This window comes from Mustela lutreola, chromosome 1 (genome assembly GCF_030435805.1).
Source record: "Mustela lutreola isolate mMusLut2 chromosome 1, mMusLut2.pri, whole genome shotgun sequence".
NCBI lineage: Eukaryota > Metazoa > Chordata > Mammalia > Carnivora > Mustelidae > Mustela > Mustela lutreola.
The window spans coordinates 234404353-234476441 of NC_081290.1; the positions used below are offsets into that span (position 1 = coordinate 234404353).

Below are 72089 nucleotides of genomic sequence, written 5' to 3' on the forward strand. Positions count from 1 at the left end.
TTTTCATTTTTTTAAGAATGCATTTCTGTGTATCCTTGCCCTATTAGGCATCATTCCAAATTTCCTTGAGTAGGAGTAATTTCCCTTTCCACAACTCCCTATGGAACCCAATATACCATTGCTCCCTTGACATGCATGCCTCAAATTTATCCTAATAAAATTAAATTAATCTTACCTGCTAGTTTCACAAGTTCTTCATGAGGTCCTCTTGAATTTTTGCTTGTTTGTTTCAATAGATGACACCACAGTCTACCAAATAATTGAAATTGCCTTGTTTTTTTTTCTTTTTCACATTCCTACCATATGATCATCAACCAGTATCTTTTCTCCCTATGCAACATTTATATCTATTTATCCTTTATCATCCCACATTTTACTTTCATCCACTTTTAAATATTACTATGATAACCTTCTAAAGGATTTCCCTGCCTTCTATTGCCAAACTTAGTCTATTCTTATCAATGATTCTAGTTTGATGGCAATATAATATAAATGTGGTCATACTGTTTACTTTTTATTAAAATGACTATATTGTGTCTTCTAAGATTAAGTCTAAGTTCTTTATATTTATACACAAATTCCTTCAAAATTCTGGTCCATTTCTATTCAATCTTCACTCTGATAACTATCTGAAAATCACCCTATCCTACTGTTTTGCTCAGTGGCATTCATTTACATGTATAATGCTAACATCTTTCTGCATTTACCTGGTTTTCAATCAGCATAGAATAGCCAACAAAGCTTTTTGTTCCCTTTATTTTATATTTGTCATTGAAGGCCTAATTCAAGACTGGGTTCAGATCTTGAATCAGGTCATAAATAAATAAATCTGCCTTCATTAAATCTTCCCTGACATCTCTGGGTCAAGTTAACTTCCTCTTTCTATGTTTTGTAGGCGTTTGTATTAAACTACTACGTTGATTTTAGATCTCTCCATTTACTAGGCTATAAGTATTTGAATTCTGTTTTTATATATTTCTCTACATTTCAGCATTTTAAGCAGTTTTCCTTTTATAAAATATATTCTCAATAAATGTACAGTGATGAAATAGATTAATTGGGAAGATAATAAATGTGGGTGGTAATTATATATAATGAACAAAGGAATGACTAGAAAGACTATGCAGAGCAGCATGCATCAGAGCATTGGTTCTTCTTGCAATATTGACTGTACATGAATTGTTGCAGGTTCTTGTCTTCCCACTTAGATTGAGGGCACCTCCATCACCATGATGTCTGTCTTCAATAGCTCTGTCTTGTACCCTCGCTTCCTCCTGACAGGCTTCTCAGGCCTTGAAAGCAGATATAGCTTGATTTCCATCCCCATCTTTTTGGTTTATGCCGCCTCAATATCGGGAAACATTACCATTCTGTTTATCATCAGAACTGAGCCTTCCCTCCACCAACCAATGTACTACTTTCTATCAATGCTGGCTCTTACTGACCTGGGCCTATCCACAACTACCTTACCTACAATGTTCAGCATCTTCTGGTTCCATGCCCGGGAGATCTCCTTTAATGCTTGCCTGATCCAGATGTACTTCATTCATGTTTTCTCAATTATTGAGTCAGCTGTGCTGTTGGCCATGGCCTTTGACCGCTTGGTAGCAATCCGAGAGCCCCTGCGCTATGTGGCCATTCTAACCAATGGTGTAATCATTGGAATTGGGTTGGCAATTGCTGGAAGGGCCTTGGCTCTGGTCTTTCCAGCTTCCTTCCTCCTAAAGAGGCTTCAATATCATCCTGTCAATATTCTCTCCTACCCATTCTGCCTACACCAGGACCTCATAAAAACAACTGTATCCAGCCGTCAAGTGAGTAGCATCTATGGCCTCATGGTGGTCATTTGCTCCATGGGACTTGATTCACTGCTTCTTCTCCTCTCCTATATCCTCATCCTTGGCACAGTATTGAGTATAGCCTCCAAGACAGAGAGGATGAAAGCCCTCAACACCTGCATCTCCCACATCTGTGCCATACTCACTTTCTATATACCAATGATTGGGCTCTCTATGATCCGTCGCTATGGGCAGAATGCTTCCCCAATTGTCCATGTGCTCATGGCCAATGTTTACTTGCTGGTCCCACCCCTAATGAACCCCATTGTCTACAGTGTCAAGACCAAGCAAATTCGTGATAGAATCCTCCGGAAATTCAAGAAATAGAAAGTTTAAGTGAGAGAGAACCTAAAAGACATATTTCTTCCCCTTCTCCTTTATATTTATGAGAGTATTTCATATTAATGTTGAATTTTGAATTAAATTTTGCTAATAATATTTTAATTTCAAGTTGATAGATATAAACCTCAATAGCAGTAAAATATGTATTTTCAGTATAGAGAATAAAGACATGGTTTTGTTTTGTCTTTATGTTGATAACTAGGGAATATGGTCACTAAACCTAAGTTAGGTCCTTCTTACCAAAATTATGATTTTTCTTTTAATAATTAGCAATAAATGTTTGGGAAACTAAGAGTCATGAAGTCAACAGTCTAATGAAGTTGTTCATTAACTTTCAGAGGTTCCTCAATTTCTGAAGAATAGATTTTAAGATGGCTTTTGATCTATCAGTTACTGAAAGAGTGCTGTTAGAGCTTCCAAATATGAGTGGATTTTTCTATTTTTCTTCATCATTCATCAGTTTTTACCTCAGGTATTTTGATTCTCTTTTGTTGGGTGCATAGATATTAAGATTTGTTATGTCTCTTGGAATTCACTTTATTAAATATAATGCCCTTTATCCTTGATAGCTTTTCTCACTTTAAAGATTGTCTTTTCTGAAATTAATATAGCTTCTCTAGTGTTTTTTGTTTGTTTTTACTAATGTTACCATGTTATATCTATCTCCATCCTTTTACTTCAATATATATTTTAGGTGACTAGGTTGCTAAATACTGTATTTTTTAAAATGTTAACAGCTTTCTGAGATATAATTCACCTACATATAATCCATTCAATTAAAGTATGTAATTTGGGGTGCCTGGGTGTTGCAGTGTTAGGTGTCTGACTCTTGATTTCTTCTCAGGTCATGGTCTCAGGGTTGTGAAGATCGAGCCTGACCTTGGGTTCTGGGCTCAGCGAGAAGTCTGCTTGAGATTTTTTTCTTCCTCTGCTCTTCCTCCCAACTCATGGGCATGTGTGTGCTTTCTCTCCCTGTATCAAATAAATAAATAAATACATACATAAAGTCTTATTAAAAAATAAAGTATAAGATTCAGTGTTTTAAGATACATTTATAGGGAAACTTTTCAAGATGGCAGAGAAGTAGGAGACTTTAGTTTTGTCTGGTCTCAGGAATTCAGCTAGATAGCTATCAAAACATTCTGAACACCTGTGAACTCAACCAGACACCTAAGAAAAGAATTCCTGCAAGTCTGCAAATAGAAAAGTGATGATTACTTTCTGGAAGAATGACAAGATGGAAAAACTCACCTCAAAAAAGAGAACAAGGGGCAGTAATGACTGCCAGGGACCAAATCAGTACAGATATAAGTAAGATATCAGAACTGGAATTTAGAATGATTATAAAGCCATTAGCTGAGCTTGAAAAAGCATAGAAGACACTAGAGAATCCCTTTCCAGAGAAATAGAAGAACTGAAATCTAAGCAACTTGAAACCAAAAGGCTATTCATGAGATGCAATTAAAAATGGAGGCTTTAACTCTGGAAAACAGCATGGAGGTTCCTCAAAAAGTTGACAGTAGAGCTACCCTATGACCCAGCAATCATATTACTGGGTATTTACCCTAAAGATACAAATGAACTGATCCGAAGGGGAATGTGCACTGGAATGTTTATAGCAGTAATGTCCACAATAGCCAAACTATGGAAAGAACCTAGATGTCCATCAACGGATGAATGGATAAAGAAGATGTGGTATATATACAATGGAATACTATGCAGCCATAAAAAGAAATGAAATCTTGCGATTTGCAATGATGTGGATGGAACTAGAGGGTATTATGCTGAGTGAAATAAGTCAATCAGAGAAAGACAATTATCATATGATCTCTCTCATATGAGGATTTTGAGATGCAGGACAGGGGGTTGTCAGGGGTAAGAAAGGAAAACTGAAAAAGGATGGGATCAGGAGGGATACACACCATAAGACTCTTTTTTTAAAAAAATGTTTTAAGTTTTTATTTTCAGCATAACAGTATTCATTATTTTTGCACCACACCCAGTGCTCCATGCAATCCGTGCCCTCTATAATACCCACCACCTAGTACCCCAACCTCCCACCCCCCCGCCACTTCAAACCCCTCAGATTGTTTTTCAGAGTCCATAGTCTCTCATGGTTTACCCCCCTTCCAAATTCCTCCAACGCCCTTCTCCTCTCTAAATCCCCATGTCCTCCATGCTATTTGTTATACTCCACAAATAAGTGAAACCATATGATAATTAACTCTCTCTGCTTGACTGATTTCACTCAGCATAATCTCTTCCAGTCCCGTCCATGTTGCTACAAAAGTTGGGTATTCATCCTTTCTGATGGAGGCTTAATACTCCATAGTGTATAAGGACCACATCTTCCTCATCCATTTGTCCGTTAAAAGGCATCTTGGTTCTTTCCACAGTTTGGCAACCGTGGCTATAAACATTGGGTACAGATGGGCCTTCTTTTCACTACATCTGTATCTTTGGGGTAAATATCCAGGAGTGTAACTGCAGGGTCATAGGGAAGCTCTAGTTTTAATTTCTTGAGGAATCTCCACACTGTTTTCAAAAGTGGCTGGACCAACTTGCATTCCCACCAACAGTGGAAGAGGGTTCCCCTTTCTCCACATCCCCTCCAACATATGTTGTTTCCTGTCTTGTTAATATTAACCATTCTAACTGGTGTAAGGTGATATCTCAATGTGGTTTTAATTTGAATCTCCCTGATGGCTAGTGATGATGAACATTTTTTCATGTGTCTGATAGCCATTTGTATGTCTTCATTGGAGAAGTGTCTGTTCATATCTTCTGCCCATTTTTTAAAAAAGATTTTATTTATTTGACAGATAGAGATCACAACTAGGCAGAGAGGCAGGCAGAGAGAGAGGAGGAAGCAGGTTTCCTGCGGAGCAGAGAGCCTGATGCGGGGCTCAATCCCAGGACCCTGGGATCATGACCTGAGATGAAGGCAGAGGCCTTAACCCATTGAGCCACCCAGGGGCCCCCTTTTTGCATTCTTTGATATGATTGTCTGTTTTGTGTGTGTTGAGTTTGAGGAGTTCTTTATAGATCCTGGATATCAACCTTTTGTCTGTACTGTCATTTGCAAATATCTTCTCCCATTTCGTGGGTTGCCTCTTTGTTTTTTTGACTGTTTCCTTTGCTGTGCAGAAGCTTTTGATTTTGATGAAGTCCCCAAAGTTAATTTTCACTTTTGTTTCCTTTGCCTTTGGAGACATATCTTGAAAGAAGTTGCTGTGGCTGATATCGAAGAGATTACTGCCTATGTTCTCCTCTAGGATTCTGATGGATTCCTGTTTCACGTTGAGGTCTTTTCTCCATTTTGAGTTTATCTTTGTGTACGGTGTAAGAGAATGGTCAAGTTTCATTCTTTTACATATAGCTGCCCAGTTTTCCCAGCACCATTTATTGAAAAGACTGTCTTTTTTCCACTGTATATTTTTGTCCTCTTTTGTCGAAGATTATTTGCCCAAAGAGTTGAGGGTCCATATCTGGGATCTCCTGTTCAACATCGTATTAGAAGTCCTAGCAACAGCAATCAGACAACAAAGAGAAATAAAAGGTATCCAAATTGGCAATGAAGAAGTTGAAAGACCCCTCTCCCCTTGCTGAAGGCTTGATTAAGTAACCTATTGTCCCCATAGCCGGATGGCAACCCATACCAGGATGTCTATGGTCAACTGGCCTCTCAAAAGGGAAGACAAATGAGGAGCAGAGTGACCTGGGACTTTCCAGAGTGCTGAGCCAAGGCCCACCAGAACAAACCGTTGTGTCCTTGCCTTAAACCCAGTGCCTGACAATGCTTGATTTATCAATCAGATTCCTGTAACCATGCATCTGCTTCTGTAAGCTCGCTTCCCGCCACCCCAACCCTGCCCTATATAATCTGCTCCCCAACCTAGCCCGGAGCGCTCAGCCCACAAAGGCTGATGCGTCCGCAGGCGCCTGTGTAACCAATAAACCTCTTGCAATTTGCATCCAGTGGAGGCGTGCTGTTTGATTCTTGGGTGCGGCTCCAGGGTCTTTCATTTGGAGATCCCACCGAGATCTCTTGAAGTCCCACCCAAGACTCTAGCCGGTCCCCACCGGAAGGTAAGCTGGCCAGTATCCGTGTCTCTGTCATCCATGTCTCTGTCTCTCTGTTTGTCTGTTTTTCTGTTCCGTACAACAATGTTGTTGCTCCGTATTTTTGGGCAGGCTGAGAAGGAGTTGACGAACTCAGACTTCTCCCCTGCTGCAACCGAGGGACGCCTCGGGGGTTTCAGTTTACTTCAGGGGACGCCTTGGGGTTTCCAAAGAGGGCCATTATCTTGGGCCACCTGTCGGTCAGAGAGGATCTCACGTTCCTCCTGACCATAACCCATAGTCTCGATTTCTGAACCGAACCCGCACAGCAATTTCTATTTTTGTCTCTTGTGTCCAGTCTGTCCTGTCAACGTCCTAAGTGTCTATATGATCTTTGTATCAGTTATGAAGGTAATTCTGTTTAGGGAAAAATGTCTGATCCGTTTGAATCTGAGGAATGCCTGACTATATGAATGTTTATGTGGCTCCACTGCCTTTGGCTACGGAGTCTGAGTGGGCTGTACCCTGAGTCTCGCGGAGCATCATACAGCATAACGGTCATCTACTCCATGGAGTAGCCTGGTCCAGGGTTTATATGGATAGACCTTAGCTAAGATGCTCCTAAGTTCCCACAAGGGACGCGAGCAGGACAGCACCTGAAAGGTCCCCCTCCCCTTGTCTGCAACATCATACATATCGGAAGGAAATATAAATGATAGGTATTAAGAACTAAAACCAGATTCAGTGAGTCAGCTAGTAAATTTCCTCCTGACATATTGGATAATAATTATGTAAATAAGCCTTCTTTTAGTAAACCCAGGTTGCTGGGCCATCCCTAGCAAAGGGGACTCTGGCTTTATTTCTCTCTGTTTCTCCTAATAGATGTGGGAGCTTCTCCCTCACTCACTTCCTATGTTGATGGCTATAACTGAAGCCAACTGGGGTTGGTCTGACTCGGGACAGAGACTATAGGGAATATTCCCAAGCAGCTGCCGAAACTCTTTGTTTCGGGGAGGTTTCCCTGTGTTCTCTGTCCTGACTTGGACTGCCTAACCCCTCCCCCCTGGCTAATGAAAAAGCATGGCATCTGCTCCTCTGTTGGGGCTTAGGAGCTCCAAAACTGGGAATCCTTTCTCTGCCTCCTGGCAGCACTTTGTTTCTTCTGTTTCCCTCTTCTCCTATTTCTGCACCAATGTGTGTGCAGCCTGCATGACTGGCCTCTAGATTATGCACCACAGCTCCTTCTCTCTTCACTGTCAAGGAGCAAGAAGAGCACCCCCTGGACCTAACACCCCCCCACTCCAGATCTTCCCAACCATGTCTTAGGTAAACATTCAAAGTGGAGTGGGTCCAGGTGGAACGTAAATCAATGTTGGAACTAAGTTAAATTTGTTGGTTTAATTAAAATAAGACCTGTCTTTTAAGTTATCAGCAGTAAATGTGAAACTTCGAAGTTTACTGAAGGTCAAATAAGCTCATGTTATTTATTAAAATTTGTTGGCAAAGAAATAACTAAACTGATGATTAATTGTCTGTCTCAAAGTTCTAATGGGTAATTGCTGAAGTAGCTTTCAAAGTCTTTGGTAACCTGAAAGTTTTAAAGTGTTGCTTGGATGACAAATGGAATTGAATTATGAACATCTAGGTCTTAACCAAACAGGATAAAATGCTAAGTCATTAATTACTAGTTGTAGGTTTGTGCTTTTGAATTCTTACTGCAAAGAAACTAAGAATATTTAAATCTGCTGGTAAACTTGTTTTCCACTTAACTGATTCATAAATTTGCCACCTGAAGAATTCTGTTGTAACAGTTCACAATTAGTTAATAACTAAAGGTGTTTCTAAGAATACAAAGTTCTGCTTAGTATAACTAAGACTAATGGAAATAAGGAAAACTCTGTATGTAAAAAAAATAGAAAATATGTAAGAAAAATTTAAAGAATAAAAATACATTTTGTTAAAGGTAATTTTATCCTAAATGAGATAATGTTTAAAAGAAAATGGCTTGGGACAAAACCTGAATGCAAAGGAAAGTTATAGATAGTCAGGACAGACTAAGATAGACTAAATAAATGGGTTTTAAAGGTACATTACATTAGTATAAGACTGAAATTCTCTGTTCAAAGGATAAAGTTTTCTTAGATTAATTGATCTCCTGTTATAAGAATGTAAGTGATTTTCTCTTTGCCTGCCCAGAAAAACCAGTTTCTATGCTTTGTTTTATCAGATATTTAACATCCCTATTATATTTAGGCATGTGCTTCAAAACTTTCTAAGATCTTAGCAAATGTTGACAAGATTTAAATTGTAAATCTCTTTGACTCAGGTTTTTCCTTGGTATGTGAAATTGCTCGTGAAATACTACTGAACCGATGATAAACCTTGGATTACATTTGGGAAAACACTATAACTATTCTAGAGATTCTATGCACTTCCTAAAGTTTTAATGTTTTGAGAGATAATCGCTTAATACTGTAATTATGGAAATGTTATGAATCACAAAAATAACCTGATTTCCTTGCAGCTAAATTGTAAACTCCTGTGTCTCTTTAGCTTTAACCATATCCATTCTGAGTTTTTATAATTGTTTTAATTCTCTTGTAAAATGAGTTTTATTTTCAAGGAGATTCCTATAAAGGACTTTCAGGACAAATACAGATATTTGATATACTTGAAAATCCTAAAACTGAAATGGGTAAAAATTTCCAAAACTGACTAAAGCCGCATTCACCAGATTTGGTAACACGGGACTAAATGAACTAAAAAATTATAATGTTATATCTCTTAATGTTTTGTCTTACTTTAAACATTGCTGGTTCTTTCTAATGTTTGCTCTTCCAGACTAGGGATACTTCCTCCTAGTTATCTGTAACTTATAGAGATGTAAAAGTGCTCATTTATAAAAGAGCTTAAAGCATTCAAGCTTTTCTCTCTATCTGAACCCTCTGAAACCAAAAGGTCTCAGTAAGTAAGCATTCTTCCATGGCAATCAGTCATTTGCATAAGTCCAATAAGAATCTGTTCTCCTTATAACAGGAAAGAATTGGAAACACGGGTTATTTTACCAAGGCTTTGACTGGAATGTCATATTTGAAAAGACTCGGATATGACTAGACAGTTTAAAGAAACTAAGGTTGACTATATAAAACCTGGAGCCATAAAGCCCCTTGGGACTGTTGGCCTGATACCTTATCTTGCTTACAGAGTTCCCAGAAGCCTCACCAGGTAAGTAAAGAATGTCACTCCTTGGTAGGTGCGGTCTCAGAAGAGGAATTCGCCCACTGAGGAATTCGCTCAAATCCACAGGTATTGCAGGCATGCCTGATGGCCAATACAGGGCTTGGCTTCTGGCCCGGAGAGGCTACTAAAGTTCAACCTAGAGATTCCTTATTAAAAGTTCCAGCAAAGCAGATGCTAAAAGATCTATTGATCACACTCATTGTTCTTGCTGAGCTTATGTAAATAATAGGCCAAGTTTGTTAAAACTGAACTTGTTTCACAAGTGAATTAGTCCTGATTTGGCTATCTCTGTAAATGAGGGTTATTTTAGAGAGAAAAATTCTGTTTTAATAACACACCTTTATGGATGTTAAATTCTAGATTTGATTGTCTTTAAATGTTTGTTTATCTAAGCTAAACAATTTGAGGTAAACTTCAGAGAAGTTGTACAATAGCTTCTTAAGTCAATCTTGTTATTTTGTGGGGATATTAGCAGACCCCACGACACATGATTAAACAACTGGAATAATGAAATTGCCTAAAAGCCAGCATACCACACTCTTCTCCCACTTGACAATGATCCTCTGTAATCAGGATATTGTTAAGGTTGGACCACTCAAAGGTCTTCTTATTGGTTTCATCCCTTAGTCATATTTATCTAGAGGCCACCTCCGTTGAGGTGCAATTGCAAACAGATGCTCTAGCAAAACCTAAAACAGCCCTCATAAAAGAGCCTCAAAGCTCACTATGGGACAGTCCCTAACTGTAATAATGTCACATCAGGTCCAGATTTGTCTTAGTAGCCAAAGGCCACCAATGGATTATGGAGGCCGACTTATTAAATACTGGGCTACACTAACAGAGATGCCAGAAATAAAACTTAAAATTTGTCAAACTTTAAACCTAGTTACCTGTATGCCTGAACCTGACCACTGTACTTCTTTCTCTATACAGCAAAAATGTTCAGAGATTATTAATCTAGCTTATTCTATATGGCCAGGTTTAAGATGCCCCTGTTAAAATTACGAATGACAGTTGGTTTTCTGATGAAATAGTTTTCATAGAAAGAAGAAGAAAAGTTAGGTGTGCCATAATGCTCACTAGCACTTTGCAATTGCCAAAGCCTAAGAATTAACATTTATACTGATTCCAAATATGCCTTCCTGGTACCACATGCCCATGGAGCTATTTGGAAGGAAAGGGGATTTTCCTGGAATCATGGGCACATTACTAAAACCATTACAACTCCTGCTAATCTCCCCAACTTGAAACAAAGATGAACACAATCTGTTTTTAAATGGTATGATCACTTAGCATCCATTTTTGTTCCATCTGCGGGACTAGGGGATGTCATGTGGCATGTAAAAGTCCTTAATAAATATACTACAAAGGCACTCAATGATTCACTAAATAGCATCTCCCAGCTTAATACCAAAGTGTCACAGATACGCAAGGCAGTCCTACAAAATAGGATGGCCTTAGATGTCCTGACAGCAGTCCAGGGTAGCACATGTGCAATTATCAAGACAGAATGTTGTGTGTACATCCCAGACTATCACAAAAATGTCACAGGACTAATAAAAGATATAAATACCCAAATTAAGGCCTACAAGATCCTTCTCTCTCTCTCAGTAAATGGTTAAGTTCCTGGTTTGGAGGAGGGCTATGGCCGAATCTCCTTTTCGGGCTTCTCATTCTTATCGCTTTTTTAACCTTAATATGTTGCTTTGTTCCATGTTTCTCTACTTGGTGCCGAGACTCCATTGCTACAATGACTACACCACGACAGACGATCCCTGTCGCGCGCAAGGACACCTCTTTACTGTCAGCGCTGGATTCAACTGCCTCCACCTTTCGAAAGTCCCTTATACATTCCTACCCTGATCAATATTGACCCCAGTAGGTAGGGACAGCTCTACACCCCTATTCAGCACGAAGAAGTTATAGAAGATGAGACCTTCCACCTTCACCCGCTCCCCTCCATATATGTAGCATTCCTCAGGCACCCCTGACTGCCATAAAATGATAAATAGTTGACTTGCTGAGATCACTATCCTGCAAGACAGGAGCCTCCCTTGGTTTGCAAATGTCCTTGAGATTACAACAAAGAAGTTACCTTATCAATAACCCAATTTTCAATTGGCCCTTGTATCTTAAATAAACTCATACAGTTTATAAAAGGTCGCCTGTCAGTAATCCAGACAATGGTGCTGACGCAGCAATATCAACTAATTAAACAAACCGGCTCTCAAACTGACTTGCTTCATAAACAAAGTGAATGGATATAAGATTCTATCCATGATAAAAAAAGGGGGGAATGAAAGACCCCTCTCCCCTTGCTGAAGGCTTGATTAAGTAACCTATTGTCCCCATAGCCGGATGGCAACCCATACCAGGATGTCTATGGTCAACTGGCCTCTCAAAAGGGAAGACAAATGAGGAGCAGAGTGACCTGGGACTTTCCAGAGTGCTGAGCCAAGGCCCACCAGAACAAACCGTTGTGTCCTTGCCTTAAACCCAGTGCCTGACAATGCTTGATTTATCAATCAGATTCCTGTAACCATGCATCTGCTTCTGTAAGCTCGCTTCCCGCCACCCCAACCCTGCCCTATATAATCTGCTCCCCAACCTAGCCCGGAGCGCTCAGCCCACAAAGGCTGATGCGTCCGCAGGCGCCTGTGTAACCAATAAACCTCTTGCAATTTGCATCCAGTGGAGGCGTGCTGTTTGATTCTTGGGTGCGGCTCCAGGGTCTTTCAAAGTCAAACTTTGTCTCTTCACAGATGATATAATTCTTTATAAGGAAAACCCAAAAGACTCCACCCCCAAACTACTAGAACTCATACAGCAATTCAGTCATGGGGTAGGATACAAAGTTAATGTACAGAAGTCAGTGGCTTTCTTATACTCTAACAATGAAAATACAGAAAGGGAAGTTAGAGAATCAATTCCATTTACTATAGCACCAAGAACCATAAGATAACTGGGAATAAACCTAATCAAAGAGGTAAAGGATCTGTACTCAAGGAACTACAGAAGACTCATGAAAGAAATTGAGGAAGATACAAAAAGATGGAAGACCATTCCATGCTCTTGGATCGGAAGAATAAACATTGTTAAAATGTCTATACCGCCTTGAGCAATCTATGCTTTTAATGTCATTCTGATCAAAATTCCACCTGTATTCTTCAAAGAGCTGGAGCAAATAATCCAAAAATTTGTATGGAATCAGAAGAGACCCCGAATTGCTAAGGAAATGTTGAAAAACAAAAATGAAACTGGTGGCATCACATTACCTGATTTCAAGCTTTATTACAAAGCTGTGATCACCAAGACAGCCTGGTACTGGCATAAAAACAGACACATAGACCAGTGGAACAGAGTAGAGAGCCCAGATATGGACCTTCAACTCTATGGGCAAATAATCTTTGACAAAACAGGAAAAAATATACAGTGGAAAAGAGACAGTCTTTTCAAATAATGGTGCTGGGAAAGCTGGACAGCTATATGTAGAAGAATGAAACACGACCATTCTCTTACACCATGGAGAAAGATAAACCATAAGACTCTTAATCTCAGAAAACAAACTGAGGTTTGCTGGGGGCTGGGAGGGAGGAATAGGGTTGCTGGGATATGGACACTGAGAAGGGTATGTGCTATGGTGAGTGCTGTGAAATGTGTAAGTCTGATGATTCACAGACATGTACCCCTGAGGCAAATAATACATTATATGTTAATTAAAAAATGGAGGCTCTAACTTCTAGGATAAATGAGAAAGAAGAGAGAATTAGTGATAGAGAAGACCAAATGATGAAGAATAAAGAAGCTGAGAAAAAGAGAGATAACTATAGGATCACTAGGGGAGAATTTGAGAGATAAGTGATACCATAAAGTAAAAAACACTATTAGAATAATTGGGATCTCAAAGAAGAAAGAAAGAGAGGGACAGGAAAGTATCCTGGAACAAATTATAGCAGAGAACTTCCCAAATCTGGGGAAAGTAACAGGGATCCATGTCCAGGTAGTACAGAGAACCCCCCTGAAAATAAAATAAGCCAATACCCTGACATATAATAGTGAAACTGGACTATCTCAAAGACACACAGAAAATCCTGAAAGCAGCTCAGGACAAGAGGTCTATGGGTAGAAACACTAGATGGGCAGCAGACCTATCCACAGAGACCTGGCAGGCCAGAAGAGACTGGCATGATTTATTCAGGATGCTAAATGAGAAAAATATGCAGCCATGCATACTCTGTCCAGCTGGGGTGTCATTTAAAATAGATGGAGTGACAAAAATGTTTCCAGGACAAATAAAAACTAAAAGAAGTTGTGATCACCAAATCAGACCTACAAGACATATGAAAAGGGATTCTCTAAGCAAAGAGAGAGTCCAAAAGTAACATAGACCAGAAAGTAACAGAGACAATATACAGGAATAATCACTTTACAGGTAATACAATGACACTAAATTAAGTGGGATAAATGCACCAATCAAAAGACACAGGGTATCAGATTGAATAAAAAAGCAAGACACATCAATATGCTGTCTGCAAGAGATGCATTTAAATCCAAAGACACCTCCAGATTGAAAGTGAGGGGGGTGGAAAGCCATTTATCATGCTAAAGGCCATCAAAAGAAAGCTGGAGTGGCAATTCTTATATCAGACAAATTTTATTTTAAGCCAAAAACTGTAATAAGATATGAGGCAGGACACCCACTATATCATAATTAAAGAGTTTATCCAACAAGAAGATCGAACATTGTAAATATGTATACCATTAACATGGGGCCAGTCAATTGTATAAGCTAATTAATAACAAAATTAAAGAGACATATTGAAACTAATATGAAATAATGAGGGAATTTAACACCCTACTCACTGCAATAGACAGATAATCTAAGCAGAAGATCAACAAAGAAACAAGGGTTTTGCATGAAATACTGGACCAGATAGACTTCATAGATATATTCAGAATATTACACCCTAATGCAACAGAATACACATTCTTCTCCAGTTCACATGGAACATTCTCCAGAATAGACCACATAATGGTCACAAATCAAGTCTCAACTGGTACCAAAAATTGGGGTCACACCCTGCATATTTTCAGACCACAATGCTTTGAAACTGGAAGTCACAAGAGGGAATTTGGTAAGAACTCAAATACATAGAGGCTAAAGAGCATCCTACTAATAAATGAAAGGTTCAACCAGGAAATAAAGAAGAATTAAATAAAATTAATGGAAACAAATGAAAATGAAAACATAACTGTTCAAAATCTTTGCAATGAAACAAAGGCAGTCCTAAGAGAGAAGTATATAGCAATACAAGCTCTTCTCAAGAAACAAGAAAGTTCTCAAACACACAATCTAACCTTACACCTAAAAGATCTGGAGAATGAACACCAAATAAAGCCTAAACCTAGCAGAAGAAGAGAAGCAATAAAAATTGGAGCAGACTTCTTGCTAGACATATCTCCAAAGGCAAGGGAAAGAAAGGCAAAAATGAACTATTGGGGCTTCATTAAGATAAAAGCTTTTCCACAGCAAAGGAAGCAGTCAACAAAATCAAAAAACAACCTACAGAATGAAAGATGATATTTGCAAATGGTATAATGAGATAAAGGGTTAGTGTCCAAAATCTATAGAGAGCTTATCAAACCAAACACCCAAGGAACAAATAATCGAATCAAGAAATGGGCAGAGGGCCCCTGGGTGGCTCAGTGGGTTAAGCCACTGCCTTTGGCTCAGGTCATGATCTCAGGGTCCTGGGATCGAGGCCCACATCGGGCTCTCTGCTCAGCAGGGACCCTGCTTCCCTCTCTCTCTCTCTCTGCCTGCTTCTGTCTTCTTATGATCTCTCTCTGTCAAATAAATAAATAAAATCTTTAAAAATAAAATGTCTGTTTAAAAAAAAAAAAGAAATGGGCAGAAGTGTCTGTTCATGTCTTCTGCCCATTTTTTGATTGGATTATTTGTTTTTTGGGTGTCGTGTTTGAGAAGTTCTTTATAGATCTTGGATATCATCCCTTTATCTGTAGTGTCATTTGCAAATATCTTCTCCCATTCCATGGGTTGAGTTCATATGATCTCACTGGTATGGAATATAAAAAACAAAACAGAGGATCATAAGGGAAAAGAAGAAAAATAAAACAAGATGAAACCTGAGGAGACTCTTAATCATAGGAGACAAACTGAGTTACTGGAGGGGAGGGGTGGTGGGGGGATGGTATAACTGGCTGAAGGACATTAAGGAGGTCATGTGATATAATGAGCACTTGGTATTATATAAGATTACTGAATCACAGACCTGTACCTCTGAAACAAATAATACGTTATATGTTATTAAACAAATATGAAGCAAAGAATCATTGGTGAAAGAAAGAAAGGAGGAAAGAGAGGGGAAAGAAGGAAGGGAGGGAGGAAGGAAAGGAAGAAAGAAAAAAAGAAAGAAAGAAAGAAGAAAATATCCTGATTCTGAATACTGTTTCCCAAGCTTGGGATGACTTGGATAAATTGGCTGATGTCTAGGCAGGAATAGCTATGAGGAGGGCTTACCTCACACTCTTTCTCTTCAAGATCCCGCTATTCTAGATTCCTTTTCATGGGCCCTATGTACAAGGCCAGGTCACAGAAGATCAGGATGATTTTATGTATGGAATTGGCAAGTCATTCTGGCTCTTTTTTTCATTACCATGTTGTTTACCTTGCTGTTATCAGGTCAATTTCTCTAAAACTTACCTCTCCCTCTCAACTCCATACTAAACACAATTCAACATTAAATAATATCAGGAAAAAAATGAAGCCCAGCTAATAGCTATCATTTCATGGAGTAGAGTACTTGTTAGAACTTTGATGGGAGAGATAATATAATAAAACAAAGACCAGTTGTTTTGGACACAAACCCTTTCTGCTTCCTGGCTCCTATTAATAGTAAAATAAGAGAGGGGTTAATTTATGTCATAAAGGGATCTAAGGAAATAAATGTGAGATACTGAAAATTGGTTAAGTGAATGAACTATGAGACAGACATGTGGGTTCAAATCCTGTCTTCCCTACTTAATGGACATATCAATTTGGGAAGGAAATTGTGTCTCCATTTCCTCCTCTACAATAAGCAGGGTAATATCTAGTGGAAAACATTGTTGTGAAGATTTAAAAAGCTAATACCTGTATAACACTTAAAATATTTCCTGATGTAGAGTAAAAAATTTATTATGATTTGTTGATAATAATCTAAACCACTTAACTAACAGTATTCCCAGGCAAGGGTATTTTGTGGAAGTTCATACTGATAGGAGTTGCCATGAAGATGTCTCCTAGATTCATTTTTGGAGTTACAGGGGAGTTGATAAATGTGACATCATTTTCCTTCCTATATTTATTGCCAATAAAGAATAAAACATATGAGTACAAAAAAAGGCTTTTAGAATATCAGCATTATTACTGAATAAAATCTGTGTAGTATTTCTTGGTTTAGTTGTGCATCCAAATTGGAAAATTGGGCTTTCTAACAATCTTTGCCCTCTCAAGCCCCCCAGATTTAACTTACCTCAGAAGCTAAGGTTTTTTGTTGGAGCGGCAGAGCCTTGTGAGGAAACTTATGGAACTCCTGAATTTTGGAGATAAAAGTAATTTTGGAGGATCTAACATTTTTAAGTATCTATGCCCCCAACACGGAAGCAGCCAACTACATAAGCCAACTGTTAACCAAAATAAAGAGACATCTTGGTAATAATATGTTAATAATAGGAGACTTCAACACTCCACTCTCAGGGATAGACAGATCATCTAAGCAGAAACGAGGGTATGCAATGTCAACACTATCATGTGACAATTAAGTATGTGTTTCTACGTTCTCTGTTCAGTGTACTCACCTTTTTTGTTAATTCTTTTATCAGAATTCACTTATCATAATTCCAACAATATATTAAATATTAATATAATATTATAATGTAATAATATTAGAATATTCATATCATAATTAATATATAAAATTACAATTAATGCATAATTAATTTAATTTAATAATGTATAATTAATTTATTACAATGTAATTTGATATTTAATATATATTAAATATAACAATATACTAAAATTGCTGATATTTCATAGGCTATCCTGTTTCTCTCTCCTAGGTCTATAGTAATTTCTAGCCAATTGATTTTCCATATGCTTTTTTTAAAATTTTTAACACCGTAGATTATAGAAAATGTAAATATAGTACAGAAAGCTTTCATATAAATGTATACATAATTTCTCCTATCAGTAATACTTTTTACTAGTATGGTCATTTATTATAATTAATAAAACAATATTAACTAAAGTTCATATTTTATTAAAGTTCATGTTATTCAGAATCCTTTAGTTGAATCTAATGTTCTTCTTTAGTGGAAATCCCATCCAGGATACCACATTACACTGACTAGTTTTATCTAGTTATGTCTCTTAGTTCTCTTGACTGTGACAATTACTGAGGTTTTTCTTAGTTTTGATGACTTCACAGTGTTTAGAAATACTAGTCAGGTTTTAGGGGTACCTGGGTGGCTTAGCTGGTTGAGCATCTGACTCTTGTTTCCAGTTCAGGTTTATGATCTCATGGGTGCTGGAATTGAGCCGCACAGTGTGCTCTCATCTTGGTGGGGAAACCTGCTTGAAGAGTGTATCCCTCTTCCCTTTCTCCTCCCTGTCTCTGTGCACACACCCTTTCTCTCAAATAAATCTTTTTGTTGTTGTTGTTGTTGTTAAAGTAATACTTGTCAGGTTTCTGTAAAATATCCCTCAATTGAAATTAGTCTGATTATTTCCCCCATGACTAGACCAGAGTTATGTAATTGGGGAAGATCAATGAGGTAAAATTCTATTTATTTCAAAATATATCAAAAGTACATACTATCTACATGGTTTATCACTGTTGATTTTGAGCTTTATCATCTGCTGCGATCATGTCAGGGTCTCTTTCTCCTCCATTTCCAAGTTTCCTCTTTGCAACTAATTTGCAGTATATAGCCCACAAATTAAACAGTGAGTAGTTATGCTCCTCCTCCTTGGAACAAACCTCCTTGGTTTGTTTTTTGGTTTTTCTTTTCTTTGGTATTTGTTTTTGCATGAGAGATAATCTATTCTCCCATTTGTTTATGATTCAATTTTACCCAGATGGACTCAAATATTTATTTCATACTTTAAGTTGTAAGCCAATACTCCTTTATTTTGTCATATTGACCAATTTTGGCTATTGGGAGTTCTTTCAGTTATCTCTTGTGTCCTTTTACTTACCCCCATAATTGTGTGTCCTTTTTTTTGGTGAGAAAGGTCACATCCTTACTTTCTGGGACCCCAAGTTGCTACAGGTGTATCCCATATATCAGGTGCCTCAATCTTAGATGTGATATTTCTCTGAAAATTACTGATACCTTTAATTGGATAACGGTATTATAAACAAATTTTAGGGTGCTGGATGTACTTTGCTACTGGGGTGTGATTCATTTAAGACCCTCTCAGCTGGAAAAGCAAGGAAATGCCAACCTCTGTATGTATACATATCTATAAATATCTATCATCTATTTATTTATCATCTTTCTATCATTTATCATCTATATAAACATAGTGAAGTCTCTAATCTGTTACCACATGAATTGAGGGAGTTCTTCTTGAATCCTTGTTTGCTGTGTGTTTTTATAAATATGTGTTGTCATTTTTTTGCGTGTTGTCACATTTTTTAAGAAAGTATATTTTTTTAACCATTGATATGATCAATATGACTTTTCTTCTTTAGACTGATGTTCTAGGTTACATTGTTTGTTTTTGAACATTGAATCAATCTTGTTTATTAAGAATAAACATGATTGCTCCATGTATACTTATTTATTCTTGTAAATTGTTAGCTTAATTTAATAATATTTCATTGAGGATTTTTGCAATTATTCATGAGATAATTTTGATACATAGTCTCTAAATATAGCTAGATAGCTAGGTATAGTCTCTATGTATATTTTTTGGGCATCTTTAAATGACTTTGGTATTAAGGTATGTCCAGCTTCATAATCTAAGTATTTTTTAGCTTCTATAGTCTCAAATGTTTTAAAACAATTGATGTAATTTTTTTCTTTAGTGTTTGATAGAATTCATCAGTGAAACCCTCAGAAGCTGATTGTTTTGGAAGGTTATTATTTAGTTGTGCAACTTATTTAATAAATATGGAGATATTTAGGTATTTGGAACTGCAAATTGTCTTCTGTTGGCCTTATATCATTTGTATATATCCAGCTGGCCATTGAGTAATATGAGTTTGAACTATGTGGATCCACTTAAATACAGTACAACTCTATACATGTGTTTTCTCTTCCTTAAGATTTTCTTAACAGCATTCTATTTTCTCTACCTTACTTTATTATAAGAATACATATATAAAACATATAACTTACAAAAATAGGTGTTAATCGACTGTTTATATTAGAGCTCAAGTCAACAGTAGACTATTAGTGTTAAGTTTTGGGGGTGTCGAAAGTTATAAGTGGATTTTTGACTGCATGGGGGTGGGGGAACAGTGCTCCATTTTCTGTGTTGTTTGGGATCAAGACCCACCAACATAGGGTTTGGAGTGCTGACTCTATAAGTAGGACTTAAAGATAATTTCAATGCTGTTGTTGCAAAACCCTGCTTGGATTTTTAATTGTATGGAATTTATGGAATGGAACCTTGGGAGATGGTTGGAGACAATGAACATTAGGACTATAAAAGACATGGTTAGAACATGAATATATAGTTGCTATTAACATTTTAATAGAAAAAATCATTACTTACAGATTGGCATATCTGAATCTTATCATTCAGATAACTGAAAATATGTACGAACTTTCCCTCAAAAGGTAGGACACTGAATTTAGTTTCTTTGAGGAATCCTTTTGGTAACCCTGTGTGGCTTTCAAGATAGGGGACCTCATAATGGATGGAGATTTAAAATCGATTTATAAAAATAATTTATAAATGGAAAGATATCAATCTTTATTTTATGTATTTTATTCTTAAATATTACTAAATTTGAGTTGTGCTTAAAATGAAACATGACATCAAAATTAAGGAAAACACTGTTGCTGTTCTTTTGAAAAAAGAGGCCACCGATAACTTAAAATATACATCTTTCTTTCTCTAAGAGAAAAGAGCTTTTAATGGGCTCAAGATGCTCCCAGGAAGTAAGTTCTTCAGACAATTGTATTTAGATATCCCTGTGTCACCTTCCATTAATTCCTTTCAGAAAGCCTTCATCAATATCTCTAGTCCATGCTCCTTGCTGAAAGATAACCTTCCATACTTCCAAACCCTGCAGGTACATATTCTGGCTCAGTCATGTTGCAGAGTTGTACAGTCATTTTTGTACCATCAGATGGCAAACATGACATCAGGAAACTCATTCTTAGCCTCCTGAACTGTTGCTTTTATGTTCTGTCTCATGATTTTTTATGTACACATCAGTTTCTGCTCACAACAAATTCAGGAAGAATAATAGATCTTTGATGCCCAGGAATCATGGAGGAGATATGTCCCTATTGGATTACAGAAAATACTTGTAAGGATATCTAACAAATTATTGTAAAAGTAGGAGGTTTTGAACATCTATTTTCTACCTGAACTTGTCTGAGTTTCATCTACTTTTGCAAAGCCTGAAGTCACAAAGGATGCATGCATGTTGCAGTCCATGAAGAAGGAGGGCTTTGGAGAGCCAGAAAAGTGCTTTAGACAGAAGTTTGTCTAAATACATTTAACACGTGCACACACACACACACAAACACAACATATACAAGGAAACAATCTAATGAAACATAACTGAAAATTACTGTTAGAATTCTATACATTCAAGCTTCTCTTAGAAACAAGGATTTTCATTCCTTAACACAAGTATTGTTTTCAGGTACATTCATTTCATGCTTCTTCAGAAAGGGTGGTAGTGGCACAGTGAGGGCACATAGTATTATGAAAAATAAGGGAAAAGATGCTAAAATGAAAGGTAAAAGCTGGAGTCATTTTTTTAAACTACACTAAATATCCCAGGATTGTCCCCAGTGAAATCAGATACATTTAAGTTTTTAACAGAAATCTATGAGGATCTTACTTATTTTACAGTCAGATTTATTTCTTTTTTTTCAGGAAAGTATGGCGCTAGGCCTTAAACTAACTGTGCCAGCTGGAATACTATCCTATTTTAAACACAGAGAGATGGAGGTTCACTAAATCTCCATACTTTAAAGGTAAAAGGCTCTCAGTTGGTTGTCAAACCCTATATTCAAAGGAATAAGTACTCAACACCAACCAGGAGAGAAAACATTGAGATTTAAGAACAGAAAGCATTCTCCAAAGTTTGTTCCTTTAGGAGCTAGAGGATCTCTTGACAGGAGGAGCATTTAAAAAGATAATTAACCTAGAATTGGGTCAAAATAAACTTCTTTCAGTTCTGTGCATGTCCTCAAGAACTAAGGAAACAAGGGATTCTATTTTGAGGTGAAAACACGGATCACACACTCACGAATCTGCTTTGTCCTCACACCATAGATGATAGGATTGAGGGCAGGTGGAACAACCACATAGAGATTGGCAACCAGGATGTGGACATAACGGGGAACTTTTTTGCCAAATCGGTGGGTGAGGAAGGAGAAGAGAGAAGGAGTATAGAAAACACATATGACCCCAACATGTGACCCACACGTACTCAGAGCTTTGTGACGAGCTTCTTGAGATGGGAGGCGGAAAACTGCACGAAGGATGTAGGCATAAGAGACTCCAACCAATGCCACATGCAAAATAAGAAAAGAAGCCACAAAAAGCCCATAAATGGCATTAACTCGAATGCTGGCACAGGCCAACTTGGAAATGCCCATGTGTTCACAGTAGGAGTGAGCAATAATTCGAGTCTCACAAAAGGGCAGTCGATGGGTTAGGTAGAGAATGGGCAATGTAAGCAGGACAGGGTGCATTATAATACCCACACCAATGCCTCCTAGCACTCGGGGCGTCAGGGTGGTTTTGTAGTGGAGTGGCACACAGATAGCCACATAGCGGTCAAAAGCCATAGCAAGCAGAACAGTGGACTCCATTCCTGTAAGAGTGTGTATCAGAAACATCTGAGCCACACAGGCTCCAAAACCAATTTCATGTGCATCAAACCAGAAGATACCCAGCATTCTGGGCACTGAGGTTGTGGAGAGGGCCAGATCTATGGCTGATAAGATGGCTAGGAAGTAGAACATAGGATCCCGCAGAGTATGCTCAGACCAGATGATCAGCAAAATCGTAGCATTGCCCAACAGGGCCATTAAGTAAATGGAGCAAAAAGGCAGAGAGATCCAGCCATGGGAACTCTCAAGTCCTGGGATGCCTGTAAGAAAGAAGGTGTCTGGGTGGAAAGTGGAAGTGTTTGTGTGGAACATCTTGCCACGGATGAGATGAGAAGTAGTTGACTACTCTAGAAGGAAAAACAAGAGCATATCTCAAAACTTTCCAGTAGGCTTAACTTTTATCTGTAGTTTTCTTATTATAAAAGCTAATGCTGGGGGGCCTGGGTGGTTCAGCCAGTTAAATGTCCAACTCCTGATTTTGGCTCAGGTCATGATCTCACGGTCATAACATTGAGCCCACATAGTGCTCAAGGCTGGGTATGGAGCCTGCTTAAGTCTCTCTCTCCTTCTCCCTCTGCCCTTCCTCTTCCCTCAATCTCTCTCTCTCTAAAACAAAACAAAACAGAACAGAAAACTAATGCTATAGCTTGAGTTCAAAGTAATATGCAGAAACTGACTTAGTACTCTTCAAATGGAAGGAACATAACCTTATGAAAGGTCTCCCTCCCTCTCACATTTTGGACAATAATATCTTATATTCCTTTGCTGAAACCCCAAATAAAAATTGGATCGAATTTTAAAAACATAAAAAGAGTTTATTTATACTGAAATATCAATCTTCTTTGAAGACAAAGTTCACTTTACCTAAACAGATCAACACAAAATCACTAAGCAACAGTACAGACAACTGCACACAGAATATGACAATATAAAAGGAATATAAGTGTACCTAGAGCTATAGAATGATAGCAAATACAAGATTTCATTAACCACTTGTTCAGTGTTCAGTATACATTGATACATATTTAGAATACCAGATCCAAAATGAAGAACTGTGCTTCCTTACTGCATCCCTCCATACTTACTCATAGGTCCCCCACAGACGTGCTGTGCTGAATCTCAGATATAATAAGATATATTAAGATATAATATAGTAAGAGTTGCACAAAGATGGGTGGACACACTGTATACTGTACTGTGCCTCAGATTTTAAAAGAGACACGCAAAGATAGTAAAATACTGCAGCTGGAAATGACCTCCAGGAGAGAAATGCATCTCTTTGTTATAGCATTGTGATGGGAATTAACTTAATAAGGAACTCCAAGGTTTCTGTTGGTTGCCAAATGAAGAATGTCCCTGGATAGCCAACCATTCTACCCATCCTTGTGTGTGTTTGGGGGAAGGGTTTGGGGAAAGAATACTGAAAAGGTGTTTTGAAAGGAGAAACTTTGAGGGGTAAAGATGTGTTTCCAATGACAGTGATGGTGGTCAACATCAGGGTTAAGATATCCATGTTCCTTACTTACCACACTGTAGTTAATATCTGTCTTTTCCTTTGTTCCTTATTTCGTCTTTCCACCCTGCCTCTCTCCTTCCTTTCTCTCTCTCTCTCTCTCTCTCTTTCTTTCTTTCTTTCTTCCTATAGAAAAAAAAAAAAACCCAGCAGCTATAAGCTAGTACTATAGAAAAAAAATAAACAAAGAGTATAGGAAGAGAAAGGAGGAAAAGTGAAAAGAAAGAAGAAAGGACAAACAGAAGGAAACATAGAGGAATCTAAAGGGAGATAGGAAGGAACATATCTCAACTCTAATTGCCTCCTGAGAAAAGTGAAAGAAAAGTCCAAATTTGGATAAATATTTTATTAATAACATTAAAAAACCAGAGATTCCCCAGCTGGTTAAGTCCTGCAAGACTCTACATAATATTCATCTGCAGCCTGCTTCTTTCTCTGTTTCCCTCTTTGTAATCAAGTTTATGGAATAGTGAATAGTTTAAAAATGTGTGATGTGAACCACACAAGGATAAAAGGTAAAATTCAATTATGAGGGCTTAACTTCTTATGATTTATCAATGTCAGTGAAATGCTAATGACAGATTCTTTTATTAAAACATTTTTTGTATTCCTCAGTAACATTTCTGTAGATCAGAAATGTATGCAATAGTCTTAGCAAGCTATAAAAATAATGCTTTCCTTATTTCATCATACTCATACCCAGTAGATTCTCAGTAAAAAAGAAAATTACTGTAGCTCATAGTATAGAGTTCATTATTGATTATTGATTATTCATTATTGAGGGAAATTAGTGTGTTTCTCAACTCAGATAACTATAACCTACTATGAGGCCTCAGTAGCTAAGTAGAGAGGCAGTGATATGAAGAGCCTAGTAGAAATAGTCAGAAGACATAGACAGCAATGAAATTCTGTAGTTGTCTGGCTTATATCATTACCACTCAATGAACTCACTAGATCAAACTCTGAATAAGGCTGTATGGTGATGGATATTAACCAGACTTATGGTGGTGATCATTTACCAATTATACATGATGTTGTACAACTGAAATGAATATAATGTTCTATGTCAATTATTTCTAAGATTTAAAAAAAAATTGAGAGAAGAAAAAAGTCTGAAAACCACCCTCCTTCTCTTTCACACATTAAAAAAACCAAACCAAACCAAACAAAAAGCTGATTCTACTTTTCCAATATCTTTAAAATCTGTACATTTATCTCCATCCTAATGGGATCATTTGGGAGGTTTATATAACACAGTACTTTACAGTGCTTAAGAGCAAGAGTTCTACAGTCTGACCAACTGTGTTGAAACCCAGATTCATGACTTAATTCACTCTGTAATCCAAAGAAAGTAAATATCAAGCACCTTTTATCATGTATTTTTATCACAAAATAGAGATAATAAAGATAAAAACCTTAAGTATGTTATTAGTTTTAAAGTGATAATTTTTTTTAAAGATTTTATTTATTTATTTGACAGAGAGAGAAAGAGAGAGATCACAAGTAGGCAGAGAGGCAGGCAGAGAGGGAGGGGGAAGATGGCTCCCTGGTGAGCAGAGAGCCTGATGCGGGGGCTCAATCCCAGGATCTCAGGGTCCTGAGATCTCAGGACCGCAGGACCTCTCAATCCCAGGATCTCAGGGTCCTGAGCTGAGGGGAGAGGCTCAAGCCGCTAAGCCACCCAGGTGCCCCTAACTGATAATTTTTTAAAGCACTTTGAAGCATGTTCCAAAGAGACTGGTTGTCCATCATTCCCTAGATATCTTCAAGCAGACTGATTTTTAAAATGCACATTGACTGGATTCAGGCTAAAATCCAAATGCTTTCACTAGGATTGGATGGTTTTTCCTATCATGATCCTACTCCTTCTCTAAGCACCAGTCTTAGTCTTTGCCCCACACTTTTCCCATGTCTCCTCTCTTCCTCCCCTATCCGACGTCTTTCCTTTCACCCTTCACTGTAAAGTAAGGATGCGCCATGAGCTGGGAGATGGGGAAGACTCACCAGACTGAGCACCAGCATGGAATCCTGTCTCTGTTTTATCTCACCTGCTCAGTCTTTATGAGGGTGCTGCTCTTTGCCTTGGAGGAGATTGCAACAGGAAATTCCCTGGAGCCAGTTTGGTAAAAAACACAAAGTCTCTGAGGATTCTAGTGTCGAATTCTGATTCAAAAAGAGAGAACCATTAGGGGTCCCTGGCTTGGAAAGAAATGAAGGCAGAGGAGTGAGACTTAGGTCAGTGAGATGACAGGAGGACCCAGTACTCCTCCCAGTACAAAAACACAGATTTAACAAGCACTGATGGATGGAAAGGCCTTTATGAGAGTTCCAGAATTTAGATGAGAGATTACAGGACTCTAGTGGTACATAAAACAAAAGACAAATTGGAAAGGATAAGAAGAAAAGTTTCATTTATCCACATCCCCTCTACCCTAGCCTGGTACTTTTCTGCCCCAGGAGAGCTTCCCTCAGCCCCTGAGTTCTCTCATGGGGGAAAGAAAGGGCAAGCCTGCCCCCAGATCTGTGTGTGTGTGTGTGTGTGTGTGTGTGTGTGTGCATGCATGCGTGTGTATACACATGTATGTATTCAAAGAAGCATTGTCAGTTCTCACTATCCTCAGTAGCTGTGTTCTATAAAGTCACCTTGAACACCGAATTAGGAAATTTGGTGCCTTTGCTCTTAGGGGAAATGTACAACATTTTTGTCAATCCATCAATACATACATTTTTTAATGTGTTTTTCTGTGAGAGACACTTCCTGTACTACATAGTTCTTACAGGTTGGTCATGGCTCTTATGATTAATCATGCAGTCTTTAAATGATTGAAAGCCAGGAGCTTTGGAGGCCACTTGTGTTTCATTCACCAGTATCCGTGTACAACAGAGAGTCTCACTGGTGTTGAAAACCCGATTTCTACATAATCCTTTTCCTGTACACTTAGTAGGCACTTTAAAATCTCTTCTGCAGCCTCCTAATTAGCAAAATCTGCCTTGACTCTAAGTTTATTATTGTATATCCCTCATTGCTTTTTGAAATGTACTAGCAAACCCAGTGCTATCCAACAAGAGCTTGATTTTATTTTTTTCTCTGACCCCATCTTTGACCTCACCACAATGCTGTCTATTGCACTTTTTTTTTAATTAGTTGTCATCTCTTGACTCCACAAATTTATCCTCTTTTTCATCTTTTCCATATTTATATCACATGCTACAAATGTTACTTTAGTACTCTCCAGAGTGGCTTCATATAGAGATGAATTTCATCTTCCTTTGTCTGGGTGTATCTTATTTTTGATTCATTAACTTTGAATCATAAGCAACACTGCTATAACTCACACTTGAATGAAGTTTATCCAAAATGGTTATTTTTTCCATAAAGTACAGTACAACCATCTTGCACTTAGGAACACTAGAAAAGTATTATTTAGCTGCAATACTTTCCATGAATAAATAATAAGATAGTTATTTACTGTGTTGCACTTCAACACTATCCTGGAGGGCTATGTTAAACAGTGGAATCAACAAAGAGCAGAAAAATAAGAAAAACCTGGCCTTAAATCAAATGTAAAAACACTCATTTATAGCTGAAATGGGAAGTAAGAATCTCACCTTGTTCAGCCTCAGCTGCGAATGTGATCATCTGGCACTCAAATTTTTCACATCTCTTTGCACATTGGCAAATGACAGCTGAAGTGCCATAAGAATTTATTTGGGGTTACAAATAAATTTTAAGGAGTAGACAAACTAGTAAATATGGAATTCACATATGATAGAGCCCCACTGTGTATATATAATTTATAAGATTCATACTCAAAACATAAATAAAGCATATAAATAAATGTAAAAATAATATGATAGAATTCCAACTTCTACAATTTAAATATTGGTGAGATTGACAGAAAATTATTTAAAAACTATTCAAAGCTCTCAAAGGAGGCTGGAATGCATGTAAGAGCACGATAAATCTAGATGGCTGAAAGGATTGCATGTTTAAAGCTGTCACATTTTCTACAGCAATGTTTAGATGCAACTCAACTTTCATCAAAATCCCCTTTTGATTAATTTCATATAATTAAATTTTCAGTGAAATTTATTCTGATGAATTATGAAAAAATATGGTACATGTCACAACATGAAATTTAGACTATGAGATAAAATGTTAAAGTCTGGGTCCCTGGGTTACTTAGTGGGTTAAAGCCTCTGCCTTTGGCTCAGGTCATGATCTCAGGGTCTTGGGATTGAGCCCCACATCAGGCTCTCTGCTCAGGGGGGAGCCTGCTTCCTCCTCTCTCTCTGGCTGCCTCTCTGCCTACTTGGGATCTCTGTCTGTCAAATAAATAAATAAATCTTTAAAAAAAAAGTTAAAGTATAATATGATTTGAATATTCTAAATTATATGAATATGAAAATCATAAAATAAAATCAACCAAATATCAAAGTGACATTATGGTTGTTTGTTTTTTATTTTTTATTTTAATTTAATTTAATTTTATTTTTTTTTAAAGATTTTATTTATCTATTTGACAGACAGAGATCACAAGTAGGCAGAGAGGCAGGCAGAGAGAAAGGGGGAAGCAGGCTCCTCTCCGAGCAGAGAGCCCGATGTGGGGCTTGATCCCAGGACCTGAGATCTTGACCTGAGCTGAAGACAGAGGCTTTAACCCACTGAGCTTCCCAGGTGCCCCTGTTTTTTAATATTTTCCTTTGTTACAAATAAAGGAGAGGGGTGCCTGGGTGGCTCAGTCAGTTAAGTATCTTCCTTCAGCTCAGGTCATGATCCCAGAATCCTTGGATCAAGCCCCACATCAGGATCTCTCTTGAGTGGGGAACCTGGTTCTCCCTCTCCCTCTGCCTGCCACTCCCCTGCTTGTGTTCTCACTCTCTCTCCCTCTCTCTGTGAAAAAATAAATAAAATCTTTTAAAAAAGTAAAAATCAAGATAAACAGGCATTGTTTAAAGTGAAGGAACTAGACACTTTTCTATCCTAACTTCATACAAATACTTGATGTATTTAAGAACAATCCATTCCGAGACTCCAGCAACCCCGCCAAGAGGAAGGCTCCAGAGACAGTTCAGAAAAAACTCTCTCGCCTTCCCCTCACCCTTCTGGGATTCTCCTGTTACTAAAAGGTTAGCTCTAAAGACTTAGAACTTGAGTTCTGAACTCAAATTTAACCCCCAGTGGTTTCTTGACAGGAGGGGAGACCATCCCCACTCTATGCCCATGAGAGCCTTAGAAATCAGCAGACATGTCTATAACTGAGCACATCTAGAAACCTAAAAGGTGTTGAGAGAAGGAAAATCTTCCACAGACCATCCTCATCATCCTCCTCACAGAACACCTGGTAATGTCTGCAGTGTAAATACTATATGTACCTAATATATTATAATTCATGTTGATCTATTGGCTCAGGGTTTTCTTTTTTTATTTTATTCCTCCCCCAAAGCAGGTGTGAGGTTTTTTTTCCCTTCCAATCCCTCCTGTTTTCCATGCTGTGTAGTCAGACAAGGAATCAAATGCTAAGAGAATTTGATTTTGCTGGAAGCTAATCCCTGGGTATGTCTTAACGTTTTTATATTAGAATCAGGAAAACTATTAATGCACTGTAGTGTTTGGAGATAGTGTGGACTATAATAAATTTATAGTGATTCCATTGGTTGTCTTAAATTTATGCTGAAATTATTTACCAGAAAAATAAGAACACTCCCTTGTCTTCTTTCCTATTTTTATTCATTCATTGGAACAAATGGATATATGACAATACATGGCTTCTGCCAAGTAAGAATTTGCAATATAATAAAGGAGAAAAACATGCAGATATATGAAATACAATATGAGAAGATATAGAAGATAGGTAAGTACACATGTCAGTGGAACACTTGAGGATGGATATCCATGATGGTCCAAAGTTCCTAGAAAAATTTTCTCACAGAGGCTGATATGTGAGCAGGATCTTCAAGGTTAACTAGGTTACCTAGGGTTTGCATGTGTGAAGAAATGCCATGACAAACAAAGAGACAGGTCTTTTTGTTTTGAATTGAGTAGGTGACCAGTTCTCTATATGCAGAGAGATATAGAGAATATATTTGAAGAGGTTAAAAAATTTGCTAATATTTTATAAGACATGGAAGGCCACATTTTCTTTGTAATTTCTTGGTTTGTATTATTTTCTGGCAAATAACATTTGTAACTGCATTATTTATTTACTTGCCTTTAACTAAACATGTAATACATTAATATATAAAATATATTGGCACTATTTAAAAATGCCAAGCTATAAAGATACAGCTAAATTATACTGTCTATGCCTCTTTCCATCCGCTCTACATTATAGATCTCTCCTCCATTGTCTATGTATCCTTTTTATATAGTTCTTATGTTTACAAAATTTGCATTATAAATGTACACATATGCACATACAGTATGCTCTTAATTTTTTCATAATTTGTCAATGTTAATGGAAAAATAAAACTTTTGCTCCTTTTTTATTTGAATGTCAGTTTACATAAATACACTTTACTTATTCTAAGCACTTCTATAATATAAAGATTACACAGATTTGTAAGGTCATTATTACTTTACTGATAGACATTTTGAATGACTCACTATTAATTCTATCACAGGCATTTTTACAATGAGAATTACTGTATATACTTCCATATGTATTTCTGAACATTATTCCCTAAATGGCAAGTAGTGAAATTTCTCTGCCCAGAACTTTGTTTTTAATAAGAATAATACTATGCAATTTTCCTCTAAGAGTAATTCTCTCTAATCAATTGGGCATAAGAATCACACGTTAACCCAAACCTCATTAATACTTATCATCATCAATCTTGAAATTCTGTTGGTTAAAAATATAATACTGTATGAATTGTATCATATTCATTTAATTTTTAATTTCCTGATTTCCACTAAGAATAAGCCTATGTGATTGAACATTTGCATTTACTTCAGTGTGAATGTTTGCTCTACATAATCTGTCCATATATTTTTTTTTTATTTTTGAATATTTATTTGTTTGTTTTAAGAAAGAAAGTGAGACAGGAGGTGAAGGAACAAACGGAGAGGGAGAGAATCTCCAGCACACTGTCCACTGAGCATGGAGCCTGACCTGGGGCTTCATCTCAGGGCCCTGAGGTCATGACCTGAGCCAAAATCAAGAGTTAAATATTCAACTAACTGAGCCACCCAGGCACACCTGTCCACATGTTTTCTGTCAGTAAAATATATTTAAATTGTGTAATGGCATAGAGCAAGTAGAAGAAATGAAGGAAAACTGCATGAGAAAGATGAGAATGTTGATGAAATTACAAATATAGGTAAAAGGACATGAAATTTCATTTCAGGTTAAAGGAAGGAGAGTATGTGAAAATGTACTAGCTCAATGTGTTACATGTACGTAAACATAAAGGTAAGAGGGTAAGGCTGACAAACCTGTCTGGTGGCAAATGTTAATTTTGTCTCTGAGGTTGAGAGGTTAATTTTCCCTCTGAGAGGTCATCTGTTGAAAGTGCAGGAGGGTTAATTAAGAAGAGAAAGGCTTGGATTTGGACCAGTTCCTTTATGGAATATAATAGTTGGGGACTTCTGAACAGTATTCATAATCAAATTAATGGTGATGGTTTTCTTTATTGTTAGGTACAGAACAAGTCCTCCTCTTCTTCTTATATGCACAATTACAAATAGACTGTCACGTGCTTAGGGCAGTTTTTATCACCACAGTTAAGAATAAGGGCTTTAGGGGCACCCACGAGGCTCAGTTGGTTAAGAGTCTGCCTTTGACTCAGGTCATGATCCCAGGATCCTGGGATCGAGTCCCACATCAGGGTCCCTACCTAGCAGGAAGGCTGCTTCTCCCTCTGCTTGTGATTTCTCCTCTGCTTGTGATCTCACTCTCTCTCTCTTTCTCTCAGATAAACAAATAAAATCTTAAACAAACAAACAAAAAAAGAATGTGGTCTTTAGAATCAGTGTGTGTAGCTAGAAACAGGTCTATCATTTACTAGCTATATAAAATTCTAGAAGTTACTTAAATTATTCTCATTTTAAAATGGAGATAAAATTTATTTTTTTAAATTATTGACATATTATATATTATTTGTTTCAGGGGTACAGGTCTATGATTCACCAGTCTTATGCAATACATAGCACTCACTACAACATGTACCCTCCCCAATGTCCATCACCCAAGCACCCCATCCTTCCCACTCCCCCTCCACTCTAACAAACACAATAATATTTATTATTATAAATATGTATTATAAATAATATGTGGAATGTTTTCAGGAAAAGAACTGACTCACATCAAGCATTTAAAAATGTTTAACTCTTACACTATTATATAACTCCCCAATGGATTGGTTGCCCTGGATTTATCTTCTATCCCAACTCATAGCATGCCTCAGACAGAAATGTCATTACATAAATGTCCCATAGTTCCTTGACCCACCTATCCTGCTGTATTTGCATTCAAAAGAGAATATCCACCTCTAGGGATCTGGAAGGCCAAATAACCCCAGCAAGCAGAAACTGTGGGTATGAAACGTGTCATCACTCTCACTACAGATTGATGCTCAGTGTGCTATACATATTCCAATCCCAGTTTCAGTGGACACTGGCTTAAGGATTATTTTTCCAAATCACAATGCCCTTTAAACTTCAACTGTCTATAATAGTGGTAAAAAAGGACTGTCTGTGGAACAGTGTCAATTGTGCTTCTAAGAAGAAGAGAGGAAAAAGATCTGTTTATTATGGGATGAGTATGGCTTTCAGAAAGTTCTACTAGTCTTAAGAAATGGAAGAAGTATCATCCGCAAATCACAACATGGGGTGGGGAAGGGGTCAGCCAATGCAAGAGAAGTGTGCAGAGCAAAGGAAAGGTCATGAGGGGAAGTTTGGATGAATTTGCCTGGAGAGGGAGCCAGTGGAGAGCCAGTCTGAGTAATTTGACTAACTAGATGCGTGTAAGGAAGTGAAGGAAATTATTTTTAGTGGATATAATCACATTTGTTGTAATTCTTGCCTGTGCAGTCAAAAGTAAACACAAAGGTGTCACCATCAGAAAGTCAAAAACAATGCAATGAGCTGTTCACTTCCTGACACAGTGTTATCAACCCCACTCTTGTCATCATGCTGATTGAGTTCCAGGTTGGTGTGAATAACTTCCTTCTGGTCATTCCAAAGCAAGCAACACATCTCCGAAATTTGGCATTCCATTCTCAATGCTACACCCTATAAACTGGCATCTTTGCATGTCCCAGACTAGGATGACTAAAATATTTTTCTAAAGGTACATTTTCTATTCAAAGCTTCCTGTTATTCCTTCTTTCTGTGTAATCTATGTCTTACTACTGTTTCTATGTCCACCAAACCCATGACTCTTACACATTTTTTATATGATTCTACATATATGTTTACAAATTCATGTATCTTAATGAAAGAAGTTAGTTGAAGGAGATATTCATTACATACAGTGAAGTTTCAATGATTAAGCATACAGCTATTCCACTGTGCATCTACACTTGTGTTTATCTTATTTTTTAGGTTTTATTTAAATTCCAATTAGTTAAAATACAATGTACTATAAGTGTTGTATATAAATACTGAATCACTAAATTATACACCTGAGAGTCTTACACATTTTTTAGATTTCAGTTGGCATTACTTTCTTCTCAGTGGATAGAAGACTTTGGATTTTCATACATTTAGCTCTGATTTTTGGTACCTGCATATTTTCCCTCATTTGGCATCTACAGATCAGCCATATTACAAATTACAATAATGAAATAAGATCTCACCGTCAGATATAATGGTGAAATAATTTATAAACATTCATAGATATTGTAATGACTCCCTGACATACAATTCCCTGCATTTTGGCTGACTTAACTCATCAAAGGTTTGAAAATTTGTAAGCTATTACTTTCACTTGGTGTAGAGAAAAATTCATGAAGAGAAAGCTAAAATTCTGACACCTGTTATGTCAGCATACAATAAGACCAATGTCCATCCATCAGCCTTCATTCTCATTGGCATTTCTGGGCTGGAGGCTTCCCACATCTGGATCTCCATCCCCTTTTGTGTGGTCTACATCTTGTCCCTCCTGGGAAACTGTTCTGTTCTGTTTATCATCAAAACAGACACCAGCCTCCATGAGCCAATGTACCTCTTCCTCTGCATGCTGGCTCTGGCTGATCTTATTGTGTGCACCACAGCTGTACTTAAACTGCTTAGTCTTTTCTGGTTCCATGATGGAGAGATTCGCTTTGAAGTCTGCCCCACTCAAGTTTTCTGATTCACTGTTGTTCCACCATGGAATCTGGCTTCTTCCTGGCCATAGCTTTTGACCATTATGTAGCCATTTGTAACCCATTAAGACATTCAGCTATTCTGACACATGCTGTGATTGGGGGGATGGGCCTAGGTATAGTACTCCAGGGCATAGCACTTCTTAGTCCTCACCCCTTTCTGTTACGTTGGCTTCCCTACTGCAGAACCCACACACCTACTGTTCCCACACCTACTGTGAGTTCATGGCCCTCATCAAGATTGCCTGTGCTGAGACAAGAATCCATAAAGCCTACAGCCTCATTGTTGACTTCCTTACTGGTGGGGTAGACTTCATACTAATCATTTGTTCTTATGATCTCATACTTCACACTGTCTTCCACCTCCCATCCAAGGAGGCCCAACTCAAGACCTTGGGCACCTGTGGTTCCCATATCTGTGTCATCTTAGTGTCTTATACTCCAGCCTTCTTCTCTTTTCTCACCCACAGGTTTGGGCACCATGTGGCTCCCCATGTCCATTTCTAGCTTCTGGCCAACATCTATCTTCTGGTCCCACCCATGATGAATCCTATTATCTATGGGGTAAGGACCAAGAAGATAAGGGACAGATTCCTTAAGTTTTTCAGTTTTTCAAAGCCTTCAGTTATGTTTTCTGGGTTGATGAGTAATATATGAACAAATATCATCTATCTTTGAATGACTTCTTCATGAGGCTCCTCTTTTAATAATCAGAGGGCATGAGTTTTTCTGTGGGAAGTAACTCATTCATAAACATATATTTTATGTTGTAGCAATAATTATGTGTTATTGAGTATGAATCTACTACAATATTAGAATGTTATTTCCTAAAATACAAAAAACAAGCAAACAAAATTTAGAATTATCTGTGGTGAAAAATAAGAGAGATTTAAAATTAACATGATATATAATCACATATTTTTCGTTTACTGGTAACTGGTAAACAGTTACTGTTAACTGGTAAACCTGATTTACCAGTTAAGACTTTCTACCAGATTTACATATTTTATCTCTCTCTCTTTTGTATTTTTGCCCCAGTCATCTCTTCTTGACTAAATGTCCCTCTTTCTCAAGAACATACCTCACCACTTTCTTAATGAGAGTTTTTTGATGCTAACTTCTGTGTTCTGTGTTTAATGATTTCTTTGTCTTCATGATGATACCTTTTAGCTACACAGTTCCACTCTCCAGTTATAACATTTCCTTAGTCTTTTAGACATTATTCTACAGTCTTCTAGAAACTATCATTACTTTGAAGAAAACTGTTGTTGACCAAATTGTCAATAATTTGTAGGTAATTATCTTTTCTGTCTGACTGTCGTTAGATCCTATTGAGTTCTTGGGTGTTCTATAGTTTCACAAGGGTAAATTTCACAGATATTATTCAAGTGAGAAAAATTACATACACTGTGATTCTGTTTAAATGAAACTCTAAGGAAGGATAAGTAGTGTGGAGGTAGTGTTCAGGCATCCATGTTTTAAGGGCCTGTAGGTGATTTTTAAATGCAGCTAAAACTGAGCTGTGGCTATGTACATTGGGGAACAGAGACATTAGTTGACCACAGAGTTAGTATTTCAGTCAAGCACTTCATCTTTCAAGCTAAATTGTGAAAAGAATCAACATTTGCTAAGCATTTACTAGATTCTAATATCTTTATTATTTTAATACATAAACTTCACAATATATTGTAGAATAAATTATCATAAATCCTCCCATGATAAGTAAATCAACAAACTCATATTCAATGGCTAGTTTAGAGGTGCTAGGATTAGAAGTCTGTCTAGCACTAATGCCATAATTTTCTTATACTCTCACAATGGTTCCATATACACCCAAATCACTCAATGGGACTCCTAGGAACACAGCTTCTCACAGGTGAGCTGTCATAATTGTTGCTACTGGTCATTGCATTCTTCATAACCACACTCAGTTTAGATCCATTTAGCTAGTGTTTACTTGTGGAACAGAATTCACTGGGGATATAGGAATGACTGAGGCAAAGTTTGTAAACAGTTTCAGAGTCTCAGAGGTGCACAGAATCAATATATCCATTCTTTCCATCTGATTCCTAAAAAGATCGAGATTGAAGAAAGACATGGAAGATGTGAGTTGAAAATATCCTCTTTCTTAGTAACGAAGTCTATTCTAGAGGACCAAGTGTGGTATAAGAGTCAGTGAACACTTTAACTAAACCCCAGAGTTAGGCATATAGTCCTAATCAAATCATGAAGACTTACTACATGGAGGAGCACCAGAGAACACAGGACTGCCTTAGAAAGTCTCACTACCAAGAAGTGTGTATGTTGGGGTGGGAGAGACACAGGGAAAAGGGTCTTAATTACACTCACTCAATGCATTCCTACTGAATTTTCCAATGTGCAGCTTCTCCCTAGTACATAGTGAATAAGGATAGAAAAAGGATGGAGTTTATAATACATGAACATAAAGAATTGGCTAGAAATATTTTGTTGCTATAGTCTGATATAGTTTATTCAGATGTAATAAACATTTACTTTCAGTATAGTAATGTGTAACACTTTTAAAATGTGTGCATTCTCATAGTCAGCCTGAGTTCTTTATATCAACCCATTAAATTCTCATGCAAACTAAAAATGATTTTTAGGATTAATATCTACATTTTACAAATAAGGAAACTGAGAAATAGAGAAATCAGTGGACTTTCTCATAGTCATAGAGATGGTTAAAAATGGAGATAGAGGGGCATCTGGGTGGCTCAGTGGGTTAAAGCCTCTGCTTTCGGCTCAGGTCATGATCTCAGGGTCCTGGGATTGAGCCCCACATCGGACTCTTTGCTCAGCAGTGAGCCTGCTTCCCCCTCTCCCTCTCTCTGCCTGCCTCTGCCAGCTTGTGATCTATGTCTGTCAAATAAATAAATAAAATCTTTAAAAAAATGGAGATAGAGTTTGAACATAGGAAGTTTGACACCAGGTTTATATTCTCAACCACTACTCTATACTTAGTTACATATTAACATTTTCACCCTGATATATCAATTTGACAAGAGCTAAGATAAAATTAGAAAGGAGATATAGAATCAGTCTAGGCTAGGGATTATAGAAAGTCAAGAATAGTTTCAGAAGATAGCACATCAGGAACATCAGGTAGGCAACGAAGCAAATTTCCTGTGGATTAGGCCAGCTTAAGTAGGTAGTATGTGGAGTGTGTGGTATATGTGGAGTATGTGTGTATGTGTGTGTGTGTTTGTGTGTATTGGACATTAGAGTGGTATCCATTTTTGCGTGGTATCCAATTCTGCATTCATTTCACTTTCTAAGGTTTATCCCATTTTCTCCATCTAACAATCACCCAATTTGATTATTAACCAAGTTTCAACTTTCTAGAATGATAGTTTTCAAACTTTAGGCTTGAACCATCTTAAAAATACATATTCCTTAGGCCTTTTTAAAAACGATTAGACTCAAAATTACTGTGGTGTATCCCATAAAAAAAATCTCATTTACTTTTCATCAATAATTCTATATATTTATAATTCAGTGATCCAATGTCCATGCCACAGTTTTAGCATGCTGAGAATAAACACACAGATACCCTACTCAGAGAATATGGCATGAGTTAAAATTCCTACAGAGTTTTATAGTTCTTACTTCAAATACAAAAGGTTAGAAAGAATGTCACTTAAAACATTATGACAAAAACTAAGTGGTGAATAATAATAATTAAAAAACTCATTATTTTCTTGGACCTGTCAGAAAGTTAAAATCACAATGAGAATAACTAATTAAAAATTTAAGGAAAGATAGGTAACTCTGAAAAGAGATGGAACATGATCCTGTGCATACTAGGGGCATGTGTCAGATACTGTACAAGCCACAATAAAGAATTTGTTAAAATTTAAACCACATTATTCACAGCTGAGTATAAACCTATATGAAATACAGAATATCTGGGAGTAATATATATATATGACACAAAGGGGAATTCACACTTACTCATGGTTTTCTCCCTAGACTAGACCAGGGACTCATAAGAAAATCTGAGTGTAGGACTAGACCTTCATCATGAACCAGGACTGGTGGAGGGGAATAGCTGTCACTATAAGATGGGAAAGACTCCTCATTCAGGTTCTTTCCCCTAAGGAACAAAAGCCATCACTTGGAGGAAGAGCACAAGAGGAGACCCACTGCTGCTGAGCCAAAGGAGCAAAAACAAACTCTATAACCCAGGGTGGGACAAGTTCCTTAGACATGTCCTACGGTGCTAGGCAAGGGGCAGAATCACTGAGGACATTTCATTTTCAAGACTCGGGAACATACTACCTGCCCAAGACAGGCTAAATCAGCCCAAATGGTATTTAATGTCCTCTGGCTCTTACCACCAGATTATCAGGGTTTGAGGAACAAGTAACAGTGCTCTACACGTGAGGGAGTGTGCAGAACATGGAGGGTGGCCTTATTGCAGCACAGGAACAAAGAGAAGATCTAACATTGACAGTGGGGTAGACATCAAGAAAACCTAACTTATCAGCCACACCCTGAATACAAGGTAAAGTTAGAGGAATGTGATACATTCACTGAGGACATTCAAAGCAAAAGCATGAAGAATGCGATGACCTGAATAGTCCTTTACCTATGAAATAAGTTGAATCTGTACTTAGCAACCTTCTAACACAGACTTCAGACCCAGGTGACTACATTGGTGGATTTAGCTATTTAAAGGCTAAGAACCAATTTTCCAAAAACTAGCCAAAACACATATAAACAGATTGAACTCTAACCAAATCATTCAAGATATAATTGAGACCACATCATTAAAATCCACTTCATAAGTAGAATAAATATATAGATAGTGATTGAGTTCAGGGTCACAACAGGGTTCCAGGAACAGTCACTGGTACTTATAAATTATACAGCATAACTGACAGCTTCAAATTCAGGATGTGATGTCAATTAATATAAACTCCCTTGAAGAATTTATGACAGCAACTCTTCTATTATAATAAATATAAGTAGGATATATTTTTTTCTAAATGTCATGCTATGGAATATTAGTGTCATATTTTGGTCAAAGGAGCAATCCAAAGCCAGTATTATCTTAAAGTTTCAAATGAATATTTGTTAGTTGAAAGATCTGAGAAATTCTGCAGTGAAAGTATAGCTAAAAATTTAATTTTATTGGTCAAAATTTACAAATATATTTCTCCTGACTTCTTTCTACAGATAATGTCAATAATACCACCTAGAACTAGAGAACACTGAATAATGTCATATGGCACAAGAGTACACAGATACACACTTGGCTAATACTGGACTTGGAACATTGCTAAAATTTCCTGCTTTCCATGAGAGAGAAACTCCTCTGTGAAATGTCACAAGACAGAAACAGAACTGTTTGAAAAATAATAGTTTGTTTGAAAAAACAGATCTATAAATTAGGCTCTATAAATACTCATCCATCTAAAAGGAACACAACACAGGTTTAAAGCAAAAACAGACTATGAATTTTAAAAGATTACCAAGTTTTTACAATTCTGTTCATGATAGAAAATCTCTACTTTTCTCACATGATTATCATAGTCACAGGATCAATTTCATGTCTAAGAACATTAATATGGTAGGATCAGAAAAGCATTCTTTATGAGAGGGAAGCCAGACATGTGGGAAGTGTTTTATCATCTATTATTTTGGGAACCAGCATAATAAGGGCAATGTACTATCTTCGTTTAAATTAGGATATAAGGGAATTTATGGGCTTTATAATTATAATTTAATAATTATTAAAATTATAATTTATAATTATTCGTGTGGTGTCTTCTTTTTGGAGGGTTGGTTTTGCTTCAAAATGATGTTAACTGAAGAATGTGTTCAGTCCTAATGAAAGTAGAACAAAGTGTTTGTTCTCTTCCACATGGGGAAACTGAATTATTTTTATACAATTGAAAATCATAAGAAACTTTTATTCATGCATTTGACATGGGTCTTGCCTTCCATTTTCTGGGTTTGGGAGGAGGCTCACAGGTCTTCCCTGAGAGAGATCTGCATAACTTTCAAATGTCCTTTTTCCATTCTGAACAAAGACAATCAGTGCTGTTCCTTTCCTTAATTTGATTCTTTACAAGAGTTATGTTGTTTTCTTGGAAAAGAGTTTCAGCACCTGTTCTCTAATCTGCTTAGTTCTGACCCCATAGATTACAGGGTTCAGAGCAGGTGGAATGACTACATAGAAATTAGCCAAAAGGATGTGGATATAGCGTGGAATATTCCGGCCAAACCTGTGGGTCATAAATGAAAAAAATGCAGGAGTGTAGAAAGCCAACATGACACACACGTGAGAGCCACAGGTGCTCAGTGCTTTGAGCCGGGCATCATGGGAAGGCAGTCGAAAGACAGCACGAAGGATCTGGACATAGGAAATGACAATAGCTATGATGTCCAACACCAGGATAGAGATGGCACATAAACCATAGATGATGTTGACCCTGATGCTGGCACAGGACAGGCGGGCAATGCCCATGTGCTCACAGTAAGTGTGAGGAATAATTTGGTGTCCACAAAATGGTAACCGTAGGATGAGTAGAACAAAGGGTATAGCGAAAGACAAAGGTCTCAGTAGGATTATCATTGCAATGATGACTACCACCTTGTTTGTCAACACCAGTGTATACTGAAGAGGGTTACAGATGGCCACATAGCGATCATAGGCCATGGCCACAAGCACTGCCGACTCCATGCCGGTGCAGAGGTGGATAAAGAACATCTGAATGAGACATCCCTCAAAGGAGATTTCTCTCAGGTTGAACCAGAATATGCCAAGCATCTTGGGGATGGTGGATGTGGACAGGCCCAGGTCGATAGATGACAGAATGGCCAGGAAGTAGAACATGGGCTGGTGGAGGCTGCTCTCAGTCTCAATCACAGAAAGGATGCTGATATTCCCAAGAACAGCTGTCAGGTACACAGCAAAGAAAGGGAAACCAATCCACATATGTATATGTTCCAGACCAGGGATCCCCAGAAGGAAGAAAGAGTAAGGATGAAATAGGGTGGTATTAAGTGAGACCATCTTCCTGGGATATTTTTATAGTAAAAGATATTATATATCAAATACCTCCCATTCACTGAATAAGCCTCCTCCTTGCTTAGCACACAGAGAAAATGAAAGACTCAGTGAAACCTTTATTGTACCTACCCATAATTGAGACCTGAAAGTGTACAAAATTGAATGGTAAAATGAAGCCACATGATTTCAGTATACATTATCATGTCTATTAAATTAAATTAAATATTGTTATTCAACCAAAATTTTCTGAGTACCTAATATAGATGTGCCAAGTTCTGTGCTAAGGCTGATAGCAAAAGATGAGTTAGAGAAGGTTCCTTTTATGATGGAACTTAAAGCTTTAGTGGTTGAAACAGTTATGCAAATGAACCATTTTAATTAAGAAAATAAGTGCTAAGATAAAGCTTTTCGCTTGCTTCTTAAATGCACAAAATATTTCCTGAACGTTATTTAGTATTTTATAGAAATATTATTGGATTTATAACTATAAACATTATGTACATGGTAGAAACATAAACATAAATGCAATAACAACCATTATGATTCTGCATGTATCACATTTCTGAGCTGATATATATAATGTGTCTTCAAGGAAACATCAAGTGCACCAAACCAGAAATTTCTAAGACATTTTTGGATATAGGTAGGCTTCTCACTGTTTAAGTCCCCAAGAAAGTTTTTCATGCTGTAGTCATCTTCTGATCTCTACTTTCTTCCTGGTACCAATATCAGAGATTAAATCTGCCTTGAGGTTTTATCAAGAAGCCATACCAAACTTTATTTCAAGATAATCCTTTTAATCTGGGTCTGCTTAGAAAAATATTCACATATTCCTCTTCATTTCTGTTCTGATGGTAGGTAAATAGAGCCTTGCCCTTTAAATGTCCTCCTGCTGATGTCTGTCCAGAAAGAAACACAGATCTACACATGGGCACAGAAACATTAATGTACAGTTTTATAAAATATCACAAAATTCACAAATATAGTAAATTAATTTATGCACACCACTCCTGGAAACTAAATTCTTCATTTATCTGACTAAATAATTTATTACAATATATATGCTTTAATAACTCTAAGCACATTCTGATTAAAACCTCTTGCCTTCTCTTTCTTATACATCCATATGGATAGATGATAGATAAATAAATGATGGATGATAGATAGAGAGACAGGCAGATAGATAGAGACATGTCTGCACACAGAGAGAGAAGGTCTGGAACTCAGTAGATGTAAGAATTACAATTTTAAGAAGTTACCACTAGCAGGAAAGTAGATCTAATCCATACCACTAGAAGGCTATCTCCTTACTGACATGACAATTTTGGAAGAATCTGGAGGGCTGAGGTAAATGTATTATTGTTATAGATCACCTTTGATGTACTCTACTCCCTATAGATAGGATTAGACCTTTCCCTTGTCCTCTGCTCAGTATTCTGTGAGACTGCTAAGCCCCGTGCAAATGAGAAACAAGCTACAAATGACATTAGCCAGAGTAACTGTATTAGAAAGTGTGTCTGGGGATGGAAGCGTGTGTGTGTGTGTGTGTGCGCGTGCGCGTGCATGTGTCTGTGAGTTGGAAGGGTGCATTGCAACTTGGGTCTTGGGCAAATTGCTTAAGAAATGATAGAAAGAAGAGTTTGATCACAGTTACAGGGAGGAAGCAGTTAAGATAATCAGTAAGCAAATTATTACACCAAGAAAAGAGAAGAGGTATTTCAAGAAAGCAATATGAACTATATAGAAAACCATCCCCAATTTGAACAGAGATGACTATATGCAGGAAAAGGCATTTAAACGCAGGGGATTTGGGAAGGGGATGAAGTAGAATCCTATAATCAGATTTATTTTTCTGTGATTGTGGTTCAGCTAAGTTAGAGTTTAGTAGATAAGATATGGCATAATGTTTAGAAGCAGACTCTAGGAATTGAACCCAGAGTCTTCCTGCCATGTGAATTTGGTTAAATTATTTCCTCCCTTTGATTCTATGATTCCTCACCTATGCATGAAATGAGGCTAAAATGCCTATGTAAGCTGAATTCTTGCAAGGTTTGCATGAGTCAAGATGCGATATCAAAAAAGTATAGTTACAATTACTGGTAAACACCTATAGATAAGAACACAATAAAGTAGACAGCTATAGTGGAAATTGTTTGACTTACCTCAGGCCTTCAGATAATCCGTACATCAGGAGTCAGCAGACTAAATACGTATCCTCACTTTACCTCCCTATAAATATTTTGGTAGGGGTCCTAACATTTACAATAGAGTTTATCTGATTAAACCTATCCTTAAACATTTTCAGACATTAGCATTACACACTAGAAGACCAAACCATTCCAAAATGATTAGCACTACCTTTAGTGGTTCAGTGTGTTTCACTAGGTTGTAATTGGTGAGAGACAATTTCTGAATAGGTTAAGGTAAGTTCAATTATTATTCTCCCTCTATGGCAAAAATGAACTCAGGATGGGGACATTTATCCAACCTTTAAATTAGATTAGAAGGGATTGAAGGAGAGATTACAGTGAGCAAGAATCAGAACACAGGAAAAAAAGAACCTTGATAGATCAGTGATTAGATACGCTCCAGGTCAGTGAAGAGCTTTCTGCACAGAAAGAACGGCAGATGTATCAAAAGGTGTCAGAGCTTCATGCAGAGATAGCATAAGGGTGTATTAGAAATAAAAGCAGCAGTTGTTCATTTGCACATAGAAATTATGCCAACACATTTCTACAATCAGTTCCCTTATCCCCTGCCTTCAGTCAGCAAGTTTTTCTACTCCCCCCATCCTATCATCTACCTCTCTTTCTTGTGCTCAGCTGGCTACAGATAAGGATTCATACCTCCAAAGCAAGGACTCCTGGAGAAGTTAGCAAATCTCCCCTAGCAACCTTCTGAACTCCTTTTGCTTTTGTGGAAGGATTTTTAATACTGTGGTGAAGCTCTAGAGGGGAAATTTGTCTGCTTTGGGATTCCCTAGGGAGAGTGGGGGCAAGAAAGCTCTGAGATCTGGTTTAACTCCTTTTCTAGTGGAATAGAATATGCCAGACTCCAATAGGCAATGTCCTGGTTCTGGACCTTGGCTCCCAAATCTAATATTAGCATATTTCCAGTGGGATTATTATTATTATTTAATATTATTATTATTTTGGTGTTGTAAATTTTTTAAAACATTTTTTCCAATAGGGTTCCTGGAATCAGTTTTAGGCTATTACTTTTGAACCTCTTGAAGGGAGGTTCAAAACATATATCCAGGCTCCAAATATATATAAGCTAAGGATTATATTAAGTCTGGGTAGATCGTCTTAGTATCATGCAACTACCACATTAAGTCAATATTTATTATAATTGAAGTGCTGATAAGTAGAGAAGTACACTAAAATTATATCATAATGACTCTGTATTTAGCATAATTGCAGTATCCTGAAGTGGGGAAATGCATACAGTTTTGAATCACACAGAAACATATCATGTTATCCCAGTGGAGGTTTCCCATCAGTAATGGAAAGCAGAAATAAAAATATGGAAGGCAGAGGCTAGTCATTTTATCACTCTCATCCTGATTACTTATCTACAGTCATGTAGGAATTGCCTTTTCCTCTCTATCTCAATCTTGAAAAATGTAAAATTAGAACATTTGTCAAACTAGTTTTAGTCCTAACATCACATATCATCCCATTTTACTAACAAAGAGACAGAAATAGAGAAGAAAGAGAAGATCACATGGGGAGGTAGAGCTGAGCGTTCAAACTTCCATTCCAGAGGGCTTTCCATGAGTAACAAGAATTGATCTGGGACACTCCCATGAATCCATCAGTTTCATCATCCATTCACTGATGAATTCAAACTATGCACTGACCATCTACTACATGTCAGGTACCATTTAAGCACTGCCAATATAGTAGTAAACAGGACAGACAGTAAAAGAAGACAAGAAGCAGAATAAAGAATTACATAAATGAGATAGACTACTTGCAAGAGACACATTTTGGACCCAAAGACACTGCCAGAGATAAAGTGAGACAGTATAAAAATATTTATCATGCTAATAGATATCAACAAAAGCTTGGGTAACAATTCTCTTTCAGCCAAATTAGATTTTACTCAAAGACTATAATAAGAGATAAGGAAGGACACTATATTGGAATTAAAGGGTTGATTTAACAAGAAAAATCTAACAATTATAAATATTTATGCACTTAACATGGGAGCAGCTAATTGCATAAGCCAAATAATAACAAAATTAAAGAAACATATTGGTAATAATACAATAATAGTAATGGACTGTAACATCCCACTCACTGCAATGGACAGATCATCTAAACAGAAGATCAACAAGGAAACAAGGGCTTTGCATGACACACTGGACCAGATGGACTTCAGAAATATATTCAGAACATTCCATCCTAAGTCAAGAGAATACACATCCTTCTTCTTCTTCTTCTTCTTCTTTTTTTAAAGATTTTACTTATTTATTTGACAGACAGAGATCACAAGTAGGCAGAGAGGCAGGCAGAGAGAGAGGAGGAAGCAGGCTCCCTACTGAGCAGAGAGCCTGTCGTGGGGCTCAATCCCAGGACCCTGGGATCATGACCTGAGCTGAAGGCAGAGGCTTTAACCCACTGAGCCACCCAGGCGCCCAAGAGAATACACATTCTTCTTAAGAGCAAATGGATCATTCTCCAGAATAGATCATATCCAAATCAGGCCTCAACCAGTACCAAAAGATTGGGATCATACCCTGCACATTTTTGGACCACAATACTTTGAAACCGGAAGTCAATCACAAGAGGGAATTTGGAAAGAACTCAGATACATACGTTCTAAAGAGCATCCTACTAAAGAATGAATGGGTCAACCAAGAAATTAAAGAATTTTAAAAATTCATGGAAAAAATGAAAATGAAAACACAACTGTTCAAAATCTTTGGAATGCAGTAAAGATGGTTGTTAGAAGGGAGAAAATTGTAATATAAGCCTTTCTCAAGAAAGAAGAAATGTCTCGTTTACACAACCTCACCTTACACCTAAAGGAGCTGGAGAAAGAACAACAAATAAAGTCTAAACCCAGCAGGAGAAGAGAAATAATGAAGATTAAAGCAGAAATCAATGAAATAGAAACCAGAAGAACAGCAGAATAGATCAATGAAACTAAGGGCTTGTTCTCTGAAAGAATTAATAAGATTAATAAGCTGCTGGCCAGACTTACTAAAAAGAAAAGAGAAAGGACCTAAATAAATAAAATCATGAATGAATGAGGAGAAATCACAGCCACCCCCAAAGAAGTATAAACAATTATAAAGAACATATTATTGGCAACTATGTGCCAATAAATTAGACAATGGATGCATTCCTAGAGATATATAAACTACCAAAACAGGAGGAAATAGAAAACCTGAAGAGACCCATAAGTAAGGGAATTGAAGCAGTGATCAAAAATCTCCTAACAAACAAGAGCCCAGGACCAGATGGCTTGCCAGGGAAATTCTACCAAACATTAAAAGGAATTAATACCATATGATAATTGACTCTCTCTGCTTGACTTATTTCACTTAGCATAATATCTTCCAGTCCCGCCCATGTTGCTACAAAAGTTGGGTATTCATCCTTTCTGATGGAGGCATAATACTCCATAGTGTACATGGACCACATCTTCCTTATCCATTTGTCCATTGAAGGGCATCTTGGTTCTTTCCACAGTTTGGCGACCCTGGCCATTGCTGCTATAAACATTGGGTACAGATGGCCCTTCTTTTCACTACATCTGTATCTTTGGGGTAAATACCCAGAAGTGCAATGGCAGGATCATAGGAAGTTCTATTTTTAATTTCTTGAGGAATCTCCACACTGTTCTCCAAAGAGGCTGTACCAACTTGCATTCCCACCAAAAGTGTAAGAGGGTTCCCCTTCCTCCACATCCCCTCCAACATATGTTGTTTCTCTCTTGCTAAATTTCGCCATTCTAACTGGTGTAAGGTGATATCTCAATGTGGTTTTAATTTGAATCTCCCTGATGGCTAGTGATGATGAACATTTTTTCATGTGTCTGATAGCCATTTGTATGTCTTCATTGGAGAAGTGTCTGTTCATATCTTCTGCCCATTTTTTGGTATGATTGTCTGTTTTGTGTGTGTTGAGTTTGAGGAGTTCTTTGTAGATCCTGGATATCAACCTTTTGTCTGTACTGTCATTTGCAAATACCTTCTCCCATTCCGTGAGTTGTCTCTTTGTTTGTTTGACTGTTTCCTTTGCTGTGCAGAAGCTTTTGATTTTGATGAAGTCCCAAAAGTTCATCTTCGCTTTTGTTTCCTTTGCCTTTGGAGACATATCTTGAAAGAAGTTGCTGTGGCTGATATCAAAGAGATTATTGCCTATGTTCTCCTCTAGGATTCTGATGGATTCCTGTCTCACATTGAGGTCTTTTCTCCATTTTGAGTTTATCTTTGTGTATGGTGTAAGAGAATGGTCGAGTTTCATTCTTCTACATATAGCTGTCCAGTTTTCCCAGCACCATTTATTGAAGAGACTGTCTTTTTTCCACTGTATATTTTTTCCTGTTTTGTCAAAGATTATTTGACCATAAAGTTCAGGGTCCATATCTGGGCTCTCTACTCTGTTCCACTGGTCTATGTGTCTGTTTTTATGCCAGTAACATGCTGTCTTGGTGATCACAGCTTTGTAGTAAAGCTTGAAATCAGTTATCATATGGTTTCACTTATTTGTGGAGCATAACAATAGCATAGAGGACATGGGGAGATAGAGAGGAGAAGGGAATTTGGGGAAATTGGAAAGGGGGGTGAACCATGAGAGATTATAGACTCTGAAAAACAATCTGAGGGTTTTGAAGGGGCGGGGGTGTTGGATGTCGGGGTACCAGGTTGTGGGTATTATAGAGGGCACGGATTGCTTAGAGCACCGGGTGTGGTGCCAAAATAATGAATACTGTTATGCTGAAAATAAATAAAAAATAAATTAAAAAAATAATTAATACCTATTCTTCTGATGCTGTATCAAAGAATAGAAATGGAAGGAAAATTTCCAAATTCTTTCTATGAGGCCAGAATTATGATGATCTCAAAATCAAAGGCCTTATCACAAAGAATAATTAGAGACCATTATCCCTGATAAGGCTGGATGCAAAAATTGTCATCAAAATAGTAGCCAGTAAGATCCAACAGTACATTAAAATTATTATTCACCACAATCAAGTGGGATTTATTCCTGGGCTGCATGGGTGATTCCACTGTGTCACGGCCAGCACGACAAATCAACCAGGAAATGTGAGGGTTAAGAGGATGGTGAAAAGAAATTAAGAGACAAAGAGATGGGGGCAGGAGGGACACTGAGGAGGATGTCCAACAGTGCCGATTTTATTCCACATCTTACAGTCATTTATAAGGCGGACCACAATAGGAGGAGTAATACATCAGTACCTAGTCAGATGACCGCAAGTTTCTATAACAAGTTTACATTAAGTACAAGCAAACCTCGTGATGCCAGGTAGTCTCGGCTAAAGCCCTTAGCGAGACAATCAACCAGGGAGTGGGATATGGGAGGTACAGGAACAACAAGGACCAACTAAGAACTCATGACCCTGACCACATTATTCCCTTCTATAGGGAGAGCATGTGGGAAGTCATGTAGGTGAGCACACGACACATAGCACAGACCCTTTCTCAGTGTTACTCAACTTTCCTGTCCTTGACCCCTTATCAAGGTGTCCAGACTTTGAAGGAGACACAAGTCATGGCCTGGTTTGATCCTCGACTCCAACCATGCCATAGCCTCCAACACCACTGCAAATCAATCAATGCGATACACTACATAAATGAAACAAAGGACAAGAACCATATGATCCTCTCAATAAATGCATAAAAAGCACTTGACAAATACAAAATCCTTTCTTGATTAAAACTCTTAAAAGTGTAGGGATAGAGGAAATATACCTTTATGTCATAGAAGCCATCTTTGAAAAGCCCACAACGAATATCATTGTCAATGGGAAAAAACTGAGAGTTTTACAGTAATACAACAAGATTGTCCACTATCACCACTTTTGTTTACCACAGTAGTAGAAGTCCTAGTGTCAGCAATCAGACAACAAAAAGAACTAAAATGCATCTGCATTGGAAAAGAAGTCAAACTCTCACTCTTTGCAGGTGACATGATACTCTATGTGGAAAACCCAAAAAAGTCCACCCCCAAACTGCCAGAAGTAACTCAGAAATTCAGCAAATTGGCATGGTATAAAATCAATGCAGAGAAATCAGTTGTATTTTTAAAAAAATATATATTTTTTATTTATTTGAGAGAGAGAGAGCGCACAAACAGGGGAAGTGGCAGAAGGAGAAGGAAAAGCAGGCTCCCCACCTTTCACTCTAAGCAGGGAGATAGATGTGGGGTTCAATCCCAGCACCCTGGGATCATGACCTGAGATGAGGCCATATGCTTAAGTACTGAGCTACCAGGCACCCCTCAGTTACAGTTCTATACCTTAACAATTAGAAGAAAGAAAAATTGAAGAGTCAATCCAATTTACAATTGCATCAAAAAACCATAAGATACATAGGAATAAGCCTAATCAAAGAGGCAGAGAAAACTCTAGAACACCCATGAAAGAAATTAAGGAAGATAGAAAAAAATGGAAAAACATTCCATGTAGATGGATTGGAAGAACAAATATTGTTAAAATATCTATGTTTCCCAGTGCAGTCTACACATTCAATAAAATCCCTATGAAAATACCATCAGCTTTTTTTTTTTACAGAGCTGGAATAAATAATCCTAAAATTTGTATGGAACAAGAAAAGACCTGAAATAGCCAAAAGAATGTTGAAAAAGAATTCCAAAGCTGGGGCCATCATAATGCCTGGCTTCAAGCTCTATTACAAAGCTATAATCATTAAGACAGTGTGGTACTGGCACAAAAACAGACACATAAATCAATGGAACAGAATAAGGCCAGAAATGGACCCTCAAGTCTATGTTCATCTAATCTTTGACAAAGGAAGAAGGAGCATCAAATGGAAAAAAGACAGTCTTTTCAACAAATGGTGTTGGGAAAATTGGACAACCTCATGTAGAAGAATGAAACTGAAGAAATGAAAATGAAACCATTTTCTTACACCATACACAAAATAAAAATAAATTACAAATGGGTGAAACACCCTAAGTGTGAGACAGGAATCCTTCAAAATCCTAAAAAAGAACACAGGCAGCAACATTTTTGACTTTGGCTGTATCAACTTCTGGCTAGATACATCTCTAATGGCAAGGGGGAAAAAAAGGCAAAATGAACTATTGGGATTTCATCAAGATAAAAAGCTTTTGGGATGCTTGGGTGGCTCAGTTGGCTAAGCATATGCCTTTGATTCAGATCATGATCCCAAGGTCCTGGGATGGGGTCCTGCATTGGGCTCCTTGCTCAGCAGGGAGCCTGCTTCTCCCTCTGCCTCTTGCTCCCCCTGCTTGTGTGCTCTCTGACAAATAAATAAATAAAATCTTAAAAAAAAAAGATAAAAAGCTTTTGCATGCAAAGAAGATAGTTGACAATATTGATAGGCAACCAACAGAATGGGAGAAGATGGTTGCAAATGTCTTATAAGATAAAAGGCTAGCATATAAAATCTATAAAGAACTTATCAAACTCAACACCCACAGAAGAAATAATCCAATCAAGAAATGGGTAGAAGACACGAACAGACATTTCTCCAAAGGAAACATACAAATGGTCAACAGACACATGAAAAAATGCTCAACATTACTTGGCATCAGGAAAATACAAATCAAAACCACAACGAGATACCACCTCATACTAGTTGGAATAGCTAAAATTAAGAACTCAGGAAATGACAGATGTTGGCGAGGATGTGGAGAAAGGGAGACCCTCTTACAATGTTGGTAAGAATGCAAACTGGTGTAACCACTCTGGAAAACAGAATGGAGTCTCCTCAAAAAACTGAAAATAGAGTTATCCTTCAATCCCCCGATTGCACTATGGATATTTACCCCAAAGATACAAATGTATTCATCCGAAGGGACACCTGCACCCCAATGTTTATAGTAACAATGTTTGCAATAGCCAAAGTTTGCAAAGATCCCAGATATCCATTGACAGGTAAATGGATTAAGAAAATGTGGTGTATATATACAGGCATATATATATATATATATATATATATATATATATATATATATGAATGTCTCTCTCTCTCTCACACACACACACACACACACACACACACACACACACACACGATACTATGCAGCCATCAAGAATGAAACCTTGCCGGGGCGCCTGGGTGGCTCAGTGGGCTAAGCCGCTGCCTTTGGTTCAGGTCATGATCTCAGGGTCCTGGGATCAGGCCCCACATTGGGCTTTCTGATCAGCCAGTAGCCTGATTCCCTTCCTCTCTCTCTGCCCACCTCTCTGCCTACTTGTGATCTCTCACTGTCAAATAAATAAATAAAATATTAAAAAATAAAAGAATGAAACCTTGCCATTTGCAATGACACGGATGGATGGAACTAGAGGGTATTATGCTAAGTGAAATAAGTTAATCATAGAAAGACAATTATATGATCTCACTCATGTGGAATTTAAGAAAGAAAATGGAGGATCATAAGGGAAGGGAGGAAAAAATAAAACAAAATGAAATCAGAGAGGGAGACAAACCAGAAGAGACTCTAAATCATAGGAAAGAAACAGGGTTGCTGGAGCGGAAGGAGGTGGGGGTGGGGTAACAGGGTGATGGGCATTAAGGAGGGAATGTGATGTAATGAGCACTAGGAGTTACATATGAATCACAGAACTCTCCCTGTGAAATTAATAATACACTATATGTTAATTAATTTATTTAAATAAAAACAGATATATATTTACAGATATGTGCAAACATCAAAGCAGTCAATTTTTATCACTTCAAAAATAATTTCATTCTCTCTGGCTATCATTTTCATCCCATATCCTCCACTTAAGCATTGAGAAATCACTGATCTACTTTCTGGTTCAGTAGATTTCCCTATTCTGCACTTTTTAAATAAATGTAATAATACAATATTTGTTATTTTGTGGCTGATTTCTTTCACTTAGCATACTTATGTAGCATATACCAGTACTTTAGTCCTTTTTATGGCTGAATGACACTTTGTTTTGTGGTGTTATATAAATGGGTTCAGGAGAGCCCCTAATGTATTGACCTGTATATTGTTTATTTCTTCACTGCAGGTAGGACTTTGAGCTCAAGCCCACTAGTGCCAGATTGTATTACTACACATTCAGATTCTTCAAGTAAATCCCAAAGAAATATAATTATAACCATGTACAGACTCCCCAACGTGCATATTTCACAAAACTGTATTCAACTTCTGCTAGCTATAGATAAGACGAACTCTAGTGCTATAAAAAAGACTCCAAACCACTGGTGCCCTTCAGGGCTTTCTGACTCAGACACTATCTTCCAGGTTGCTGAAAGACATTGTCAGGAAACATGCCCTTTCTCCAATCGCACTATATCTCTGGAGGTCCTTTGCCCTTTTCCCCTTGGGGTGGTGGCACTGACCACTTCCCCTGGCAGGTTTCCTGCTGTGTGGGACCTCCCCTGCTTCCCCTACTTCACTGTGCTACTGCCATCTCATGGCCAAGCCTTTTCCTTAGTCACTCCCCAGATCCTCAAACTCCCTAGAACGCATATCATACAATTTGTTTCTCATTCAGACGATTGATGAACATCTGGTTTGTTGCCACCTCCCATCTATTATGAACAATGCCAGTATGCATATTCTTTATGTGTCATCAGAGAACACTGTTTATGTTATTTCTACTATTTTAAATATATATATTTATATATGATATAAATCTATATCTGTATTTATGATCTAGCATATAGTCTATCTTGGAAAATGTTGCATGAGCACTTGAGAAAATGTGTATCCTATTACTGAGTAGAGTGGTTTATAGTACTACTTAAGTTTTCCATCTCCTTATTGATCTGTTCAATTGTTCTATCCACTATTGATAGTGAGAAAGTGGGATATTAAAATCTTTAGCTTTTATTTTTGAACTGTTTATTCATCTTTTCATTTCTGTAGTTTTTGCTTCATATATTTTGTTGCTCTGTAATTATGTGAGCTTATGCCTATCATTGGTATACTTTCCTGATAGATTGAGCCCTCTTACCATTAAGAAAATTGGCATCTTTGTGTATAAGTATCCTTTTTGTTTTTTGTTTCAAAGTCTATTTGTTTCTAAGGTAGTATAGCCAGATTTTTTATAGTTGCTTTTTGTGTGATATTTTGTTTTCCATTATTTTATGTTTGCATATGTTGCCTACAGAAAGCACATAGTTGGGTCATGTTTTATTATTTAGTCTGAAAACTTTGCTTTTTTGATTGGATTGCTCTGTCCATTACCTCCAATAATAATATTGATAATGGTAAGTTGGACTTACATCTGCCACTTAATTTTTTGTTTTTTCACAACTCATTTTTAAAAAATTTCTCCATTCCTTCTCTGGTACTTTCTTTTGCTTTAAATTAATATTGTCCTATGTAGCATTCTAATTTCTTTAATCACTTTTTCACTAGATATTTTTGAAGGTTTTCCTAAGTGATTATAATAGGGTTTATCACAATCATATTACCAAAATAAGCTTCTGATGTAGCTCAATTTCAGTGATATATGGGAACATTCAGATTGTTACGCCTATATAACTTAATTCCATTTTCCCTTTATTTGTGGTATTACTACATGTATAATACATCTATTGATGTCACAATCCTAAAATACATTGTTTTAATTATTAGTTTACCATCTGTAGACATTTCTGAGAATACAGCATTGTATCTGCCTACCTCCTCTGGGCTGTACTGTCAAATATGTTATAGATACATTATATTTCTATATGTTATAGGCCCAGCATGATATTACATACATATCACTTTTTTAAAACTGCTTTTTAAAGCAGTTAAGAGAAAAAAAGAGATAAAATATACATTTAAGCTGTCTCTTATGATTATAAAATTACCTTTACTAGTGTTTGCTCTGTTTGTGTGTGTGTGTGTGTGTGTGTGTGTGTGTGTGTGTGTGTGTGTATTCAAAGTAAAGTCTTAGAGCATTTACTTTTAGGCTGCATTTGACTATAATCTGAAATCATCGTCTAAGAAGAAGAAATTGTTAAGTTAGACTTAATGAAATTAAAATACTCTGTGCATCAAACATAGTGCTTGAAAATAGACAAGCCAGGGACACCTGGGTGGTGCAGTTGTTTCAGTGATGGACTCTTGATTTCAGCTCAGGGCATGATCTCAGGGTCGTGGGATCAAACCCTGGATCAAACCCTGAGTGGGATCAAACTCCATGTTCAGCGTGGAATTTGCTTGGGATTCCCCTATTTTTCCTCTCCCCTTCCCACTTGTGCTCTCTCTCTTTCTCAAATAAATAAATAAATAAATAAGTCTTGACAAAAGTAGATAAGCCAAATGCTGGAAGAAAATAAGTGTAAAACACATGACAAGTGTTATGTGTAGAATGTATTGTGTATTGTGTAGAATGAACTTCTCCTACAACTTAATAATTAAAAGACAAACCTCCTAGTATAAAATGGAGAGAACTGAAGAATCATTTCACCAAAGAAGATATATGAACAGCCGATGAGCATATAAAAATGTGTTCTGGAATTAGAGGAATGCAAATTAAAATCACTCAGGCAGGCTAGAATTAAAGAGGCTGATGCAATAAACAAGGGTGTGGATGAGATTTTCTGAAGTTTCCTATGTAGCTGAGTGCATAAAATAGTACAACACTTAGAAAACAGATCTGGCAATATGCGTTCTCTGTAAATAGACCCTGAGACGGTGTTTGGGGCATAATGTATTTATGAAAGCTTTAATGCTAGTGAAAGGAAAGGAAAGGCAGTAGCGTTCAACAGAGAGAAAGAGAATTGTAATATAGCCCTGAAAAAACTGTGTCCAACGCTGAAGAGATCTTGCTGTGAGTATTTTCTATTAATAGTGATCTTTGGATGGACCTCAATGAACTGGCTTTTTTTTTTTTTTTTTATGTGTTTAAGTACAGCCTTAGCTTTTCTTGAGGATTAAGGTTAATTATACGTGTTGATATGGTATGGCTTCTTCTTGCCTCCTGGTTCTTGTGCCCAAAAGCCCTAAGTCCCCAGATGATAGCCAGAATTTATAATTAAGTGTAAATCTTGCTGGAAAAAGTACATTCCCTTTATATCACCAGGACCTATAAGCACACAGTCATTGTTAGGTCAGAAAGAACAATATCTCCCATGACCCATGTAGTCTTCCCACTGTGGTCCCAGCACATATGAAGGTCATTGATTTGGTGTGTACATTGATGCTAACAGGATGCCATTCCATAGACTACTCCTTGAGCTGATACTGCAGATGTGCCTTTTGCAAGCTGTGTGAATGCTCTGTTAGGCCTATAACTTGTAGTATTAGGATATATAACTAACAGATTGAATAGTCATGAGCCCACTCTCTCATGTCTTTGGTTATAACCTCTGTCCCCTGGTCTGACATAGTGTTTAGTCAAATCCTGAGCAGTGGATGAAACACTCCATAAGCTTTCAGAAAATGGTGCTGCTGAGGATCTGAGGACAGAAAGACAATCCCACACCCAGAATGCATGTGTAATTCTGTGAAATCAAGCTGCCCTCTATGGCAGGATTGAAAGAACAAATGTAGTCAACATGTCATGAAGTGGGTAGTTGGTAACTATGAGAAATGGTTACAATTCAAATTCTCAAAATTAGTCTCTGTTGCTAGAAGGTCTGCCATTTAGTGATGGCAACAGCTAGATCAGACTTAATCATGTGGGGTTCCATAGTGTTCGACCCTCGGGCAGCTGTATAGCACTCTATGGCCTCCTTGCTCATGCACCATTGTGTAAACACTGTGGTGACTGATAGCTGACTAGGCTCTTTGGTCAGTCTGGCTGCATCTTCCATGGTGCCCATCTCTGGTGGGCAGTAACGTGTGGTACGAAGATATTCGCAACATATGCTCATGTAATTCTGCCACCCAGACCTCCTGGACTCTGGTTTTTCAGTCTTTTCCTGTCAGTCTCCTGACCAGCCCTAATTCACCACTGCCAATGATTCTGTATATGTGCCAGCCTCAGGATACTTCCTCTTTCACCCAAAGTGATCACAAGGTACACCACTTAAGTCTCCATGTAGGGGATCAACACTTAAAATAAAAGGAAAATTTGTTTGTGGAATATATATTATGCAACCGAAGGGAATAATGTGGATGCATATGTAATCATGTACTTTTTATATGTGATTTATTGAAGGAAGCAGCTGAATAACAGTGCTGTAGAATTATTTCAATTATAAAAAAGTAATTCAAACAAAATGTGTGCATGTAGTGTATATGTGTATGTGTATATTGAGAGAGAGATCCATGGAATCAATCATTTCAAATGGTAAATGGAGATTATCCTTGGTTATGGTTGTGGGGCAGAGAGAGAGGTCAACATTCACTTTTGTATTAAACATGCCAGTATTATTTATTTTCAATATCGGGCAGTATTTTAAAAGTAAATATTATTCCCTTATCTTTTAAAAGTAATAATTTGCTCCTGTAAGAATTAAAAAAACCCTGGGTGGCTCAGTTAGTTGATTGTCTGTCTTCAGCTCAGGTCATGATCCTGGAGTCTCAGGGTCTACCCCACTTGGGACTCCCTGCTCATTGGAGAGAATGCTTCTCCTTCTCCCTCTGCCATTTCCCACCACTTGTGCTTTCTCTTAAAAAAAATAAAATAAAATAAAAAACAAAAATGAAAAAACCAATAAACCAACTATAGTATCACTCACATGACAGAATAATACAATGTGACAACTGCTGGGAAAAAGCCAAGAACAGAATGCTCTGAAACTGCAGGCAAGGGAGCAATTAATGCAGCATAATGGGACCCGGGCACTCTCATACTTTCTTTCTTTTCCCTAAAAAAATGGCTAAATCATTTGCATTATGGCAATTCACCTGACTCTTCTTGCATCCAGTTAAGGATTCATTAAAGTATACAGCTGGGCTTTTTATTCCCTCTGGAGGTAGCATTATCATCCCAAAAGGCCAGTAACAAAGCATTATGAAGGAAGGACTAGTATCAGAAGTCATGATAATTCTGTGTACCCGAGACTGGGATTGGAGTGGCTTCATTCTTGGTTCATATATCTGAACCTGAAGTGTAGACTTAATGGCCCACTCCTCGGTAAGTACCTGAAGACCCTAATGTTCCAGTTAGATGTTATTGATCAAGAACATACAGATGGATAAATTGTGTTCTTGATGAACTGTTAGTATTTTACATTTAATACTGGTTTAAATCTCAGGATATACTTAAGACCTTGGCAATACCACTGTCTTGATTAGAGTTATTCAGAGAAACAGAAGCAATAGGATATGTCTTGGACGCTGAGGATTATATGTGGAGGTTGAGAAGTTCCATAATCTGCCACTTAGAAGCTGGAAGTTCTAGCAAGGTAGTGGTATAATTCAGTCTGATGTCCTAGCTCAAGCAATCAGGCAGGAAGGACTGAATTCTTCTTCCCTCCCCCTATTTGCTCTATTCAGGCTCTAAACTGATTGGATCATGCCATCCCATAGAGGGAAAGGCAAACTGCTTGATCTGAGTTTACAGATTTTACTAAATCACATATGGCTAAGTTTTGCACAAACTGCTTAATCACTTGATTTTAGAGTCCTCCAAGTTGAAGATAGGATTTTTCATTCATTCATTGGATGTCATGGGAAATGATATATGATTACATGGGACACAATAAGCTAGAGGAAGGAGGAAAAACAGTAATATTATTAGCTAGAGCACACTATGCTCTGAGTTACCATTTCTTTCATTACTGAGTTAGCTCTTGACCTAAAGTTTGGGTTAATTTGTGTTCACAAGGTAGGCAGGGTTAAAACAAACAAACCGCAACAAAGCCACAACTGGCATTCCAACCAGAAAAAAACAACTGTTGCTCAAGTTTTGTATTATTGAAAATGCCAAGTTCTGCCCTAAGTTCATCTTTGTAAAATAAAAATGTTATACTGTTATATAAAAATATATATCCTTTAAAGAAATGCCTATATCACTGCATTCTTTCTCATCAGCTCACCTTCTGCAGCACTAGCAGGGAGGACAAAAGCATTATCCTATGTTGTGTTTGGGGCTAAACAGCCCACAGGCATCAGTAGAGGACAGGGGTGGGGTGTAGGGCAGTCCAAGAGGGTGGGAGTTTTATTGTAATTCAAAGTACATCATCAAGAAAGTCAACAGACACCTCCTTAATATGGGAGAAGGCAGGGACTTGAACTTCGGGGAAGGGATTTGACTTGGGGAAGTGGAGGTTATTCTGATTTTCTTAAGAGAAAGAGAATGACTGACATTACAGAAAGGCAAATCTGGCAGCTGGCACCAAAGGCATTTTGTAACACCCATGCACACACAGGGCCTCTGCGATACTGGTGGCGAGTACCTTTCAATCCGGAATGTACTGACCAATGGATTGCTTATAAGGCTTTTATTTTCTTTTTGTGTGCTAATTGCATTTAGAACTTACTCTGTATTCTCCACTATTTAGCATAAAATTCTATATGCATTTACTTCCAAACTATATTTTTCTGCGGATGTATTTACCATTAAATCACTAATAGGTGACATAGAGACAGAAGTTAAATTAAGCAAGGAATTTAATCTACAAAGATGGAATTAACCCCCCCTCCAAAAACACAATCAAAAAACCTCAAAAGCTCAACAGAAATGATCACAGATATAGCTGCTTAGAAATGCAGCAGGCATGGGCAAGCAGCTTATGGACTGTGAAGGAGAGATAAGAAAAGGGTACAGGAAATAGGTGTGGACACACACACACACACACACACACACATACACACACAATATTATGTGCAAAAGAAGTGGAATGCATGGATGCCTGGGCAGCTCTATTGTTGAGCATCTGACTCTTGGTTTGGTTCAGCTCAGATCATGATTACAGGGTCCTGGAACTGAGCCCTGTGTGGGGCTCTGTGCTGTTTAAGATTCTTCCTCCCCTCCCCTCTGCTCCTACCCCCACTCACAGTCTGTCTCTCAAGTAAAGAAATAAATAAGATCTTGAAAAAAAAAGAGGAATGGATAAAAGATAAAAGCAAGAATGAAGGAACAAAGGTATAGAAAAGAGAGACAACATGACAAACTAGTTGATACTGATTATATACAAAAGAAATCTACAAGACTTTGGCAACATATGTGAGGACAAGAGAGGAAGAGAAAAGAACCAGACAGCATAATAAACAATTGACCTATGTATCACTTTATGGGAGAGCATCAGTTCTCTAGTGATCAGGAATTGGTATAAAAGTAAATCTTATGTGTTAAATTTATGTTTATTTACAATGTACCTTTTAACCCTTTGGAATATTTACAGCTTCTTTAAATAATGTCAACAAGTTATCTTCAATAATACTGCTTTCATGCCAGCACAAAGTGGTATCCAGGCACCAGTTATATTAAAATGTATCTCTTTTACTTAAATGTTTTCTTTTAGTCCTCATGTTTTTCCACTTGTAACTAACATTGACTTTCCAAGATTCCCACAGAAATACAGGCTGGATGGCAATCCAAGGTCAGAGTATGGGGTGGGTGTGGGCATGAGGCAGGCACCCATGCATAGCAGTTATCCTTACATATTCCACTTCAGTACTTCATTCCTTTAGCCTCTAGTTTAAAATGATGCTGTGTATTTATCCAACAAATATTTATTGATAATCAAATGGGTGAAAGCTTCAAGGAACATCAAGATAAACATGAAATATACCCTGACCACAAACAGATCAGTGAAGTGGGAGGAACAGATGTGAAATAAATGTCAAATAAATACTCCTAAACTCGCAAAAGTTCATAAAGAAAAGCATATTCTATTTTTTTTTCATTAAATTAAATTTTTTTCAGTGTTCCAAAATTCATTGTTTATGCACCATACCCAGTGCTCCATGCAATATGTGCCCTCTGTAATACCCACCCCTCCCAAACCTTCAGTTTGTTTCACAGTATTTTGGAAGTAAGGTGAAGAAATGTTCCAGGAAAATATTCTAAAGGACATGATATCTAATTAAGGATTTGGACAAAGGCAGGAAAGGAAAAGAAGAGTGTCTTTTTATGATACATAAAAGCAAAATACTTGAAATAGCATAGTATTCTGGAAATTGAAAGAAGTTGACTGGGACATGAAGAAGAGAGTTAGCCATAGAAAGTCAGGAGACTGGTAATTAATAGCCTCCTCTAGCCTGTGATCACTATTAAAAATGTTTTGTCCAGCATTTTCTCTTTTTTGTTCACTACATAGAGAAAAATAAATTACTTTCTTAGCAACATTTCTCTTAATCTAAAATTCTTACACCCTTATCATATCATAGGGTGAATTTTACAATCAGTGTGGATTTTAAACTTCCAGTTTGTGGTCTCATTATGGAAAGCATTATGTTCAGCTCCTAGATGATAAAAATAACCAACAAATCTAAAATATTAACTGTGGTTCTACCGTAACTTTCCAATCCCTTTTTCAAAGTTGGCATACCATTTTACAATTCCATCAGCAATGTACAAAGGTAAAACTTCTCCAAACCCTTGCCAAAACATATTATTATTATTATTGTTAAATTTTAGCCAGCCTAAAGGTGTGGGATGCTATCTTGTTGTGGTTTTGTTGTGCATTTTCCCAATGACGAATGATGTGGAAGATCACTTACATCTGCATTTTTGAGTTATAAGGATTCTTTCTAAATTCTAGATACACATTCTTTCTAAACTCTAGATATAGGATTTGCTAATATATTCTCTTATTCTGTGGGTTGTCTGTTGAGTTTCTCAATGGTGTACTTTGAATCACAAACTTAAGAAAAACTATGATCAAGTCCAATTTATGTATTTTTTTGTTTATACTTTTTGTGCCATACAAAAACGTTTCCTAACTGAAATTCACAAATATTTACTCATTTGTTTTCTTCAAAAGGGTTTACTATTATAGCTCTTGTATTTAAGTCTCATATTTTGAAATAATTTGTATATAGTGTGAGGTAGTGTCTAAATTCATTCTTTTGCTTGTGAATATGCAATTGCCTACCACTATTTTAAAAACAATACAGCTTCTTAAAAGTTAAATATCAAATAACTGCACATGCATCTATCTATAGTGTGATGTTCTTGATCTGAACCTATGTTAATGCATATCATTTCCAAATTCATTGAGAGTCATTATCCTAACAAAATACGCTGTAGGAAATAGAGTCTGACAAATTTTGTTTCCTTCTTATGTGCTGAGTCTAGGGGAAACATTTTGAATATTTATATCCATCTACTGATGAATATATGAGGGATAGGTATATATTCATGTTCCTGTATCTTACTTACATGTTACTTACATTACTTACACATTATGATATTATTCCTGTCCATACTTTACAAAATGTTTTATTTTCATCCTAAGAATTATTGAAGAATAGGTGGAATTACAAGATTTCCATTGACCCAAGTGGTTATGCAAATATGTATTTAAGCAAACGACTTTTTGCCATAGCAAGAAGACTCTTCTGAGACCCATAACCTCATCTCACTTTCCTGCAATGTCAGTCTTTAACACCTCTGAAGGGGAAATCTCTACCTTCTTCCTCACTGGGATCCCAAGGGTGGAGCATGCTCACATTTGGGTCTCCGTCCCCATTTGCTTCATGTATCTCCTTGCCATCCTGGGGAACTGCACCATCCTCTTTTTCATAAAAACAGAGACCTCTCTGCACTAGCCTATGTATTATTTCCTCTCCATGCTGGCCTTTTCTGACCTGGGGTTGTCCATCTCCTCCCTTCCAACCATGTTGAGAATCTTCTTGTTCAATGCCACTGGAATTTCTCTTGATGCCTGCTTTGCCCAGGAGTTCTTCATTCATGGATTCTCAGCTATGGAGTCATCAGTACTTTTCATCATGTCCATCGATCGCTTGATAGCCATCTACAGTCCTCTCAGATACACCTCCATCCTGACCAGTGTCAGAGTCTTTAAAATTGTTCTTGTATTTGCCATAAAAAGTCTCTTACTGGTTTTCCCCTTCCCCTTTATTCTAAAGAGGCTGAAATTCTGTAGGAAAAACCTTCTATCCCACTCCTATTGCCTCCACCAGGATGTCATGAAGCTCGCCTGTTCGGACAACAGGGTAAATGTCATCTATGGACTGCTTGTAGCTCTAACAGCTATGTTAGACTTGGTATGCATTTCTGTGTCTTACCTGTTCATCTTGAAAATTGTTCTGGGCATTGCCTCACACAAGGGCTGCGTCAAGGTCCTCAACACTTGCATTTCCCATATTTCTGCTGTGCTGATCTTCTATGTGCCAATCATCACCTTGGCTATTATTCACCGCTTTGCCAAAAATATTTCTCCAGTTGTTAGGGTCATCATAGCTGATACTTTCCTTCTGGTTCCCCCTCTAATGAATCCTATTGTGTACTCTCTGAAGAGTCAGAGATTAGAAATCTGATTCTCATGAAATTATGTGAGAGACAAGGTAGATGAGTGTCGTTCTCGGCCCGCAAGAACGACCCGCAGACGAGGTGAGTGGCAAACTTCTTTTTTTAATAATGGCGGCCGCCCAACCAAGCACACAGCGATATTTATGCACGCGCGTTTACCCCTCCTCTCGCCCAATCACAATGCCGTGCACGCAGCGTCCTCGTGGCACTCTTATGTAACCATACAGGGCTCTATTGTTCTCTAGCGGTGATCATGCGTTTCTCTCTTGGCTCCTGGTGCTGCTCATGCGTCAGCCACGAGTGCACCCACATCCTCCTAAACCAATCATTCTCATTTCCTCAATCTACAGGCACTGCCGTCTATGTGACTCCTTGCATCTGCTGAATGGCTCTCCACAGCTCCCCCTTTTTTATTGTTTATACGGCAGGGATCGTGCCTGTCTTAGGTTGCCAATCCTCAGCACACATGCTTACCCGTCATCGGGTACTCCCCCTGGCCGAGGAGCCCCTGTCTTAGGTTGCTATGGTGAGGGATCAGTCTTACCCGTCTTTGGCTACCGACCCAGCATGCTAAGCCATATTTGGGGGGGGGGGAGGTGCCAGCCTCCAGAGCCGTCATGGCTTAGACCAAAGCCCATTGCTGTAGCCGTTGTTGTCGTGCGATGCATTATAGAAGGAGCACTTGAGCCAGAATCATCAACATAATCAGGGCTCCTATGCCTGTCCAGTTTTTGAAGAATGAGACTGATTGTTATAACATACTAACCAAATCTCTGACGGAGCCAAGAGATACCTGGGTGGCGCTCAAGGTGACATTCTGAGCCCACCGCGGTTGATTAGCTGATGGTTACGTATGATGGCTCTTAACTTATAAACTTCTGCGAGTATAATTTTAACCGCACAAGGCAAGAGGCACATGAAAAGAACAATTACCACTAGCACTCCTATAATTGTTCCTACAACATACCATGCGTGCGTCAGGGAAGGGAAGTGAGAAAACAAGGAGCTTACAAAGTTTTCAGCAAGCTGAGCAACAGTTAACTTGGCATGAGGAGCTTCTTCAATATCTAATATTTCTTGATGTAATTGCAACAGATCAAGGGATAGATTAGAGTTAGACCATACCCCCTCGAGATGGCGTTGTACTCGGTCCCACGAAGTCTCAGAGGCATTATATTTTTTAGAGGTTACGCAAATCCAGTGATAATCGCTATGACACCGGATCCTGGTGCGCAATTTTAAGCTCTGAATTTCCTCCCCTAGAAATCTAACAGTATCATATAGTGCATTTAACCGGGTTTCAACCCTTTTATCTATATCTTCCTGAACTCCCAGCACGGCAGAAGTGTTATGTGCGAGCTGATCCACAGTATCAGCAGTATGCACAGCCTGAGCAAGGGACACAGACGCTGTGGTAGCTGTTGCAATTAGGGTGATTAAGGAGACTATCCCGAGTAACAATAATCCTAGCTCTCGTCGGGGTCGGCTTAGGGCAGCCTGTACACGCTCCCACAACTCTAAGCCGGGGTTAGAATACCATGGTTTGGAGATATTAACTGGGATCATAATAAATGGGGGCTGTTTTACCACTAATAATCCATCGCCTGGCAGCACTCCTCGAATACAATTGGTTAGGGTACAGTTATAACAAGAGAAATGATAAGTGGCATTTTCCTTTTTTACTGTAAGGTTTCCTACAACTAGCATAAATGGATGGGGCACGCAGGCTTGGGGGTATCTGAGTATTAGTCCAATATTCTCATATCCAAATATGGTCTTAGCGTTACTGGTTTGCGGAACAAGGAGGGTGGCGCCTCCAAAGGCGGCAATAAGTTTCCAAATCTCAGTTTGCACCGGATAGCCACGTTGAGGAGTGAGAATTGGGGGTATTTTCGGACGGCATTCAGGACATCCGGAAGATATTATAGGCCCCCAATCCCAAAGCTCAAATCTATCCTCTAGTGAGTACTTAGTAGCTTTTTGTCCTAGGCAGAGCCTCCAGGGTACTCCAATTCCCTTAGCTATACTTAAGTTAGCTGCACAAAGTGGAATATCCCGTGGGGCTATACCAGAAGTCACTATGGTGCTATAGGTAGTGTCAAGGCCAGCTATACTCACATCACTATAACCAGATCGCGGGGAAACACTCAAACAGCGTGATATTGTGCGCTTCATCACAAAGCATATGGGATATACATCAGAATAGCCCATGTAAGATATGGCAGCCTGCTGTGGCCGGAGGTGAACAGAAGAGGGAGGGCCTAGCAAGACAGTATCATTAACATATACAGGAATAGAACCCACATCCCAACCCACGGGCTGTAACAGGGGTGGATCGGGGACGTATGCCCAATATAATGAGCCCTGGGCTGCCAACACCTGTTGCATAAAAATAAGCGTCAGTAGCAAACATGAGTTCGGGTGAGAAGAATGCACTCTATGCTGAGCCATTTGAAGAAGGGCCTGAAGCTGGGCAGTCTCTTGTCTCGGCCACAGTTGAACTGGCTCCGCCTTCATGGGAACAGGCTGCAGGACAGTCGTCGTCGCTATCATCATCATCACCAGCATCCTCCACAGGTTCCACGGCCACCAGCCTGGTGAGGCGTTCCGGCACCCAAAGTGGAGCAGGCGCATCCTGTGGGAAAACACAAAGGGAACCTCGGTGCCACCGAAGCACCGGGTCAGGTCCCTTCCACAAGCCAGTAAGGACATCTTTCCATTTCACCATTGACTGCTGCATTTTCTGTTGGCCCCAATGACGTTCCGCGGCCGAAGTGCCGTCCTTGTCAACCGTGAGAAAATTTAAAATAAAGGTGACCAGATTGGTGAGGTCATTGGGTGTACGATATTCCTCTCCAATTCCCCCTTTTAGTATTTTTTGCAAGGTAGTTTTAAAGGTCAGGTGTGCACGTTCCACAATGCCCTGGCCTTGAGGATTATATGGTATGCCTGTAACATGCTGGATATTGTAGCAGGCCATGAAGCCGCGAAAGCTTGCAGAAGTGTAAGCAGGGGCATTGTCTGTTTTCAAGTGCTTTGGCACTCCCCAGCAGGCAAAGCTGCACAGGCAATGGGACATCACATGTTTGACATTTTCCCCTCGCAAGGGGGTCGTGCTAACTATCCCCGAGCAAGTGTCTACACTTAAATGGACGTATCTTTGTTGTCCGAAGGAAGGAACATGTGTTACATCCATTTGCCATAGATGGTTAGGTAAGAGCCCTTTGGGATTTACCCCTAGGGAGGGCATAGGCAAATGTGTTACACAATTACCACAAGACTTCACGATGTCTCGTGCATCAGCTCTTGAGATGTTAAAACGCATCTTTAAAGTTTGGGCATTGACATGCCACCTTTTATGATAGGTTCTCGCGTCTTCCAAGGCGCTACAGACATGAAAGCGTGCGGCCGTGTCAGCCATTCGGTTTCCCTTAGCCATAGGCCCTGGAAGGTCTGAGTGTGCTCTGAGATGTCCGATATAAAAAGGGGCACCACGAGAGAGAATGAGGTCTTGCAATTCAATCAGTAGGGAGGAAATTTCTGATTGACTGGCTGAGATAATGGCAGTCTCAACAGATCTGGTAGCTACAACTGCATATTTACTGTCTGAAATAATATTAATAGGCTGATTTTGAAACCTTTGTAAAACACACATAATTACCAACAATTCTGTTATTTGAGCTGAGGTTGATGGCATAACAACCGGAATTACCTCTCCTTCCACCACGTAGGCACCAGTTCCAGATTTGCTACCATCTGTAAACACCGTGAGGGCATCAACCAATGGCTCTAATCGGCAGGATTTAGGCCATATGAGGGGTGTATTTTTGTAAAATCCAATTAGGGGGTGTGAGGGATAATGATTATCAAATGTGACAGGATAAGCAATCGTCAAAATGGCCCAATCATCATTTTCATGTGTTAAAATGTTCACTTGGGTTTTGTCATAGGGGACTATACATGCATCGGGCAGTGTCCCGAGGACCTGTATGCTAGCTTTGAATATTTTGCTTGCTATCATAGCTACAGCTGTAGCATACGGGGTGATGACACGGCTAAGATTATGGGGCAAGTAAATCCATAATAGGGGTCCTCCCTGCCATAGTGCTCCTGTGGGTGATCCAGGGGACGGGATAACTACGGCATTCACAGGCTTTTCCGGGTCACATCTATCTGCTGCTGTTAAAGCTAGTCTGCTTTCAACCAACTGTAATGATTTAATGGCAGCTGGGGTAAGAGCTCTTGGGGAGTCTAATTTAGAATCTCCAGGCAGGATATCAAATAAGGGTTTCAATTCTGCTGTAGTGATTTTTATATGTGGTCGGATCCAATTAATGTCTCCTAGAAGTTTCTGGAAGTCATTCAATGTATGCAGGTGATCTCTACGTATCTGGACCAATTAAGGTTTTACTGTTGCGTTAGAGAGCTGCATACCAAGGTATTTCTGTAGGTTTCCTGCTTGGATCTTTTCAGGGGATATAGTTAGTCCCCACTCTGCCAATTGCTTCTGTAGGAAGGTTAGAGCCGAGGGCAAAGACCTCTCATTTGGCCCACAGATCAGGATGTCATCCATATAGTGATAACAAAGTAGGTTTGGAAATACTTTTCGAAAAGGTTCCAATGCTCGACTCACATACAACTGACATAAGGTGGGGCTATTAGCCATCCCTTGAGGGAGTACTCTCCATTCATATCTTAGATCTGGCTCAGCATGATTAATGAATGGCAGAGTAAAGGCAAAGCGCTCCATATCCACAGGGTGTAAAGGAATGGAGAAGAAACAGTCTTTGATATCTATTATGATAGAGGGCCAATTTTTGGGTAACGCTGTCATGACTGGGAGCCCCAACTGAAGGGGTCCCATGACCTGCATTTGACCATTAATTTGTCGCAGGTCATGTAACAATCGCCATTTGCCTGATTTCTTCTTTATCACAAATATGGGAGTATTCCACGGGGACGTGGATTCTTGAATGTGTCCTGCTTTGAGTTGCTCTTGGACTAATTCTCTTGCCGCTCGTAGCTTGTCTTTTGTTAAAGGCCACTGAGGCACCCAGCGCGGCTCCTGTTGTTTCCAAGTTATTCGAATTGCCTCAGTGGCCGCTGGGAAAAACCCTGACCTCCCATGGAAGGGGGATCGGGATCTCCCTGGCCCTTGGCTCCAAGGCCCTGGCCAGGCTTATATCCCATGTTCCTCATTATGGCTTGGGAGGCCCCACTATACAGTTTTTCAGTAGTAAGTCTAATATTCATCTGCTCCAGCACATCGCGTCCCCACAGAGAAACGGGGGTGGCACAAACATACGGTTGGAAAATGCCTTTATGTCCCTCCTCATCTTCCCAATCTAAGGATGCGGCACTAATATCTGGGCTGGTAGCTACCCCTAATCCTCGGAGGGTTTGATTAGCCTTAATCAGGGCCCAGGCTTTTGGCCAATCTAGATGATTTATAATACTTTTGTCTGCTCCTGTATCTAGGAGCCCCCAGAATGGTCTTCCTCTGATCCTCAATTTAAGCATGGGCCTCTCTTTCATGCCCATGGTAAGGCACGCGAGGGAAGATCCTGTGGATCCTAGGCCACCTTTTCTCGCCTGGCCTGTGGATGGATATTTTTCGTGATCGCTGGGCAAAATTAAGAGCTGTGCGACTCTATCCCCTGGATTTATAATGTTAATACCCCTCGGAGATGAAATCAAAATTTTAACCTCCCCTTCGAAATCGGGATCAATGACTCCCGGGTGGACCTGAAGTCCCCGCATAGTGGAGGAGCTCCTACCAAGGAGGAGCCCCACCGTTCCTTTAGGAGGCCCTCCATGCAGGTCAGATGGCACGGCCTGCACTCCCATTTCAGGCGTTAGGACCATTCGGGTGGTGGCACAGACGTCAAGTCCAGCGGAGCCTGTTGTGGCTCTCCTGGGCCCTGCGTGGATTGACTCCCCTGATCGGAGGGTGGGAAAACCCATTGCGGCTTGGTAGGTAGGGACATTGCCACCCCATACATTTGATTCGGGCCCCGGGGGGTGGGGCCCTGCCTCCCGTTTTTTGAATTCCCCCAGTTGTTAGGAGGCAACGGGTTCCCCTCAGTGTCCTCCATGGAGCGACACTCATGTGCCCAGTGATTTCCCTTCCTACATCACGGGCAACGCTGAGGCTTTAAGCCTCCTGGCGGTACTTTTGGGTACGCTTTTCCAGTCTGGGTTCCACGCTGCGGGCAATTCCTCTTAACGTGTCCTTCCTGGCCACATTGAAAGCATCCTTTGGGGCGGACTCCTTCCTGGCCATACATGGCTTGTGCGAAAGCCACTGCCATAACCTGTCCCTGAACTATAGGCCCCACTATATCTCTACAGACCTTAATGTAGGCTGATAAGTCCTTTGATCTCCAGGGTCTGATAGCCTCTCTACACCATTTATTGGCATTCTCATAGGCTAACTGCTTGATAAGTGGCATTGCTGTATCAACATCCCCGAACATTCTACCTGCGGTCTGTATCAACCTGTCCACAAAATCAGCATAGGGCTCGTTAGGCCCTTGCAATACTTTGGATAATTGGCCTTGCAAGTCTCCTGCCCCTCTCAAAGTCTTCCAAGCCTTGAGGGCTGCCGTGGCTACCTGTTGATACACCGCAGGGGGGTATGTACTCTGCACATGGGCCCCAAGGTATGGCCCCGTGCCCGTCAGCATTTCCAAATGGAAATGGGTTACCTGCGGCTGCATTTCTCCGAGCTGTGTCCTGACAATTGTCCTGATTTTGGATTTTCCATTCTAGATATTGCCCTCCACTTAATACCGCTCTGGTCAAGTTAGCCCAATCCTCAGGAGTGAGGTAAAGTGTTCCCAGCGACTCCACAAGGGAGACAGTGAAAGCTGCCTGGGGTCCATAGGCGCTGACTGCCTCCTTAAGCTGCTTTACCAACTTGAAATCTAGTGGCTGGTGGTACCTCTGCTGATTCTGATCTTCTAACACTGGAAAAAAGCCTTTTCCCGGGCCAAGGACCTCTCTCCAATTTTCCGCGGTACAGCCCGAACAATAGCACGTCTTGGCGCAGCTGGGCCTATAAGGCGGGGGCCACTCATGGGGTGGCGCCATGGGGCTAGAATGCGGAAGCGGTGTAACTTCCGTTTTTAATTTCGACTGCGCCACAACTGCGGCTTCCGCCCCTGCTTTCAGCTGCGCCATTATTTCTCCCTGCACTCTTAATTCTCCTAATGCCTTCTGCAATTCTGCCTTCTTTTCCTCAAGTTGCTGCCTCACGGTCTCCAAGTCTGTCTGGAGACCGGGAGATTCCCTTTTCTTGTTACTTGCCTCTATCTTTCCTATCTCCTGTAACTCGCGTTCGGACATCCCTTCTGAGCTTTCGCTTTCGGATTCAGAATCTCGGGAGGAGCCCTTACGGGACTCTTCCCTCATTTGCTCAAGGACTTTGCCCCCCTGTCGTACAGCTCGCTGCAAGGGCCCTCGGGGGGATTGCAAACATACTTTCACCAAGGACCACACAGCTAGAGTCCCCGGGGATGTAGAGGGGCAGCGTTTTAAGTCCTCACCCAGGTTTTCCCATTGTGGCACATTTAGGAGCCCTTCTTCTATAAACCAGGGGGCGATCTCTTCTACTTCTTTCAAAAAGGCCCTCGCTGTTTTTGCCTTTAAGGGGGTACCGTTCATCTTGAGGACATCTTTTAAGGAGTCCTCCAAGTCAGCAAGATCGTTCCCCATTCCGAGGAAACTTACCTTATCGTCCCCGTAGAACGTCACAAGCAACCTAACGTCCGATCGTCTACGGGGAGCTTCCCTGTCAACAGACAGTAATTGGTGCACTCTTTACCTTATCGTTGCTCTTACCTCGATCCTCGTTCTGCGTCTAAAGGTAGGGCTCCCGGGTTTCGGCACCAGTTGTCGTTCTCGGCCCGCAAGAACGACCCGCAGACGAGGTGAGTGGCAAGCTTCTTTTTTTAATAATGGCGGCCGCCCAACCAAGCACACAGCGATATTTATGCACGGGCGTTTATCCCTCCTGTCGCCCAATCACAATGCTGCGCACGCAGCGTCCTCGTGGCACTCTTATGTAACCATACAGGGCTCTATTGTTCTCTAGCGGTGATCATGCGTTTCTCTCTTGGCTCCTGGTGCTGCTCATGCGTCAGCCACGAGCGCACCCACATCCTCCTAAACCAATCATTCTCATTTCCTCAATCTACAGGCACTGCCATCTATGTGACTCCTTGCATCTGCTGAATGGCTCTCCACAGATGAGAAACTTGAGCTGCAATGAATGCTCAGCTCACTTGGCAATGTTTGAGCAAATGTAGGGGTACAGTAATGACAGTGAAGTAATAGAGATTGACAAAAATACATATTTCATATACTCAGCAGGCTCATCAAGTTTCAAAGTATTGATTTCATTTAGCAGCAACAATATCCAACATGTCTTGGGTTGTAAAATGTTGACCACTACATTTTCTGCCTCCTTTATTCCTTTACCTCTCTTCACAGCTAGCTATATGACTATGTCAACAATAGCTACAGAAGTACCTTCTTAATTTGAGTATATAAATTTTTCAATTTAGTATTCTAAAAAAAAAAAAAAAAGGAAATTAGTATGTCCATTTGGGAAAAAAGCAAACATAACTCTAACTCGGGCATGATCAGCTCTAACTGAAATGAATTGAAAGATTAATCACACACACCACACACACACACACACACACACACAGCATCAGCATCCCCTAAACATCCCCTAGTTTGTGTGCATTTGTATGTGTATTTGTGTGTTTTTGTGTATGTATGTATGTTTGTGTGTTGGGGACTGATATATGTATGTTTGTGTGTATGTTTCTACAGAAATTCAAATAAATCATAAAAATGCTCCTGTCTCAAGTACTGTGAAACATGTACTAAATGTAAATACAGTAGCAGATGAGCAATATGTCATTAATTTATATTTTAAGTTCTCTGCAATATATTTAATAAATCTCCCCCTTTAGTATACATATTGGGTGAGCTGCTCCTTGAAAGTTTGTATAGTATTCTTTTTTTCCCCACTTACATACCTAAGCAGTAGTATTATTTCTTAATTGTCTAGATCCTCCATCCCTGCGTA

The 72089-nt window shown here is 38.7% G+C and overlaps 4 protein-coding genes and 2 pseudogenes across 4 annotated transcripts; 3 read left to right on the forward strand and 3 right to left on the reverse strand.

Moving 5' to 3' along the window:
• Nucleotides 1-1229: 1229 nt before the first annotated feature.
• Nucleotides 1230-2165, forward strand: LOC131821041 (olfactory receptor 51G2-like). Its single transcript, XM_059156832.1, has one exon. It carries the CDS (start codon nucleotides 1230-1232, stop codon nucleotides 2163-2165), a length of 936 nt encoding a protein of 311 aa, XP_059012815.1.
• Nucleotides 2166-21950: 19785 nt separating this feature from the next.
• LOC131821050 (olfactory receptor 52J3-like) lies at nucleotides 21951-22892 on the reverse strand. Its single transcript, XM_059156836.1, has one exon. It carries the CDS (start codon nucleotides 22884-22886, stop codon nucleotides 21951-21953), a length of 936 nt encoding a protein of 311 aa, XP_059012819.1. The 5' UTR covers nucleotides 22887-22892.
• Nucleotides 22893-34070: 11178 nt separating this feature from the next.
• Nucleotides 34071-35055, forward strand: LOC131834359 (olfactory receptor 52D1-like; annotated as a pseudogene).
• Nucleotides 35056-40498: 5443 nt separating this feature from the next.
• Nucleotides 40499-41440, reverse strand: LOC131821061 (olfactory receptor 52E1-like). The gene has a single exon (XM_059156841.1). The coding sequence runs from the start codon at nucleotides 41438-41440 to the stop codon at nucleotides 40499-40501; it is 942 nt and encodes a 313-aa protein (XP_059012824.1).
• Nucleotides 41441-62088: 20648 nt separating this feature from the next.
• LOC131834416 (olfactory receptor 51A4-like) lies at nucleotides 62089-63032 on the forward strand (annotated as a pseudogene).
• Nucleotides 63033-63227: 195 nt separating this feature from the next.
• Nucleotides 63228-70943, reverse strand: LOC131808322 (endogenous retrovirus group K member 113 Env polyprotein-like). The gene is made up of 2 exons (XM_059134326.1): nucleotides 70815-70943; nucleotides 63228-65624 (listed from the first exon to the last, which is right to left on the reverse strand). The coding sequence occupies exon 2, from the start codon at nucleotides 65621-65623 to the stop codon at nucleotides 63794-63796; it is 1830 nt and encodes a 609-aa protein (XP_058990309.1). The 5' UTR covers nucleotide 65624; nucleotides 70815-70943; the 3' UTR covers nucleotides 63228-63793.
• Nucleotides 70944-72089: the final 1146 nt, after the last annotated feature.

Bases quoted from the DNA above. Each gene is read 5' to 3' on its own strand.
- LOC131821041 (XM_059156832.1), top strand. From the start codon at position 1,230: ATGATGTCTGTCTTCAATAGCTCTGTCTTGTACCCTCGCTTCCTCCTG.
- LOC131821050 (XM_059156836.1), bottom strand. From the start codon at position 22,886: ATGTTCCACACAAACACTTCCACTTTCCACCCAGACACCTTCTTTCTT.
- LOC131821061 (XM_059156841.1), bottom strand. From the start codon at position 41,440: ATGGTCTCACTTAATACCACCCTATTTCATCCTTACTCTTTCTTCCTT.
- LOC131808322 (XM_059134326.1), bottom strand. From the start codon at position 65,623: ATGCGCCTGCTCCACTTTGGGTGCCGGAACGCCTCACCAGGCTGGTGG.